Source organism: Haemorhous mexicanus, chromosome 14 (genome assembly GCF_027477595.1).
Source record: "Haemorhous mexicanus isolate bHaeMex1 chromosome 14, bHaeMex1.pri, whole genome shotgun sequence".
In the NCBI taxonomy this organism is placed as follows: domain Eukaryota; kingdom Metazoa; phylum Chordata; class Aves; order Passeriformes; family Fringillidae; genus Haemorhous; species Haemorhous mexicanus.
In genome coordinates, this window is record NC_082354.1 from 10,020,673 (window position 1) to 10,092,761 (window position 72,089).

The following is a 72,089-nucleotide window of genomic DNA, read 5'->3' on the forward strand; positions in this document are numbered from 1 at the left end:
TGAAAGAGGCAATGAAATGGATGGGATTAGACAGAAAGTGAAGTAAAACAGGTTTGTGATCTTGTGGGGAAAACCTCTCCTAACCTTGGTGGTAGGGTATGTGGAATCATTTAACTCCTGTACTGCTGCCCTCAGAACCTTTTGTGCCCACAGGAGAGAGCAGTGAAGACAGAATACAATCCCCTTTAATACTGGGATTGTATAATGGTGGGACAGTCTCTGTCCAAATAAAAGGTTTGCAGTCTCACCAAGGTCTTTGTAAACTGCTTGTTCCTGTGTGAGGATGCACCTCCAAACTCAAAAAGGAGTTGAATTTCTCCCAAAAGGCTCAATGAGATGTCCAGACCAGGCAATTCCAGTCTGCAAGGGACTCCTGATTAAAATGGAGTACTGGGACCCTAATGGATATGAAACTCTGTCTCTTTCACTCTCTACCATTCACTTCATGTTGGAGTTTGAAAGAAATCCTATTTGTCAGTTTTTGAATCTGAGACTTGCAGCTGCAGCAAAACATTTGGATAGAAAACCTATTTTCTAAAATTTACTTAGGGTAAAATGGCCTTTTTTATTGTTTACTTCCTGCATTTCAAATAACTTTTGTTAAATCCCAGCTTGTGCACCTGTGTTCCTCCAGAAAGCTGTCTCTTCCAATTCTCTGGACTGATTTGTCGTTTCCTTACGTGCCAGAACCAGTTGTGTCTCTTATTGCATTAAATCTCTGACAGAATGTGATGCCTCCTGACAGATGCAGCTGCACATCAGCAAGGCTGAGAAACCAGGAGGGAAGCAGAGGCCCAGGTCTAGGGAAGGTTTGGTATCTCCTGTGCACAAGTTGTACTCACAAGGTTTTAAGCCTGGCTGGCAGATTTATCTTTTTTAATCCTTTTTTTTTTTTTTGCAAGTATGAGAAAGGTCACAGGGGAAGGCTGAGAGAAAGGAAACTTTCTGCATTTTTTCCCCCCATCTGTAACATATCTGCCTCGTGGTGCAGGGTTGGATGGAAGAACTCCTTGAAATCAGCTTTGCATGTTGACCAGAAGCAGTCTTAAAATGTATTCAAAGTCTCTCTTGGCCCTTACTATCCTGATTTAATAAAATCATAGAGGAGCTACTAGTCCTGTCAGATGAGAAGTTTATACAGAAATGCTGCTCTGGATAAAAGGGTTTGCATACCATCCAAAATTCTGTCACTTCACATTTTTGGGGTTTGTGCTTTAAAAACTGAAGAGTGAGGTGATAGTTCCTCTTTATGGTCTGGTTGAATTTTGCTGCTCAGTTAAAGAGTTAGAGATTCCTCTGAGGGTTTCATCTAGGTTTGTCTTACCCCCTGTCTTGGGGTTCTTGAAGCCACACTAAAGCAAGAGTGGTTCAATGGAAGAAACTTCTTTACAAAACCATTGCTATTCCTTTAAATACTCCATATGTTTACAATGTCACTGTCTTTTTATAAATTGGCCCATGGATTAAGTCTCTCTCAGTTAAAAGCTCTTTAGTTCTGCTGTGGCCTTAAGAATTTCAATTTTCACCCTTTGGACCTAGTGCCTGTAGCAATCACCTAGCAAAAAATTGCCTTTTTAAACATTACGAGCCAAATACTGAAAACCACGGGCTGTTTACATTGCTATCAATCTGTCTCCTGCCTCGAGAGTAAAACAAGAGGCAAAAGATGCATATCTTCAAAATGTGGACATGCACATGTCTGTGACACCTTTTATGGTCTGTTTGCTAAATCCTGAAGTGGCTGTAATTGGCAGGTGGATTCCTCTCCTTTTGGGCCAGGCCAAGCTGAGCAGGACTTTGCCATGTGATGTTTTCCATGACCTGGGGGAAGCTTTGCCAAGCTGAATTCCTTGCAATCTGTTGTGTTTTGCTGGAGCCCTCAGTCCTTCAGCCCCTGCAGGGCTCTGGGTGGGTTGGGCACAGGCAGCTCAGGGGCTGGGGGCTCACAGGCAGGGCTGCACAGGGAGGGAGATCTTCCCCTGCAGGCAGGCCGCCTGAATTTTTCAACCTGTATGAGAATGATGGTGTTTTAACCCTGAGAGGAATGGGCCTGCCGTTTCCTGGTAAAATTGACATGAGGGAAAACCATAGGTAGCAATGATAAGTGGTGGTGTGGGAGGGAAATCCAAAACTCAGTGCTACAGCCACCAGTTGGCAGCCTTAGGACTGAGGCTTTGGCTGTTACTGTTTAGTAACTTCTTTGCTGTAGGGGATAACACAGAAAGCATCTGTTGTTGAACTGACTAAGCTGTTGTATGTTAGGAGAAAATCTTGCCAAAAGTCTCATAAGGATCTCTGTGGTGTCACTGCCTGCAGGGTGCCTCACCTGGCTGCTGTGCACAGTGCCACAAGGTGCCACACAGCCCCTTGTCTGCAGGTCCGTGCACCCACTGTCCCTGGCTGAGCAGTGAAAACCAGAGCAAAGCAAGCTGGGGAGAGCAGAGTCATTTGTAGAGTCCTGAAACAGTCGTGGCACTCATTTTCTGGCTTGAAAAAAAAAAAAATGGAGCTTAAAGTCTTGTAGCCTTTCTCTGTTTATTGACAGTAAATAATCCCTCTAAAAAGTGCTGTGTTCAGACAGAGCTGGAAGAAGATCATGAGTAAGTTCAAGGGTGACTATTTGTCCTCCTCTCCAATTAGTTTTTATTAAAGCATGTAATTCTTCAGTAGCTGTACCCACAGATGGTACAGCAAGGTCCAGATAGCTCAGAGCTCATCCCCATCTTTCCTGACCCTACAATCACCCTTGTGTTTCAGCCTCTTTCCCCTCTAACTTCATGCCAGTCTCTGTTCTTCATTCCATACATAAAGCAGCTTTATTAGCTTGACATGCTAATGCTGACTTAGCTTTTGCCATTTCTCATCCTCATTTGAATATGTAATGTCCCACAAGGATAATTGTTCTTATATTTTGATTTCTTACAGTGTTGTCCTTTCCTAATTTATGTCGCTCCTATTGCTGCACAGTATTCCTCACTGGCTCCTAGTTTAGAAAATTGGCTGTAATTGCTTTGATTTCAGAGCACATAAAGGGAACCAGTGAGCTCAGACACCTCCCCTCCTCCCTACCCAGCTCACTCCAGACATATAAACCTATTTACTTTTCTAGGAAGTTGCAAAAGCTTGGAGGGAGACTTACAGAACTCAGTTTGGCAGGGCTAACAGGAAGATCAGGTAGAGGGGTAATTTAAACTGAGAAACATGTACTTGGGTTTGATTATGTTGTATTTCAAAATACACAGTTCTTTTATAGCTGGAAATTGTTTGGGAATTTGATTAGAGCTTTCAAAAGCCTCAAGTTTTTATTAAAGAGAGAGAAAAGAACAGAGAGAAAAAATCCTAAATGTAACTTTCTTCTTGGTGGATGTGCCCGTGTGACATCTGCAACAGCATCATAAATAGGTGTTTGCTTTGACTTTCTTTCTGTCATGTCTCAGACACATTTCTTCTTCTGGGTTTGATTTTCCTGCACTGTTAAGCAGCACCGACTGTGTGACACAGAGAAGAATATTTTTGGAAACTGTCTCAAGCACTGCTCATCAGAGAGGTGGTCAGTCTCACATCTCTCTCTTCTTCTCTCCCAGCAGGGTCTAATTGCTGTAAGAAATAAATTAGCATCCTGAGTTCAGGAACACTAACTCAGTAAATGCATTGATGTCAGCAAATGGCAGTCTTGCCCACCCTGCTGATAGAAGTGATTATTCTCTTTATGCTTAAATATACTGTGTTGTGATTACTTCAGAGAGCCCACTATGGCCTAGCCCTCACTTCTGCAAATGCTGTAAACATCTTTGTTTACATGTTTTGGAAAGCTAAACATGTAGCTTTTGGAAAGCTAGCATACTCTAGCCAGCATACTCTTTGGCTTTTAGCTTTCCAAAACATGCAAGTGACAACTTCTGTGCTGTAGTAACCAAGAGACTTGTCCAAGTTAAAATCTGGGCCTTAGGATGGAGCCAAAAAAGACTTCCAAAATGTTTGAGGGCTTGAGCAGCACGTGTGCATCACCAGGACAAGATGACACCCTGTAGCTTGTAGCATCCATGTTTTTAATTGCAACCTGATTCTTTTAATTGCAACCTGATTCTTGAGTTTCACTGCTGCTGGGGTATATATTGACCTACCTGTGAGCTGGATGGCTGCATTGCAAGGGTCTGCAGAGGCACAGCAGTGGGCTGCCACTTCACCACTGTGATGTGGGAAACTGCTGAACCTAAGCCACCACTTGGGGATAAACTTTTAGGGAAGTGTTTAAAGGCACTACTAGTTTAAGTTATGTAAAACAAAAGAGGTCTGTCTTTAAAGTCCAGAAGGAACACACTTTGTCACCAGTTTTAAATAAGTCTACTTTTATTTACATGTGTGCTGGTTTATCTGCAGCAGTGGGCACAAATCAGTGGTTTGCATGCACAGTTTTTGTGCCTTATCCTTAGGATGGAATAAAACAACCTCTCTCAGCCTTTCACATTGAAGCCAACTGATAAAATACTGGTTCCATTACACCTGCAAGGGCAGGAACAGGCATCCTATTTCCTGAAGACAGCAGAACAAATGCACATTTTGGAAATAGACTCCTTTAGCAACCTCCCATGCCTTGCTGTGTACACAGCTGGATGAGCAGAGTGCATCAGTACCTGACTTGTGGGTGCAGAGAGGGGCTCTGGAGACCTGGGCTGTGCTGGACCCCAAGAAGCTGCTGAGCAGAGCAGTGCTCCCAGAGCAGTGTCACTGCAGCCCTGTGAGCAGGGTTTGTGGGGTGTCCCCAGAGCAGTGTCACTGCAGCCCTGTGAGCAGGGTTTGTGGGGTGTCCCCAGAGCAGTGTCACTGCCCCTCTGTGAGCAGGGTTTGTGGGGTGTCCCCAGAGTAGTGTCACTGCAGCCCTGTGAGCAGGGTTTGTGGGGTGTCCCCAGAGTAGTGTCACTGCAGCCCTGTGAGCAGGGTTTGTGGGGTGTCCCCAGAGCAGTGTCACTGCAGCCCTGGCTCTCTGTGAGCAGGGTTTGTGGGGTGTCCCCAGAGCAGTGTCACTGCCCCTCTGTGAGCAGGGTTTGTGGGGTGTCCCCAGAGCAGTGTCACTGCAGCCCTGTGAGCAGGGTTTGTGGGGTGTCCCCAGAGCAGTGTCACTGCCCCTCTGTGAGCAGGGTTTGTGGGGTGTCCCCAGAGCAGTGTCACTGCAGCCCTGTGAGCAGGGTTTGTGGGGTGTTAAGCAAGACTGGAGCCAAAGGTAAGAGTGTGTGGTGTTTTCAGGGTCCCCCGTGACAGGAAGGAAATTATGAATCTGACTCCATGTTCTGAGAAGGCAAATTTATTGTTTTATGATCTATAATAGCTATACTAGAGCTATACCAAAGAATAGAGAAAGGATACTTACAGAAGGCTTAACAAGATATTAATGAAAAACCCGTGACTCTCTCAGAGTCCAACACAGCCTGACCAAGATTGGTCATTAAGTAAAAACAATTCACATGTTGGATAAACAGTCTCCAACCACATTCCAAAGCAGCAAAACACAGGAGAAGAAAATGAGAAAATATTGTTTTCCTTTTTCTCTGAGGCTTCTCTGCTTCCCAGGAGAAGAAATGCTGGTGAAGGGATTTTTCAGAAAATATGATGGTGACAAGGCTGTGCCAGTTTCTCATCTGGGCTTTCACAATAAGCAGTAAATCTTCTTGCCTTATTTCCCACCAGAGCATGTGTGTCTGCTTCAGCAGGCAGTGGTGGCAGCAGCTGCAGGGTGAATGCCCCCAGTGCATCCCTGCAAGCAGCTCCATGGGGAGGACACCTGGCAGGATCTGCAGCTTCCCAGCAAACAGGACCAGGTCTGCTGACATTTTTTCAAGATCTTGGACCATGAGAGTAAAGACAAGAGCTGGTGAGATCATGGGGAGCTGGTGAGCACCAGAAGGGTTCTGTGGCAAGGACAGGTCCCAGGGCTGTGCTGCACCTTCACCTTCCTCAGAGCAGAGAGGAATAACCAACGTTTGGCTCTGAGGAGTTGTGTGAAAAATGGATAAGGGAAGAAAGAGAGCAGCAGAAAGCATCTTGTCAGTATGTATTAGTACATATTAGTATATGTTATGTATTATATGGTCTGTAATGTGTTTATGCTTAATGGGAGCCTTACATAATCCCCTCTGGCCCTCACTGAGGGGGTGGCATCTCCACTGCTAGGAAATCTGGGAATAAGAAATACCTCATGCTTGTATCTGAGCTCAGGTTTGTTTCAGTGGCTGTTTAATTTTGTTCAGGCTCACATACTTCACTCTTTAGACTGTTGAACTTTTAAAAAGTCTACGTTGCAGGAATACTTTGAAACACCTGCCTTGTACAGCTGTGTCTGAAACAAAATTTAATTTAAGTTTTCAAGACTAATAGTAAAAGTTGTTGGTGTGCCTTTAGGGCTGAGTGCAGTTATTTAGGATGATCAGTAGTTCACAAGGTCATGTGCAAAGTAGGACTAACAAGATGCTGAGAAATAAGTCTCATATGGGATTGGTTTCAGCTTGTAGAGCAACAGTTCAGAGATTTAATGCAGCTTAGATGTACTTGAAAATCATCCCTGCTTTTTTTAAGCTTTTAAAAAATTTTCCTGACCTTGAAAATACCTTATGGGTGGTTTACAAATAAAAATCTAAACATCACTGTAATCAGAAAAACTGCACAGACTTCTATTTTTCATTATTTTCTACTTATCTTTACTCTTATTTGAAGTCTCATATGATTTCAGTGATAGGCACACAGATAGCATTAGCACAGCAGATTTTTTTAAGAGATTAGATGAGCATTGGGTTGCTTTCTACAGAGCATTTTGCTTTACTTCCCCCCCTCTTCTCTTTTGAAGGTATCTTCTTATCAGGTGTGAATACTAACAATGCTGATATGGGGTGACAGATTGACCAAACAACCATAGCAACAGTAACTATTTTCCTTGTGATAAAAGCTAAGCTAAAGGTTATGTGTATTACTGCATCTCTCAATCTGTTTGCTCCACAGCACAGTGCCAGACAAAGGTAAGAATATACAAAGCTACAGCCAGAATATGAATTTATTTAGGGGAAGCATGAGTGACTGAACTCTGGTTAAAGCATAAATGTGGGTAATATTTCTTTTCTAATACATTATATCAAAAGAAATATTATGAAATCTGTGTTAAATAATTAGCTGCATTTTTCTTTTGAAAATTTATTGGATTAATATCTTCTTAATCATGCTCCCTTAGGAAAGGGAATAAAAATAAAATTAAAAATAAAAACCCAGAGACTGCTTTAAGAAAAGCATTTATGATTTTCTCTTTTCAGGAACAATATTGGACTTGTACAGTTGACCTAGACAATATTTAGGATTGAGCTCAAGTCTTCTCTGTGTGTCCCCAAAGCTCAGATGGTTTAAGGACACAAAGCTCTCTGGGCCATGAGAGCTGCTCATTTCCCCCTTTTCCCCAGCATGGACTAGAATGCAGTAAGTGTGTTATTTCCAGATGTAATATTCATACTGGATTAAAGCTGTAATAACCTTCACTCTAGTGCCTCACACCTGACAATCTAGAGTATTTTCCTCTTTGTTAGTCTCTGTTTATTAGGATAATTATATTGAGGTTTTTGGGGTTTTTTTGCATTTTCATAACTGGAGGATAATCTTATGTGCCAGTCAGAAGGTCTGTAGGTCTGTGTGAGTGGTCCCTGCCATTTATTAACCAAGGCTTCTCAGTGCAACAAATGATGTGTGCTGATGGAAATTCCCTGAAGCAGGTTGGATTTTAGGCTGGAGAGAGATATTGCACTGGCTTTCTTCAGTGCTGATCAAACTCAATTTCTTGTGTTGGAATAAGCTTCCTGTTGGAGGAATTAATATTTTAGAGTGACTTAGTCATTGTTCTGGAAAACTTTAATTTTCTTATTAGGCTTACTTGGGTTTTTAGGTCACCAGACTGAATCTCTGCAGTTCTGTTGAAAGAGGAAAAACAGTCTGAGTTCTGTGGGGATAAAGGAAGAAGGGGAATGGCATAACTCTGCCTGGTGACACACTGAGTTTGAGATTGAATGACTGGTATGGAATATCATGGTAAGTAGTCAAAAACTTTTAAGTTCCATTAGCTGGAAACAAATCAAAGTTAATGAAGTAATGACTCTGGATGCTTTGACTCCCTTGTGGCTATAAGGGTGATTTTCAGTTTCTATGAATAGTCAGATACAAGGCTTCAAAATTTTTATTTTTTTCCCAGAAGAAAAGCAAAACATGAGGATCCTTCAAATGACCTCCATTATTTAACTTAGGGCTGTTATTCTATTTTAATAGCACAACAATTATGTTAAAATCAAAAGAACTGTGCCATTTTCATACTGCCAGAGTGACTAGCTTTTTTTTTTTTTATTTTTTGCCTTCTAGTGTAAAATTCCCTGTGCAGTTTAAAGGGCCTGTGGTGCCCCTTTGCCAAGTTTTCTCTGTCTGTGTGATAGGAGGAGGGCAGGCTGTGTTCATTAATACCCATTTTTTAAAGCCTTTAATGAAAATACTCATATTATACTTCTGTGTAAAGCTGGTGCTTTGGTTTGCTTCCAGAGGATGGATTTAGGACAAGTAAAGGATGTGTGTACAAAAATGCTGGAAATGCACAGCAAATGTGTTTGTACACTGCAAACTGAGGCTTCTTTTTCATCCAGTCTGTCATGTGCAAGATGAGATGAGTAGGCATATCCCTATCAAAAGGTTTGTTCTCTGTTTATTATTAAATCCAATATCTAAATGAGTCATTTTAGCAGAAAGCAAAAAATCACATGTGCACACTTTTTCTTCTGAATTTAGCAGTGTTTAACAAATATGATTGTGGTTATCTTCTATTTTTTTCCATATTTTGTTCACATAACCATCAGTATTTTAGTGCTGGAAAGTACCTGCAGTGGTGTAGATTGTGGGGGTGTCTGTCTGGGGGGAAGAGTTCCCTGTGTAGGATCAGTTCTGCAATGGCAAAATGCCAGCCCAAATCCTGATTTGTACAGATGCAACTTGGGCACAGCTGAGTTGGTCAGAGCTTCCCATGGTCTAAAGGACCAAGTGGTTGCTGGCAATACAAGAACTTGACTTCGTTAAAAAACATGTTTTTTTTTTTTTAAATTTTAACTTCAAATAACAAAGAACCACTTTCAGCATCTCATAACTGTGTAATTACACTCATGATTATGAGAATGATAGATATATAATTAAAATCTATGAAAAGTGCAGTCTCTGAGAAATGAGAATTAGTTTCCCAAATTGTAAATTTGTTTGGGGTTTCAGAGCTACTTTTTTGGCAATGTAGCATTTCCTCTTGTTTGTCACAATGACTCACCTCAATAGGTCATGCTTTAGTTTAACAGGAACCTGAAAGAATGTCAGAGAACTTTTGTTTGAGATGGAGAGGAAAGAGTTATTGTTTCATTAACTTTTTGTTGGCAATGCTCAAATCCACCATCCCCTCTGCAGCAGGGGAGCCCTGGTAGCTCTTTCAGCCCTGGCCAGCACAATGTATTGTTTGCAGCTCTGCTGTACAGCCTGCTGGTTTCATTCTGCTGCAGATGAGGAGTGTTTTGAACCCCAAGTGCCCAAGAAGGCTGAACCTCTGCTGAGCTCCCTGCCCACTGCTGCTCCAGACAGCTGGCTGTGCTGGGGCCATGAGCTGGGCAGGAGACAAGTGTTGCTGGCACTCCAGCCCCTGCAAAGGAAAGGATGAAAATGTTGTTGTGTCTTGTTCTGCAGTATTTTATTCCTAGCAAACTAATGGATCATTTCCTGAACTCATCATCTCTGCACTTCTCAGCACGGAGCATTTTCTATTCTCATTTATTTGGGGTTGGGGACTGAGGGAAGCTCCTGTTTAAAGGAAAAATCCTCAGACATGCAGTAATCTAATCACCAGAAGTGGCACAAACAATAACACCACCAATGTGCAGCTTTGGCAGACATCTGACACTGGTGCTTCAGAGGTTGTTAGGCAGCATTCCTGGGGGATTCCCTCTTCCAGCTCCTGTGGTGACCCCCTGCCACCCAAGCCACCAGTGGAATAGCTATAAAAATACAAATACCTGCTCCTCCTGCACCAGTGCTGCTGTGGGGAGCATTGATGTCCCTGCTGCCTCTCCCAGGAGTGACTGTCCCCTGCTCTGTGAGTGCCCCATGTTCATCCTGCACTCTGGGAAGGAATGCTTACACTTGTTCATTTTTCTGCTGTAACCATAATCTGCTTTTAGGATGATGAGAGAAGAAGGGTCTCCCTTAATCTTAAATTATTGTCACTGAGGGCCACCTAACTTTTGTTCTTTTAAGGGCCTGTCACCCAGGTTTTAGTAGCTTCCTCTTAAATGGAAACTTCACAGATGATGTAACTCATTTTGGTTTCTTCAATTATTCTGTTGCTTGTCTTTCAAACCCCCTAAGTAACACTTTATAAAAGTTGAACAAAACAGGAAAAAAAGGATATTTGTAATGTATGAGTGCTGGAATCAAATGGTGAGCCTTCAAACAATCCTTCAGACCCCTGTTTACAGTCCAAATGTATTTGCCTTTCCAAGATGTGTTTATTTTTTCTTCCTGCAATGAAGCTGCTGTCTTCCTGGAAAACACTTCACTTATTTGTGGCATCCACTTTCATGTCTTCTCATTATTTGAAAGCTATTTCACAATGTGGTAGAGACATTGCATTTGAGCCAGTTATTTCATTTAAAGTGTGAAAAAACCCATGCTGATTTAACTTTTTTTCCTCTCCTCCATAATTTTTATTTCTGATGGGGAGAGAAAGTATGATCACAAGTTTAAGCTTTCCAGTCATTGCATGAAGGATGCAGTAGAGCTGCTTGATTGCTCATAAGGAGAGAATGGCCCTGAAGCCCTGTGCTTGTTCACCACCTAATCATGGCAATAACTGGAACTCTGCAAGTAGGACTGAAACACAGGTTATTCCACAGCTATCAGCCTAAGTAGGGAGGACAATTGCTGACATAATATGAGCAAGCTCAGAGGTACAAAAATGGTGCAGGTGACTCCTGGCAATATTTGTTAGGGTAGATGTCATGACTCTCTTTGGATAAACAGGCAGAAATAATAATTCTTGCTGGGTTTCTTGGGTGTGAGGAGTGAGGCTGGCAGTAGTATGGGGCAGGGGCCATCTGTGGTTGGGTTCTGAGCTTTCTTTTGTCCTGAATGCTCATTGGAGAGACCTGGATCTGTCCCAGTTTCAGAGTATTTTGTTACATTTAGGCCAAATGTTCAGGATCCCCTCATTGTGCAGTCTGGCTCACTGTGACCCGAGCCTGGATCAGAGTGGGGAGCATGGCAAAGCAGAGGGATGGGAATGATGGAATTGCCTGAGAAACACAGAACTTTAATGGTAAAATAACAAGTGCAGAAACCACACAGTCTGAGGGGCAAGATCCAAAGATGAAGGGGTGTGGTGAATGTAACAATATATAGGGGTGCTCTGAGGGCAGGGCTCCAATCACAAACTCGGGACAGGATCTTACATGAGACAGGTCCTGAACCACCTGAGAACAAGAACCAGAAACATGACCTAATATAGAATCATTCCATTAACACCCCATTTACATACCCACTCCCATGACCACACTCATCTCACCATGACCTGACCAGGCATCTCCCTTTCCATACCCTGCTCCCATTTCATCACCAGTGGGCTGGTAATCGAAGGTTCTCCTAATCTGTTCCAAGTGGATTTGGGCTGTGGACAGTCTCTGGAATGAAGCAACTGCCCTCCATGGATGCCCAGAGCCTGGGCGGTGCCCAGTGCCAGTGCTCTGCTCCTCCTGGGGCACATTCCCAGGGCTGTTCTGGCTGATAGGCAGAAACCCCCACCTGGCAAAATCCTGAAATTCTTCTGCTACTACAGCCCTAATTATGACTAAAGTTTCTCCTGATGAGTTAGATAAAACACAGCTATGGAATAGTTAACTTTTTGTAGAGCTCAGCATCAATTTCTGGAAGCTTTTAACAGAGACTTGACATTTCTAATTAGGAAATTTTACATACAGGCAAGTGAATTTACCCCCAGCTGGGAAAACACGGCTTAGCAAGAGTTTTACATCCGCCCTCATTGATCTACAGATTATCTCACATTTGAGACTCTGGAGCCACTGGGATTTGCAAAGATGAGAAACAAATGTGGGAAAGTGCATAGAATTTCTTTCACTTCGGGGTTAGATAAAAACCCTGATAAGTTAAAAATAAAGAGGTAAGTTTTTGGTTTTGGTTTTGTTTTTTTTCCCCTTCATGCATAATTGTTGCAGAGGTCAAAAAAATCCACAAAAGGCAATAACTTATCATCACTGGCAAGAAGTTGTCATCCTGGTCAAATCCTCAAAGCAGCATATTGGAAATAATCTTGAGATAGCAAAGGACTGTAGCCTGTCTTGTTTGTAACTGTCCTGACAGTTCAACAGTAGAGGAACAAAATGTCTGCATGTGAGCTCACTTAAACAGAGAGGCATTATGTGTCTGATGCTGCAGTGTCTGACTTCAGAGAATCCCTCAGGGGTTTTGCATTTTTAGCTACACTGTTTAGATTTTTGACCTTGTTTTGTCCTAGCAGGAAATAACTATAAAAATACAAAATAGAAATGAATCGGTTGTTGTGCTAGTTGAAAATGCTTTATCAGTGTAAGGTGGCAGTGGAAATAAGAGTGAAAGTCAGATGTGGCAGAGCTCTTGGAGTAGAGCTTTTGCTGATTTCTCTTTATATGGAACATTTGTACAGCTCATTTCACTCTTGTGTTCAGATGGATTTTGTGAAGACATACAACTAAGTGTGTTCTGCTGCCTTCAAAAGATATGGTTTGAATGAAACAAAAATGAAATCTTTTTTTCCTCTATATATTTTCCTATATTTGAAATTATTCTGATGAAGCAGAAGTTACTTCTGTGTTGACAGAAAAACAGATAAGGAAGCAAACCATGAAATGTAGCCTATGAAGTGTTATAAAAATGCAGATGTGCATACTTCCTGTAGTTGTGTTACTGGTACTCAGCCTTGGGAAGGTAGGTATGTACCACTGCCATGTGATGCAGAATGGAAAATAGGTGATCAGAATAATCACAGGAGCCTGAGTAAGGTACAGCTAAAAGCTGGAACAAGATAATGGGCTAAAGGGGCTCCAGGTGATCCATAGCAAGGCCATGCATTTTAATGACTTGTTATTAATAAGAGGTGATGGAAAAGTTTCAACATCATTGAGTTCCCTTCTCTGTTAATGCAAAGCAAAGCCTCTTGGGAGAAGGTGTCTCAGGTGCTGAACTGCCCTTGATCTCAGCTGAAGGGCCAGGTGTTAGCAAAGGCAATAAAAGTGCAGTTTAGGCTTCTGCTAGAGCAGTGTGTGTGTCCAGAGATACTGCCAGGAATTATAGTCCCAGCCTTATTCAGTCCTAGCAGCAGAAAACAAAATCCTGGTTAGTAGATTAGATGTGCTGCTTGGGAAGAATATGACTGGATCACAGGATCTGAATAAAAATGCAGCTCACCATGTGATATACTCTTGCCTCCTACTTGGTTTACAAACAAATTGCAGAAGCAGACTATATATTTGGTAATATACATTTCAGAGCTATTTGCTATACAGCTACCACAGACACAGACTGTCATTGTGTGCCTGAAGCCTATATAGTTTATTTAAGGAATAACCCACAAAGCCAGGGGAAAAAAACCACCACCTCTGTTTCAATTTTCTTTTATCTCAGCTTCATTCAGGGTGTAAATACTCACAACTTGTAAATTCTTTTTGTTCAGATAACATGAAGACCTTAACCTATTGTTCGAGCTGGGATTAATTCAATTTGAAATCCATAATTCAAAATATAGAAAGTGAGAGAAGTCTTTTAAAAAGAAAAATTACTTTCATTGTTTTAACCAGCTCTCCTTTTATGTGCAGACATGCTCCCTCCCCTTTTTTTATTTCTAACTTTGTTTTTGTAGGAGTGGAGTTGTAGCTAGGCAGGAAAGCCCTGCACTGTCTTTCACTTTTAGAGTTAAGTATTTGTGGCTCCACTGAAGTCCAGTTTATATCTTAACACTTTGGTAACTTTTATAATGGCTGTGACAAAGTCACTGGAGCAGAGTCCATCCATTTCAGAGGAACACATTTTGTAGACTTTAAGACAAATACTAGTAAAATATGACAGGCTGACCTTTTCCTCTTGGTCACTTTTGAGAATTGCTATTTTTCCATGCACTGAGCAGACTCGGTGTTCCATATATATGTATACTGAACTTGGAAGGCTGTAATTATGAATTATTTCTGAGGAGAGTGGTTCAAGAACTTACAATTGGAAAAGATTTAAATGCTGATGGTGCTTTGTTTCCATTCGTAGTGAAGACATAAAAAGGTCAGTATTCCTTTGTCATTTCCCTGTGTTGTTGCTGACTAGTGTTAATCATTTAATTAAAAGGTCAGATCAGTCATCCTCTTTTTCTTACACCTAGTGTGACTTTAATTATTTTCTTTGCAAACGAACTGACTTAATATTATTTAATAATACTTGATGTAAAAAATAATCCTCAGGAGAAGTGGAAATTCTCTTTGAAAGTGAGCAAGCTTTGAAGGTTAGAATAAACTGAAAATAGCTGAATTTTTAAAAATTATTTTCTCCATTAAATAATGTTAAAATCATAGGAAGGTTTTAATGAGAGCGTCTGGGGGCTTTCCTACCATGTATTTTGCTGTCTGGTTAGCAGGACTACTGGAAAGCAGGAGTAAAAGTGCTACTAATCACTAAAGCCAGCAAAGCCCACTCTCATTTCATGTGTCCTGTGGGGATTTCAGTTTTCCCAAATACTGAAAGGGAATACAAATTCCCAAATACAAAGGGAAAAGGGGGGCAGCTGGGGCTGGAAGCAGCTGTTAGCCCTGAGCAGCACCCTGGGTGAGCTGAGCTGGTGGGGATGGCATTGAGCCAGCCCTTGGAGCTGCAGAGCACCCCAGTGCTCAGGGGGCTCCTGCTGGGGGCTGCAGAGCCCCATTTGCTTCCCTGCAGAAGTGGCCTGTGCCTGGTACATAAAGGAGAGCTGGATGGCACTGCTTACCCCTCTGCATGGGGCATGGCCTTCCTGCCAGGAGACTGCTCTCATCTGCTCCAGTGCTGCTGAGCAGCCTTACTTTCATCTCACCGTCCTGACATTCTACCTGGTTTAAATTTTTAATGGGAAATGTCTCCCACTCATTCATAACTCTGAAAAGCAGGGAAAAGGAGCAATAATTTGCACTGCAGCTATAATATAACATTAGGGCCAAGGTGACTTTGAATGAAGTGGCACAATGGAATCTTGGATGGAGTGATATTTGTAGAAGAAAGTGTGACAGCAGTCTAAGCTTTGCTTAGCTCAGTGTTCAGTCTGCCTCTTGTTCTGAAAACAGCTGCAACAATGGACAGTACTTGACTCTTAGATCCTGTCCAAACAGAAGAAATAATTAGGTCCATAATTTTAGCTGGTTCATCAAGAAGCTTCACAAATTGAAAACCTTCTCAAAAGTAGAGATGCATTTATTGATCTTATGCACAGATGTATAACAGTTAAAGAGTTGAGGAATGCTATTTTAAAATGACACGTGCAAAAATTAACATCAGAAAGCCAGAGGCATTTCTAATGTCCCCGGGATATTGATCTCTATCTAGGCAACTTGCAGACTGTAAGCAAGTTCTCAGAAACTTTGTACATCAAATTATGACACCATTCTTAATGAATAGTGACGTATTTGTAGAAGGCAGCATCGAGCTGATGAACAAGCTGTGATCTGGGTTATTTGAATACTGGGTTCTATTGAGCTTTTCAACAATCCTCAAATGTAATGCTGTCTGTAGTTACCTGAAAAAGCTGAAGTGATTAAGTGCAGGGTTGTGATTAGCTGGACTTTGACAAGATGTGTTTGATTGTGTCAGACTGGGCTTTCTGGAGGAATTGCTTCTCTGAACCGAACCGCAGCTTGAGATGTCAGGGAACATGGGATTTCTGGGCTGTGAATCTTAAAGAAGTAATTTTTTTTTTAATTGGTAAAAAAAAAAGGACTGGGAAATGATCACAAAGAACTAGAATTCGTACATCTATTTGTTTTTCAGCAGCATGCATCAGTGCAGAGCAACTGAGAAATGTCAGGCAGCCTGAGCTGTCAAGGAGTGAACACAGAGCTGAACTGGTTATTAGTCAAGCATCCACAAATGGCTGCTAAGCAGGCAAATAGTGGCAAGGAAAGTCGAGGGCAAGCTTGCTATTTACTGAGCATTCAGCTAATTATCCATTTCACTAAATACATGAATACTCTAGCCTTTATGCATTGCAAAAAATTTGGTTTTGAAGTTAGAGTTCAGTAAGTACTTAATAACTGCAAAATTACCTCGTATTAGGTGCTTCTGTGTTTTAAATTAGCATAACTTTACACGTGGCTTGTGTTGCAAACTATCATTTCTTTTTTATTACAGCATGAAGAACACCAGATATAAGGAGAACTAGATCCAAAACCTGTGGTTTTGCATCTTTTTTTTCCAATTCCATTTTCATGGCTGGTGGAGCTGTGTTATGCCTATAGCCCACGATGGCTGCCTTGAATTGTGTCTGCCAGTGATGAGATGGAAATATTGTTTGGAGAAAATGGAAACTTCTTCCTCATCAGCCTCCTTTTATTTGAGATTTACAGCAGCACCTTGCTTCTACATTTCTCATCCTGTTAGTGTTACTCAAACAGCAAGCAGTATTCAGTAACAAACAGTATGTTATTCAATAAAATAGACAGACTTTATTCTCTCTTTTCCATAGTAAAGAGTGGTTGTTAAGAACCTTTGATTTGTGGCACTGAAACTTTGAACACACAGAATCAGGATGACTCCAGAGTCAGCTAGGGCAAGGTAAGTTAAATTATCATTTCCACCACAGAACAGCTGAATTGTTCTGATAGAACAAGTCTAAGCATTAGAAGTCTAAGCATTCAAGCCTGATGTAGAAGAATACTCTGAGTATTGAACTTAGGGAAACTACTCCATAAAGAACAATCATCATGCACCCTTTTACTGGCAGTGCATCTGAATAACAACCTGGGAGTGCTGTATTCAGTAATTTCAACATTTCATCCTTTTAGAAAAAAAAAATATTTCTGTCCCTCTCATTTCTGTAGTTTACATTCACATTCATTCTGTTTCAAAGGGAATGTTTGTCAGTGTTAAAGTGAACTGAGAGTGATATTTGCTATTTTTCCATGCTTATAGTAAGTCCACAGCGAGTCCTCTGATTCACCTCTGAGATCTGCTTGGAATTTTATCTACTTTTCACTTATCTCAAAGAAAATCCCTGCTGGAAATGTGCCATTTTAATAAAGAAACTTGCCTCTCCTGTCTTTTGGAGTGAAGCCCCTGTCTTTGCTCTGGCCTCTCCAGCAGCACACGTGGCAGGGCGGGGGCTGCAGCTTTTATCCAGGTGTTGTAGGGCACTTCCCATGGCCTTTCTGCAATGCTGCTTCTTGCTGCTCCTCTCCTGAGTGCCAGCCCCTGTTCTGTATGTCTGCAGGTCACCGGGCTTGTGATTGCTCATCATTAGCTCCACTCTTCTGAGGGGCTGCCTTCTCATTTTTCTCCCTTTGGTGAAGGTGTCACTCCTTGCCAGCCACTGGGACCTGTTCTCATACTTATTACTGCTTTTTGCTTATTACAAGTCAGGTTCCAGAGAAAAGTTCTGCATTAAAATGAAGGGAAATTTAAAAAATGAGCTTGTAATGAGAGCAATTAATCAGAGCAGTCTGCAGCATCAGCAGTACTACTGAGTTTGCTGTTGTGAGGGGGACTGAATGAGAGGGGTGATGAGAAATGAGAAACGTGAATTATTTGGGGCTCTGATGTGACAATTTTTTTGCATGAGGTACAGAGAGAGGCTGCTTGGAGACATTCCCATTCCTTTCCATCACATAAAAGGGGCTGTCCTGCAGGAATCCTGATTTTCTCATCAATAGAGCGATTCCTTCCTGCTGGCAGCACGGGGTGGCTTTAGTGACCCTGAAAGTTTCTGTGGGCAGCAGGCAGATGTGCACATCTGAAGTGGCTGCATTATTAGCTGCAGAATCACTGGGTTGATACCTATAGCAGGACAGGTCTTATTGCTCCTAACAGCAGTCTCAAATCTGCACTGTGTGTAGCCTTGAATTGCAAATTAAACAGGGATGGTTTTTCCAAACTGTATCCAGGTTTTGCAATAGCCTGAGCCAGACTTTGAGCAGACTGAAATTTCCTTTTTTTTTTTGGACATCCTTCAAAAGCTGAGTAGTTCTGGTGTTGGGTTTTTTTGGGGGGGCTTTTTTCTCCTGAATATTCTCAGTGATTTTTCTGAATTCCCTCATAATAAATGAACTGAACTTTTAGGTTCCCAAATATCTCAGATGTAGCCTGTTTATGTTTTCAAGTAAGAGAAGAAATTATTTGAAGCCCACAGCATTTTAGTCAAGCAGCTACAGCACATGCTGTCTTCTGAGAGCGCCGTGCTGGTCCCATCCCCTCCATGAAATGCTATGTCAGGCATTCCCAAAGCAAGTATTTTCTAAGTGCTGTCTCTCTGAGCTCTCCTCCAAACTGTAAGGCAGAGCCAAAGCTGTCAGGCCAGGCTCTCCTCTCTCTGAATTACTGGCAGCCAAGATTAATTAGCACCCAGAGCATTTCCAGCTGTGCCGTTCGTGCGCTGCCGCCGCTGAGATGCGTCACCACTCGCCAGGGCTGTGATTCATTGCTCTGTCAGTGCTTTGAGATACAGTGGGTGAGAATGCCATATAAATGCAAATATAAATACAAACACTGAATTCCCCCTGTTGGCTAGTGATAAGGTGCTCATCCAGATGGCACACAGTGATTTAAAAGTGGAAAACAATATTTGGAAGGAGAGGGAAACTCAAGGATTATTCTTAAATGCTGTTTTCTTTTTCTTATGTAGGCTTTAATTGGAAAAAGAAAAGACAACTTTGGTTTCTTCCTTGGCTACCTTTGTGGTGCACCAAGGTGATGTTTTTCTGATTATTCAGATTAGAATGAGGATAAATCTTGAGATGTGCTTGGGAAATGGTACAAGTTGTTGGATGTGGGAGTGTGATCTCAGGGACCAAAGGAAATGAGGTCTGGTTGTCTGGATTCATGTTGGCTTCAGTGTAATGAGGATGGCAGGACATTGCTTTTGCTTCATTCCCTGATCACCTGCACTGTCTCAAAATGTATGAGATGTTCCTGCCAAGGGACCTGGGACAGCTTAGGCTCCTCTTGCCCAGCCAACCAAGATGGAAAGGAGATGTTTGCAAAGTCAAGGCTGCTCTCATGATGGTATGGCAGATGCTTTAATTTGAATTGCTTACTCTTGTCTTTGAATACATGTTCTTAATGGAAAAGTAATTCCTTTTGTTGGCAAAGAATTTAGTTCTGAAGGTGCCTACAAGTGCATCTCAATCCTGTTTATGTCCCTAGTGTTATAAGAGTTGGTGTCACAGACTTTTTAATTTTCTGTGTGGCTACACTGGTGCTGCTGTGTGTATAAAGTTTTCATCCAGATACCAAGACCAGCCTTCCATGCAGGTAATGCAAAGGGAAAGTTTGCAATGTAAAACTGATTTTTTTTTTTTTTTTTAATCCTGGTCTTTTGTCACAGCATCCACACAGGTGGAAATGTGCTTGTTATACTCCCTTGGTCCAGGGATGTTTTTTGGACTGAATTTGGTGTGGAAACTGGAAATCAGAAGGGGGTCAGTAGGTGTTGCTGTAGTTTCAGAGGCAGCAGGGCTCTGAGGGATCACCTCTGCTTTAAGCTCTGGGTTTCCTCAGTGCTTTGACAATCATTAGAGGCCTCTCCTTGTGGTATCATACAATAGCTTTTGCTTCAGTGTCCTTGCTGGAATAAAGCACATGGCTGCCATATTTCATTCATGATTGCAAGAACCAATTCTCTAAATGTGTATAACTGCTACTATATTTTAAACACTAATTCACTTTTTTATGTTTTGCACTGACCATACACTACTTGCATTAATAAGACTGTGTCATTTTCTTGAAATGTATCCAGTCTGTGTAATCCAAAGTTGCTGGAAAAACAGCAAACACAGTGAAGGACACTAGATTTCTTGCCCATTTTCCTCTCTAGTGGTAAGGTTTTGTTTTCAAGTCTTTTAGGAAGAGAAGTTGGAAATTTTGGAATGCTCTTCTAGTTTAGCTAAATCCACAAAGGATTAGAGGGCTTTATTATTCCAATTCTTTTCTGAAAACAAAATTAGGCTTTCTGTATCTGTTGTAGGAAGGTGTTGTGGAAGGAAGGTTGAAAAAAGAGTGGGGATGGGTGATGATTGGTGTTGTGGAGACCGGGGAAGGTGAGAAGAGAAGGCAGCAGGGAGAGAAGGAAACAACAGATTAGAGACAAGAGATTGGGAGTGAGCAGAAAGATGCAGAAACACTTGGTGGGTGGGAAATGGGCTGGACAAGATTCAGGAGACAGCAGGAACAAGGAATTAAAGTCTGCCAAGCATTGTCAAAGCAGCAGGAGATGCTTTAATCCATAACATTTTCAATAGACTATTGTAAAATATAGATCATTAGTTGATGGAAACAGTAATAGGAGCTTTAGCATAGGTCTTGGCATCAGCAGTGTGGACAGCATCTTTTATTTGTGGGTGGAAATGCATCCAGACCATGTAGAAATGGGAGTATTCCTCTGTTGGTATCTGGTTCATGACCTATAGATTGTCATATGCCTTGACATTTCTGGAGTGATTCCTTTTGCTCCTGGGTTAATTGAGCTGTTCCCTCATTCTGAATGCTATCCACTGTCAAATTTAATGCAGAACAAAACCAATGTTTCATCACTGCTACCTGCCCTGCTTCTCACATTAGATATACTTAAGTTCTCTAGCTGGACAGCCCTTTTATTGTGTTCCCACAGCAACCTGATGGCAGATTTGCCATGACTGTATCTTTGACTTCCACTTAGTATAAGTGCCAAATATTGCCTCTTTTTCTGATGTTTCTGCTGTGCTTCCTCTTTCTTTCTTTTCTTATTATTTTTGAAATTAATACTTGGGTTGGTGTCTGTGACTAACATGAACTCTGAAGCTCAAGGGTGTTTGTCTCCCCAGCAACACAACAGGGAGAAGATATTAAATTTGGTTATCTTCAGGTGTATTACAGTATAATATTTGTATGCTCTCTTTATAAAACAGGCTTTTAGCACATTTTCATAACTTCTTACTCTGTCTCCATTTGCCCTGCAGATTATTTATATTGATGCTTCCTTCTCTTAGTTTCTTTTTCATTCCATGGCCTGTGTTAATAGTGAAATGTCACCCGGTGAGATAACATATAGAGACAGAGCAGAAGGGGGACACATGGTAATTGACTCCATAATAAACAGGATATCTGTTGACTGTGTCATCTGATGACAAAAATTCACTTGGAGAACTGAAAGTGGACAGCAAAATTTCAGTGCTGAATCGTTCACAACTGAGATTATCAGCACTAGAAGTTTAAGGTCCAGTTTTAAGTTCACCAGTTTTGGATTGTTTGTTTGTGTAGATTGTTCACTACTTTTAATTGAATGGTGGTTTACCCTGGAGCACACCAACAAAAGGTGATGCCTGCAGGGTGTGTGGGAATGGGAGAGATGTTCAGGAAAGGAAATAGGACTCCCTTAGCTGGATAAACATGGGGTGTGCTCACTTTTAGAAAGAAGATAAATAACAGTGTTGCTGGCATAGCTTGCACCCTGGAAAATGGCATCTGCATTAGAAGTTCTGACTTGATTGGTGACACCAAAGTGTATTCAGAGGTGAAAAAGTCCAAAAAATTAAGAATTTTGCAAGAGCTGATTGGAATCAAGTCTGTATTATGCTGGATGTGCCCTTGAATCACCCATGGCCATCAGCAGAGTATTATCATTGAGATCTCCTCTCTGGAGAGAGTGAGCTGCAATAGGTGGTAATTAGCTGACCTGACACTAAGTTAATATTCAGCTGTGTACATAAAAAATGGGGGTTTTGACAGTGTTTAATTCTGTTTCAGCTTTGTGCCCACTGAAACAACCTCCTTTAGAGAGTATATAGGTGCTTTGGCTGCTTCTGCAATCCTTACAACTCACTAACAGCACTGGGGTGCCAGACTGAGGGGAGGATTCCCCTCCCTTTATCTTTGTTAGACTCCCAGTGTGAGTGCAATTTATTGTGCCCTTGGACAGGATAGCAGGGCTTTGAAGGCATATTTCTCCAGGAATCCTTGCTTACTCACAATCCCCATGCAAACTTGAGAGATTCCCTTGAGTGGAAAAAGCCCTGCAGGAGCAGGTCTGTTATCTTGAATGGCAGGAATACAGAAAGCTGCCAGCTTGAACTTTGTTTTTGACAGGTTAAATGCCTGTGTTTCATCTTTAAAACAAACTTGATAATTGTATTACAGAAAACAATTCTCCAAGTTTAGTGAGGCTGCAAATCAAGGATATTGTATACGGTGTTAATGAGGAAAGAAACCTACCAACTCAGTGGGAGGGAGAAAAAAGAAGTTTATTTTATTACCTTTGTTGTACTGTAAGGTTATGGAAGAATTAGGTAGAAAAGCTTTATAAAAAGGTTTTGCTGCTGAATATTTGCCTATCAATTAGATATTCTGGGAATCACAAAGACCTGGAGAAAACAACTGAGAAGATACAGGAGCGAAATCTGAAATTCCTCAAGACTTCTGCCACTTTCATCTGACAGCTCATGAGAATCAGACTATGGCCTGCTTATGCTCAGCCACTGGAGATCCTGCCATGCAGCCTGGCTGACAGGGTTTGAAATTCCCAGGGCCTGGAGCTAGGAAGAGGCCCTCTGGAAAGGGCAGGAGTGTGTTTTACACCGGGTTTTGCCAGCACTGAGCCAGCTGGGCAAGCCTTAGCTCACACCTCATTGCAAACCTGGACCAAATGCACAAACTGATTATTTTGGCTCTTCATCACTGGGACAGCAACACATCAACACATTTGTAAGAAGATGAATCAGACCACCCAGGCTAAAATTATTCCTAGAAGAGAGCTTCAGGAATACCTACCTGTAGAGTGTGAACTTTTCTTCCTTGCAGAAAAGGAACATGGAGATTTTGGTAGAATTTGATCAGTGGTCACCTTGCAGGTATACTCAGCAGCTGCCTCTCTCCCTGCTGGACCTCACATAGGGTTTCTGAAGGGAAAACTTCCTCAAACCTTTCTCTAGCTCTCCTTCTGGCCCTTAGGAGCCTCTTGAGTCCCTTCCAGTTTGGGCAATGCTGTATCAGCACTCATGAGTATCTCAGTATAGCAAGGCAGAGCTCAGGTGCAGACAGGGCTCTGGGGCAGATCCACTTGCTGTCCAGCCCTGTGACACCTCTGCAGGTGAGGCACTAATCACTCTGTGGCAGTCTCAGAAATGAAGACACACCTTTCAAGGCTGGGAAACTTCAGTCATTTTCAAAGTGCAGACTGCTGAAAAGCAAAGCAACTTTTTATCAGTCCACGTAGTAGAACCCAAGCTGCTTATTCTTTAGTAATTTGTATCAGATTGGAAACAATAGATTTTTGCAAAATTAATACAAATTAGGAGGAAAATGCTGATTAGTTCAGGCCAGCTGCCTATGAAGAACGGATTTTCTCTTCCTTTTCTATGCTCTGCTGGTCTCCTCTTCTGTCTCAGTGCCTTTTTCTCCCCTGCTTGTTATAGTATATAATCCAATGCTGTTTTAAAGATCCCAGTATTTTATGAGTGCAGCTTCCAGCTCCTGTTTTCCCTCTGCTGAATACAAGGGTGGCCTCAGGCTCTCTGCAGGCTTAACTGAAATAAGCTCCCATTCAGCAGGTGAGGAGGCTGCAGGGATCTTGTGTGCAGGTTACAGAGCAGTCTCCTGCCAGGCTGGTGCAGAGAGTCCACCAGGAGCACCTGGAAGCTGTGCCTGTGCTCCGTGTGCACAGTTACAGCTGATTTCTGAGGATGTCAGCTCAAAGCAAGAGTCATAAAAGTACATCAGTGAGGGAAGGGGCTGGCTGCAGCACAGAGCACAGATGGCTGCAGTAAAGAAGCCACCTGCTGGAACAGGCTGGGCTGAGTAGGGGCTGCCTCCTTCCTCAGCAGCCAGATCAGAGAGCCACGTGTGGGAGAGAGCAGCAGCTCTCCGGGAGTGGCTGTGATGCACAGGGAGAGGTCAGTGAGAGGACAGACTGCCCTGGGTCAAACCTCTCTTCTGGGGGAAAAGTGCTTTGGAAGAACCCATCTTGATTATTTAATGAAGTTTTTTCAGCATATTTTAAGATGTACTTTTGGCTGGTTTTTGACTACAGATTTTAGGCACCCAGGATTCCATTCTGGACCAGTAAAACACTATCTGTTCTTGTCTTGGACGAAGGAAGCTGCAGAAAATAAAACAACTGAAATCTGTGCAGCAGCAACGACTTCTGTCTACTGAGAATTAGAATAAAAGATGCAAGGCAAGAACATGATTTGAAGTCTCTGGACAATCAGGATGTGAGCCACAAATAGAAAAGTTATGAAACAGAAATGCATCTTTCCAGAATAGGCAGAGGAAAAAAATTCGAGGTAAACTTCTGCTACCACCAAGGCTGCCCACAGTGTAGTGTGGGGGTATTACTGCTAAGCACAAAGATTCCTCAGTGGCAAAAGTTCATCAGGAGAGACTGAATATTAAAGAGAAAATAGTTTTAAAGAAAATAATCTGGTTTGAGATTGCAGTTTTCATCTTCATCAAAGTCTGTTCAGAGTATTTTGAGGTTACAGACCATCACAGGAAAATTCAAAAGGAGTGGCCTCAAAGGGCAAATATGACAGTGAGGTGTGTTTGGAAGCTCCTTGTCCTTCTCTGTCAATAACTATGGGAAAAGATGGAGAATACCTGTGTCGTGGTTTGAGAGGAAATGAGTTTTTTTGGGATGGTGTGGTCACGCAAATCAGTGTTCAGATTTTAAGACAATGACTGCAGCCTAAATCAATGACTCAGGAAAAGCTGAGTTGGTGAACAATGGCTCTGCTGCTGGAACTGACAGTACAGAGGGAAAAGGACTTCTTTAGAGAGTGAAAAAAACCACTCCCTGCTCTGTGATGCTCCTTTTAGGCTCCTTCCTCATCTAAGTTTTTACCATGTGGAGGGAGGAATGGGGTGAGGTGAGTGATTTCTCCTTCCCTTTCCATAGATTTTGCTGTAAAACCTCCTGACACAGAGGTGATTTTCTCTCCAAGACTGAGTAATATTTCTGGAGAGCACCAGTGGATGCTGCCAGGAAAAACTCCAAAACTCTGCAGAAATGTAAGCCCTCATCTTTGTCCTGAGCACTTTCCTTTGTGATCTTCAGCGTGTCAGCTCAGTGGGAGCACCCTGGAGGCTCTGCTCTCTGCACCCAGGCAAAACCCAGCTGTTCCTGTCAAATGCCTTGGGGTTTCTGTGGTGGGGATTACAAGTGCCTGTGCTGGAGGTTTTGACAGAAGTGGATGGGCAATTACTTGTGTCCTAATCTGAGAGGCAGTAGATCCCCTGAAACCAAGCCAGGCTGGGCTGCTTTTGCAAGTCCTGTTAAAGGCTCATGTGAAAATGCTGTTGCCTGGTAGAGAGTCAGAATCACTGTATTTTGTGCTGTAAGTGTGAAATCTTTTTGAAAGAAATAATCTAAAGATGACCTCAGGACAGGAGGATCTGATACTCAGCCAGGCTGAACTTGCATAAAGAGAGTGCAGGAGGAGAGAGGCAAACTTAAATGAGTACAAGGTTGTTTGTTGTGATAAATTAATGCCCTCAGTTGTCAGATGGATATGGGAGGAAAGCAGCACACTCCAGCACACCATTCCTGAAACAGAAAGGGAGGGTTTTCCAGACAAAATTGTTCTAGTGTGTGTCCTCAGCTGGTTGAAAACTGCACTGAGTCATGGATGTCAATAACCAAGTCATGTCAGAGACATAAATTAAGTCAACTCTGGTTGTTAATCTTGTTCACTTTTATATTTTCATCATTGGCTGCTGGAACTGAGCTTATTTTATAGATTTTGTAGGTTGTGAGATCCAGAAGCGACTGCAGTGGCTTTGCAGAAAATAATCAGAATTCTTGATAATTTTGGGAACTCTGGCACTCAATAAGGTCAGGTCATACACTTATGCAAATATTCATGCAAATGTACACTTTGGATGAACAAAATCCCAAAGTGCAGTATTTAAATAAGGAATAATTAGCTGCTCATTATTAGTTGATACTGCAGGTTTTCCATCATAACCTAAACACAAGTTAACACATGCCAAAGGTAACTTTGGGACAATCCAAGAACTGTGCTTAAGACACAGAATTTGTTCATTCCATCTTCTGTGCTACTTTTAATAAATACCTAGTTTATTCTCTTAGCTCTGTCTAGTCTCTGTTCCAGGTCAGCCTCTCCAGGCATCATTGTCACAGTTTTCTAAGGTGAGTAACACACCTCAGCCAGGGAGAGTGACAAGAGGTTTTCTTTGCTGAGGTTGTTTTCCTGCTTACAAGATGGTAAATACTGGAAGAGCTAGGGCAGTTCACTTTAGGGAAAAGGAAACTGAGGGTTTTCAACATCTTTGAATATACAGAAAGATTCTACAAAGGGAAAAGTACTCCTTTATGCTCACTGGATTGTGAAAAGCCATGATAGACTGAATTTCTATATTTGCCTGCAGTCAGAGATACTGAGATTGCACCTCACAAAACTTTTCCAGTAGTAAGTGCATTAAGTAATGGAATGAGGTGATATTGTGCTCTTGGGTAAATAAATGCTGCTGAATGTTGCTCTTTCTCCTGGGACATGCAAGGATGTCTCTTCTGCAGCCCAGCCCCAGCAGCCTGTACCAGCACTGCTGTGCAAGGGGCTGGCAGGATGGGTAAAGGAAATCCTTCCTGCCTAATCTACATCTCTAAACCTTCAATTTTTGTGCATTTCTGTCTTCAGCTTAGCTAGCAGAGGCTGGACCACTTATTTTGAGTCATCATCCCATCAGAACTTTAATCTTTATACACTCTTTCTAATGTTCACCTTCCTCCACTCTCTCAAGTCTCCTCAGCTCACTCAGCAGCAGATTCACTCCATTTATAGAGAGAGGGAAAAAGATTTCCTAAGCATGGCTAGGATGCTGCTGTTTCTGAATTGTCCTAAGGCAACCTCTTTCATTCCCTTAAATGCATGTATAGAGCTTATTGAGCATCAGCTGGATGTGTGAAATTAGCTGGATGAAGCTCATCCTCTGGTTATGCAAAAATAAGATATTGCAGAGAAGAAGTGAGGAGTTCTAAAATTTAGTGGCAAAAAACTTGCCTCTGTTGAAACCAGTGGAAATTTTCATTGACTTTGATGGGGTCATAAATTCACAATAATCCTTACATTTTGGCACAAATTGTTAAAGATGCAATAACTTCACTGGAGCCTTGTCAGTGTACAGGAGAGCACAATTCTGTAAGTCTGGGTATTCACGAAATGATGTGTTTCAATATGTGGGTTGCTAAGTTGTTAACTCAAATGCACTGTGAGTGCTATCTGAAAAGCTAATCTAAAGTAATAAAGCTAATGTGCTCTTGGAGCATCCTGAGGATTTGAAGTCAGTGCAGTTCTTGAATGACGAACATAATTTCAAAAGATAAAATAGTTTATAAAAGCACATTGCAGTCCATTGTAGAGGAGCATCTTACTACTTTTTTCCAGTGGAAATGAAATCTTTGCTGTGGCATGAACTTTGGGTTGATCAATCTTCGGTGTAGTCACAAATACAATTTACTGTTATTACAACAATTTGTTGTTTTTAAAGCACTAGCAGTGGTAGTAATTTGCAGGTAGGTGTTCAAATGGAAGTAGTTTCCCAAAGGAAGTAAAATACACACCTGTTGTAGATAAAAGAACAACATACATGTTGTGTAGCACCCAGCATACTGAGCAGGTTCATGCTTTAGTAATGGACTTAGACTCTGCATGGATACAAAAGGGAGAAAATCTTTATTGTTACCTCTACTGCTGTATTGCTTAAACTCCCTTGTAGGTGTTTTCCAGTTTCACTCTTTTGGCTCAGTATATGCCACAGTACCTTCCATTTCCTAGAGCAGAGGAAGCTGAACCAGCAGTTTTTCCTAGGAGAGACTTTGTCTTTTCTGCCATGGCTGCCAGGCCACTGGGGACCCGAGGCTCAGCCTGGTGCTGCAGAGGTCACCAAGCTGACAGCCCTGAGAGGGTGACAGTCACGTGCAGTTTTAGCATGTTTAGCTTTCTGTTACTGTGCTGTAAGTACTGTGGAGGTACAGCCCACAGGCTGTCCTCAGCTCTGGGACAGCAGGGAGACTTCTGTCCCCTCCTTTGTCTGGGGAAAGGAGTGAAAATAGTTGGTGGACATGTCAACTCAAACTGTGCAAATTTGGCTGAAATCTTGCTGTTGAAAACAGACTTCAGTAAAAGTTATTCAGCTAAAAAATGTTGTGACAAAATCTCTTGTCTTATGTTCAGGAAACATTGGACCCAAGCAATGGGCTCCTTCCAGTGGCCCTGCAGGGAAAGGAACAGAAGCAGCCCTGCTCTTTGAGAGGGACATCAAGCAGGTTTAATGCATAGAAAGAGCAAGTCCTGTATTCCCACTGTGCTGGGAAACCAAAGCAGGCTCTGATCCTGACAATGGCACCTCCTGCACATCTGGCTCACTGCCAGAGTGTGTTCCCTGCATGTGCTCCCCACGCAGCCCCAGCAGCTCGGGGATGGCTTTGTCATTGTGTTTTCCTCTCTCTGGAGGTAGGTATGAGCTAAAGCCACAGAAAATTCAAAGGCTGATGAACAATTACTGAACCTTTAACCATCAACCTTCTTCTTCATCATCATGCTCCTTCTCCTCTCTTATAAACCCTGCCTGTGTGTTGCTGCAAAAGGAAAGGCAGGCCCTGCTCTTCCTGTGACAGATGAAAATTGTTTCTAAGGGTGACTTGAATTGTCATGTAGAACCAGCTGCTTTTTTCTTGTGTCAGTTTTCTTTTGCCTTTTTCTATTCCATTTAGGTTTTGTTTTATTTTGTTCCACTTGCTGACTGTCTGCAATCTGCATCTGTTTATAGGGACAGCTAAAATGAAAACAAGTAAATTAATGGGTTGACTTGCAGCACAAGATTGAATAAGTTGTTTAGATAGACATCTCCTCAGGTCTTTCTTTGACTAGCTGGGAAAGCTCCTGCATCCCTTTCCTTTACGTTATAGGGTTGCTGAATTAGCCAATAAATTGAACTGAGCCTGCTTCTGTAAAATCTGTGACAAAAGTTTAGACTTTTAAACAAACTCAGACTGCATTCACATCTGTGTTTTTTATATTATTCTGTGCACAGTCCCTAGGAAAAGAATATTTGTTACACTATCTAAGTTGAAAATAATATTTTGCCGTGAGTACATGAAGCAAATTTTGCATTTAAAATCTTGAAGGACTAGAAATGGAGATTAATTTCTGGGAGTTTTCTTTGAGAAAAGAGGAAATGACTGTGTAAGTAATAGATCATCCTATTGCAAGGTTTTTGCTCAATAAGCACTATTTACTATATTATACAGGACAAGTAGTTAACATGTGCAAATGTTAATGATTGAACAAGAAGGAAGATATCTGGCAAATTGTTCACAGTGCAGAGTGATTTGACTTTTTTTATCATGGTGATCTTTTAGTCTGACCTCCTTTATAACGCAGTAGAGGAGACTTGGATTAATTATTTCTTAATTGAAGCAGAGTAGAGCTTCTGGAAAGATGTCAAATCCTGCTTTAAAAATGAAGATGATGGAGGTCCTGGCAGAAAATGTGGCAAAGGACTCCAGTAATTGTTTGTCCTCTTTGTAAGATTTGGGTCTTTTTTCTCTAACCTGAATTTCTCACTCTTTCTTGTCATATGTAATTATTTGTTACACTGAAGAACCTATTACTTATAGGTTTTTTCTTCATGTTCTAGTTATTTCACTCTGTGTTTGGCTGTCCCTTTTTTTTTGCAAATGGAGCAGATGCCAGCATGACTCATATGCTGATGAATTGTTTCTATATTCAATGGGAAAGCTATTTTATGGGGGAAGAATCTTTATAATAATTTCTAATTGCTTAATATAAAATAGTTTTTAATTTAAAACTGAAGAAATAAATACTTTAGAACTCACGAACAGCAGTCCAATGACAAGAAGAAAGACAGCATAAGGCACAAATTGAGTCTAATGTGTAGTGAATATTTGTGATGAAAACAAAAGGCAATCAGCTGAACAGTGCTGGAGAAGGTAGGACAGGGTTCCTGCTGTAGCAAACATAAAGCTGGAATAAGACACCATCTTTCAGAAGTCAGTCTTTGCTTTATTTCCCAAAGACAAACAAGTCTTTCCCAAGACTTTTTCTGTTTTCTCTCTCCACTCCTTGTGAGTGCAGTGGGCTCAGCAGGACCAGCCCAGCAGGAGGAGGAGGAGGAAGGTTTTCCCTGTGTCCTGGCCCTGGCAGGTTTTCCCAGTGTCCTGACTGCCCTGGCACCCCCCAGCAGCCTCCTGCTGTCCCATCCAGAGGCTGGAGGACTCTGAGCCAGTTAAGTAATAAAATCCTATCTCAGGTACTGAGCTGGAGATCTAAAGATGGGCAGTGATTGCCCCACTGGGTGGCTAATGGTCATTTCTACTCCTGCAGCCAGTTGCTGAGCTGTGTTGGCTTCCCAAGCTGATTCATTAGGTGACTCTTTGTCACACCAAATTGCCATGACTGTGAATCCAAGCCTTAAGTTGTTTTTTTTTTTTTTGATAGCTGTTAACAGCTCCAACTTCCTGCCTCCCCACAAAGTGCATATTAGTTTATTTTTGAAAAAAGTATTGCAATCTTTTCCTACACAAATGAATTATTTCATTATTCATTATGTACATCACATCCTACACCTCTTACATTAATGTGGAACTATTAGTGAAGGGAAAAACCCTCACTGCTTCTTGTTTCTGCCTCAATTTGAAAACCACGAGTTGCATTCTAATGTTCTGATTTTTTTCACTGATAAGTTTGAGCCATATTTTTTTGTAAGTAATTTGAGAACTAAAATATAATTTTTGATCTATCTTGAATTGAAACATTCTGACAGATCTTCACCACAGTGAAAAGATTTCACCATTGTTTACAAATTCTGTCCAGCCTTAGGTGATTTCCATTTTCTTCCCTTAGATGGTGCTAATAAGGTACAAAAAGCAGACCCAGACTCTGCAGTGTTTCAGAAAGAACACAAAGTACAATGAAGGCTTGTTTGGATTCTATGAGCAATTTCTTTCCTCCTCTCTGTGCTACATTTCTGCCTTATTTGTGATTCAGGCTCCAGAATGACTCTATATAAAAGTATCAAATTTGGTAAACAATTGCATCTGATGACTATATGTTCATTTTGGAAAACTAGGGGAACAAATGTTGTCTGTATCTGAGCTGCTAAATGAACAGACTTTTCATTAGCTTTGTACTCTCCCAGGGAAAGCTCACTGCCAGGATCTGAACTCTGGGAAAATGCACTTCTTTTATTGGTAGCCAGTGTTTTTCACCATTAATTAGGGGCCCCCACAAACAACTTTTTCTTTAGTGTATAACAGTTATCCCTGTGCACAGAAGCATAGAAAAATTTGCTCAGTAGAAATTGAAGGGAAAAAAAATCTCTAGGAATTTTTCCTTTGGGTGCTAATATCAAGGATGTGTGGACCACCTTGAGTAACTATATTTGTATTTTTTTTCCCCTCACTGTAATCCTAAAGTATCAAGCTGTAGACAAGTAGTTTCATGAAATTTCAGTATAGCATAGGGTCAAGCTCTGGAATGAAACTTTGCCACATGAGGATTTTACCCTTTCTCAGGGTGATTTAAAACACATGCCCCACATCTCACTCTTTTGCATGTCCAATGTAGAGGTAAATGCTTTCAGAAGTGCACCCATGACCTGAAGACCAGGATGAGCAGCATCTGCAAGAAAAGTGACAGCTCATCAGAGGCATCTCAGCCTGCCCATGCATTGGCAGCAGAATTATCCTTCTGTTATTTGCCCCCTCCCCAGCACCTTCACCTCTCCTGGCTCACCATTTCTTTGCTCTCACGGGCAGTTTTCAGCCTGCCTGGCTGGTTGGGGTGTCACATAATTGATCATGACTGCCCATGACTGCAGAGGAAGGGACACAGGGCTTGGGAGGGCAGAGGTGGCATGGGTCTGGATCCCAGGAGCCTGCAGAGCTGAGTGCCCAGAGGCACCACACAGAGTCAGCTGTGTCCTGCCTGGGGATGCTGCCAGCATGTAATTAGCACTCGGCTCTCAGGAGAAATATAGCTAAGTTCACCTACAATGCATGGGTGAGAGAGACTTCACTGTTTATCAAATCTAGTTAGTCTGATTTAAACCCTCTAGGTTGGCCCAGTAGTGGATCTGTTTCTTTTCTGACCCTTCACTCATATTCATTATTGATTTTTCCTGAAAAACGTCAAGGCAATTACCACATGCCACTTTATTTCATCCTTTCCAGAAGAACCTCGAATGAAGTTTCAGGACACTGTGAAATCAAGGAACATTCACTCCAATCAAACACAGCCAACACTTTTTGTTGCCTTTGAGGTACAAGTTTTAAGTGCTGTCCTGATTGGAGTGCCTCTGTGATTGCTGTGTGGTGAGTCCCACATTGCTGTAGCCCATCCACCTCACATGGCTCCCTTTGACAGGCCAAGGTGCCCTTACATGGGCTTCTTGGAATTGAACCATCTTGTTCAGGGATTCATCCATTGCCTGTCTTCACTTTTTTCTATTGAAGAGCCAATTTACAGTGCTTGTAGCAACCAGACCTAAAATCTAAACATTAAAGCTCTTCTTTACCCTTTCATTACCTAATCTTGCATATTAGATTAAACCAGTGACATGGGAATGTTTTCCCAGAAAGATGTAAAGTTAAGCTCTCCTCTGGTGCAGTCTGTGACATTCAAGTTTTGTGAAGATTCATTTTTTGCTGCTTTCCAGCTCTGGCCTCCTACCACATCACAAGGCATTGTGTATAATTACACACAGCACTATAACAAAAGAGTTTTACTGGTTTCCAAAGACAAGGCCATGAATTTTTAAACAAAGAGAACCAGGGGGGCTTGTACAATGTTGTGTCTCTGATGATGAGATTTTAGTTCAATAAGCAATTCTATTTTGACATTGAGCCCCAGCTCCATTCAGTGCACAGTGTAGACAGAGATCACTTAATGAACAGATGTTCAGTTTTGGTTTTTCCCAGCATGTGGCATAGGGCCCTATTTGTCAGGTTTCCCACTCTGATGACTGCTCAAAATTTCTAATTTTCTCTTGAGTTATGTGACACTTGTCATAGCATTAGGGCAAATCCCAGTTACATGTCAGCAAGTGAACTCCTGTGGTCCTTGTTTGCTTTGTTGGACTGCAGCACGTTTAATTTGGAAACACTTGGAATTGTACCTAATTCCTGATGCTGCTCTTTATTCATCGACAGTTCCCTCAAAAGCTTTATTCATAAATTGCATTAAATTCTCAGATTTCTGTGTTCCATGATGAGTTGGTGTTCTCTGTATGATGAACCACATGACAGCATTTTCTCAGTTTCCCATTTAGCAGAGCAGCCCATCTACTGCAGAGTCATCTGGGATTACATCTTGCCTTTAGGCCAAAATCTGGGTAATGAAGATGATGTAACTGAACTTAAATGGTTGTTGTTATCCACTGTAGATGTTCTTAACATGCTGCTTTCACATTCATTTGGCCATTCAGAGAAACTGGGTTTTGCTGGAGCATTGAATTTCACGCTTGTGTTTTGGTTGAACGGCTCAGGAGAAAAATTCTCTGTGTCCTGGCCAAGGGACCACCAAGGCTGACTCTCCCTCTCCAGGGCAGATTTCCTCTTGTGGCACACACTGGCTAGCATTTGGTTTTTGATACAAAATAGCTGATGGTGCCAGGTAATGATAAATTGGATCAGAAATGCCACTGTGATGTTACCAGATGCATCCTATTCCAAGTTTCAGTTTTTTGTTTGGCTAAACTGAGTGACTGTTGCAGGCAGATTGGACAGGAGGGTTTTAATGAGAAATCAATAGGGACATCAGTGGCATTTTCAGCTTTTGAGTGTTTGATTTGCAGTCTTGATATTTAATATGGAATTCCTCATGAAACTCATGCTTTCACATAGTTCATTTTTAAGGGATCACCGGGGTGGAGTGGTTGCATAAAGAGGGATCAGTTCAAAAAACAACTGCTGCAGTTTTGAGATCTGTACCAGAGCCTGTGCAAGTGAAATTGCAAACCCAGATACCCCTAATAGTTTTCTTGTAATGATTTAATTCCTAACAGTGTTAAGATAGAGAATATGTATAAAAAACTTTAAACATTTTCACTTGCTTACTTCACAAGGTTTAAGAGCATTGTTGTTAAATTATGCAGAATCCTCTTGTGAAGCTGTTGTAATAACCAGTCAAGAAGAGCTATTTCTGCAAAGGCTCATTAGTGTATTTCTAAGTGCTCAGAACTATTACCAATAGTCTGCTTTCTACATAAATATTTTTAGTGTTTGAAACAATAGCTGCTACATTTAAAAGAATTCTGGATGATGTCTAGCACTGTAGCTTTTTAAACAATAGTTAAAGGCTTGTATGTAAATACTTGTATGGACAAAAAAGAATTTGTCTGTTGTGATTTGTGAGGTTGTACTAATTATGACTTGTTAATTCATGGACTTCTACCATCTCTGAGCCAAGAATTTTGACAGAAGTGTTTTTTTCACTTGAAAATTGTCACTTGGATTCTTTATTCTTTACATCATTTGTATCAGGATTCATTAACCTCCTCTTTAAAACAGTAGTCCAAAGCAAATGCAGAAACCCCTGGTGACCTGTCTTACTGCATTCCTAATGAGTTGCAAATATTCATAACTATCAACTAACACATTGACAATAAGTAATGGAAACTAATTGGGAAATATTTATGGACAAGAAATAAATATGTAGTAATTGAGATTGATTAATGAATGACCTGCCAACCCAAAAAGGGGTGAATTTTTTCAAGAATGTGGTTCTGTGCCATTTGCTGTGCTGCAAATTTGCCTGCAAATATCCCTTGAAAGGTATCATGTCTATATAGATTCTACTTTGAGCACAATTATTTGCACCTCTGCTGGGCTGCTAAGGCATGAAATTCTGGGTAGGAGTAATGCAGAGTGCATTGGCCAGGGCTAGAGATTGGAAACTGACTCTCCTTAATGTAACAAGCTAGGATGGATCAGGTTTTCTCAGGGTTTTGAATGCTAAAAAATAAAATCAAGGTCAATCTCTAATTAAGTGGGACCTGGAGTGAATATAAATTATTCCATTCACCCATGCAGCAATGTGACCTGCTAAGGAGAAACAGGCTCACAAAGGTGTTTTTGTGACTTTGCTGCATCCCCAGCTTGAGCTCCTCCAAGATGGTTCAGCTCCTTTAATGGCAGAGTAGTTTCAGACTGATTTTAATTCTGCCTGGGTGGGGCCACTAGGAGAACAGCAAAAAAACTCCTTCCTCAGGAGTCTGTCACCCTTTCCATGCTGGATTTATCCTCCTTGAGAATGACAACTGTCTTCAGCCAGTTAGTTTTGTTGATCTCATCAATATTTGACTCTGTCAGAAAAATGCAAGCAGTACAGTGCCAAACATGGATGTCTGCCAACTGATTTACTGTCTCAGGCAGATTGTCCCTGAGTCCCCGTAAAAGCATCAGACCAAATGTATAAAGGAACACACTTATTCTGGGCTCTCTCCCTGCCAAAAAAGTAGGACTAAAAAAGTAAAAAGCAGTTCTACACCATCATCTTTTTCAGTTGATTCATGAAATGTCAGGAGTCTAACAAGCTTGTTCTATACCAAGAATAAACTTGGAAAAGGTAAACTCTGTTCAAAATATGGCTCTGGAAACCCTGACTGCATTCTCCCATGGCAATAGGCTAGCAGGAAGGGCAAGTCCTGGAAGGATAGGTTTTGGCTCTCCACTCTCAAGTTCTTGAGCTTCCTCTTGAAACTGTTTTAAGATATCATGGTCTTGACATGAATCAGGTGAATCTCCTTAAAATCCTTTCAAAACCAGGACAACAAATCTCACACAGTTTGCAAAGGTTAAAGCAGCAGGAGAGTGATCCGTGCTCCAGGGAGCAGCAGTGCCTGGTGAGCCAGAGCAGCACAGAGGTCTTGTTTCTGGTGCACCAGGGAGGGAAGAGGAACTGCCCCGTGTCAGGAAGGGCTGATGGCATGTGACAGATCTGCCCTGATCCCTCTCTCCTGCAGAGCTGCTGCTGACAGCAGGCATGGCTCTCCCTGAGAGGAAAACACCCCACAAGCTTTCTGAATGTCTCACTCTAACAGAACCTGCCACCTTCCAGGGGCAGCTGTGGGAGGTAAGCTCTTCTGAAACTTTGGTCCAACTCTCTACTATTACACCTTGATTTAAAGTGTTTTGGACCCCTAAAATTTCTGGCCATAAAGATTTCCCTGTATATATGAAACTACAAAGAAATACAGGGAAACTAGGTGAAAAGTAAACCTGCCACAATGTAAGCTTTGCAGCAGAAAATATCAAAATAGGGAGATAATGCAACATCTTTAGCAGAGATGGGCAAAGCACTGAGGTTCAGCACTACACATTGTTCAGCATTTCTGAATAGCAATAGTCATTGAAAAGGCTGATCTGTGGGTGGTGAGCAATCAGGGAGATGCTCTTAGATAGAAATGGCTAAAAGTCTCATTTAAAAGCAACCTTTCTTCCATTTGGGTGAGGAAGAGCAGCAGGTTTATGGTTTTCCTGTAGCTGACAGACTTCAATTTGTTACTCAAGAAAAAATTTTACAAATGCCTTTTTTTTGGCTAATGTGTAAATGTGAATTGCCAGAGACAAAGTAATGATGTAAAAGGACCATCAGGCAGTCAGAGCAGCTATGCTTTTGGATGAATGTGCAGGAGAGGGTCAGACAGCCAGATTTTTAATTTGATGCTTTCCCAGTAAGAAAAGATCTCCCCTGCTAATGTAAGGAGAGAGGGGGTGGGGGGGGAATGCAAGGCAAGTGGAAGCAACCACAGGGGTCCCTGAAAGCAGTTGTATAATGATTATTTGACAAGGCTTCCTGGATGCTAACAATCCCATTAAAAATAAGTTGGCAAAAAACATTAGGATCCTGAACTGACTGAAAATGAAAGAAGAGAAATGAGGAGGGATTAAAGTAAAGCTCAGAAATAAAGAACAACCACTGAGTGTGTCCACGGTGGGAGTCTGTGAGCCTGATGGGAAGCTCTGGGTAATTAGCTGTATTTGACTTCTTTGTTATATTCAAAAATACTTTTCTCTCCCCTCTCCCCCCCACCCCATATTTTCTTCTAGAGCACGAATTCTTGGAGGTCACAGTCTATACTGGGACACCCAGCTTTAGGCATTGTACATGCACATCATTAGAGATAATTCTTGCCTGAAGAACTTTAAACCTGCATTTACCAGGCAGAGAAGGGAAACAGCAGTATCACAGGTTTGCAAATGAGAAGCTGAGGCACAGAGAGGTGATGGGGTGGTTTCAGAGATGTTCAATTTTCACTTGGATTCCTATGAAAATTGGGTTTTTCCAATAATCCTAACACCTCTTAAGTGATAAAGGCATAGAATTGTTTAGGTTGGAAAGACTTTTCAGATCAAGCCCAGCCACTAACCCAGCACTGCCAAGGAAAATAAATCATGTCCCCAAGGGCCACCTCTACACATATTTTAAAATACTGCCAGGGATGGTGACTCCACCACTTCTCTGGCAGCCTGTCCCAGTGCTTGGTAACCTTTTGGTGAATTATTTTTTCCTAGTGTCCAGTCTGGTGCCATTTGGAGGAAGGAAGGATGTGCAGACCTGAGGCTCTGATGCTGCCTCCTTGCTTCACCCGTGGCCCTGGCAGTGCTTGGCTCTCTCCACACACACCAGTCCCAAAGAGCTCCCACATGTGCAGCACTGGGCCAGGGCAGCAGTGTCTGCCCCCATGTGATATTTTATAAATACCTTCAGTGGGTCTCTGTGGAGTGTAGGGACAGGCCTGCAATGCACACAGCTCCTTCTTGGTCTCATTGGCAGATAAAAGCAAGAACAGCTTTTGTGGTGACTGCAACAACAAAAATTGGAGATGGAGATTGTTACACAGTACAAATGTGATAAAAAGAAACCACTTTTACATATGTGATGACTATTGCTGAGAGCCCTGGGAGCAGTTTTAGGTTTGGGATGGCTGCCAGGGGGAGCAGGGAAGGGCTGTGCCTGGGGAGGGGACCTGGCTGCTGGGGACAATGTCCATGCTGAGGCCACAGCACCCAGCCAGTGCCAGGGTGAGCCTGGCAGCTGAACTCCAGGGCCAAGCACAGCTGCCCCTGGAGCTTCCCTTGCCTGCTGGACCAGCCTGCACGTGTGAATGTGCTGGTGGAGCTTTGCCATTGCTGTCACTCACAGGGGTGGTTGGTTTCCCCCTCAGAATGGTCACAAAAATAAGCTACTTTTATATGAAAGAGAGAAGTATTTGCTTTATCAAGGAAAACCTTTGTGATGTGCTCAAGGCCAACAGTGTCCAGTCTGATGTCTGTTGGTAAGTCAATACTAACACAGATCTGTTTTCTCTGCTAGGAAAAATTTCTATCTTGAATGCCCTATTACAGATAATTTCAACTTCAACATAATTTCAGCTTCACGGCAAAAGAGATGAGATTTTGTTCTCCTGTTGCTGTTTATTTTCCCTTTAACTCAGAACCTTTTCTGATGTATTGAATACTGAAGCTTGTGGAAGATTTGCCTGTTTTGTTTTGTTTGATTAAAAAAACCCCACAAACTTTTGATGTTGACAATATTCTTAAATTAGACATTGTGTTAGTCTTGAGCCTTCTAAGTAGCACTTATGTGTCATCTTTTCACTTTGTTTTGTACATGTTCTATAGAAAAAGTAATTTGAAATTGCAAAATACACAAAACAGATCAGCTGCTTGGCAAGGCTGTGTGACAAGGCTCTGAGTAAGGTTCAACAAGGTGCAGGTAAAAGTTGGCTTGCTTAGAGAAAGAGGTTACATGAGACAACCTCCACAGGTTTTTCTTCCAGCATAAATTATTCTGTGATTTTATGATTAACTGCAATTTTGTTCCCAAAACCCACAGTCCTGAAATATTGCAGTTTTTAATTCAAAATTTATGACTCATGGAAAAAAAGGCTCTTCATCTTAACCATCAACACATTTCTCACATGACTGACTGTAAGAGAAAAATTGTCAGTTGCATGTGATTTGTTACTTCTTCATACCATCCTGAAGGGTTGTTTTGTAGCAAACCAGAGAGGTTTTAATGAAAGAACAGCAAAGTGTAGGGACTGTGAATATAATCTGGGAGGGAATTTGAGTGGCCACGCATGGGGAGGAGGGCAGCAGCTGTTGCTGGGGTGCCAGGGGTTGCAGGAGGTGACACAGATGGGGTGTGCCCCAGGCAGGGTCCTGCCAGCCCCAGCTCCTAAATGAGCCTTTCTGAGCTCTGCTGGCCACTCTCAGCTGCTGACATCCAGGGTGTCCAGCTGTCACCCCTGCTCCTCAGCTGGGCTTGTCACTTCAGCCAAAGGAGGAGCAGGGAGCCACATCCATTTCTTCATCAATCTTCCATTAGTGAGTGACAGCAGAAAAAGCAAGTCCACACAGGGCCCAAGTCAGCTCTAAACTTTTGCTGTGTAAGCCCAGCAAAGTGCACTGCCCTCCAACAGCACAAAAGATTATTAACTTTGGTATTTGCTCACTAGATGTCTGTTGCCTGACAGAAAATCTTCTCCATAGCCATTTTCCTATTGGAGAAGTAAAATAAAAACAGTAGTGAAGAGGAGCAATCTGGCTTATTAGAAATACAATTGCATTGACTATCAGAATAGCAAATTGTGGTTCTTGTTCTGTCTCTGTTTTCCTGGACCACCTTGGGAGCCCCAGTTCCATTTCTCCATACCTAATTTCTGAGCTGGAAGATGGATAGTGATCCAGCAATGTCAGGGTGTTATGCTGGGCAGGGAAATTAATGAGCAAACTCCTATATGGACCAACTATGACTCATTTTGAAGGCCTTTCCTATGTGTATATATTAAAAAAAAATCCCTGTTTTTAGGAATCTTCTGCCTTAATAAAAGTAGGTCTTTCTTCTAAGTGAAGTCACGTTAGATGCAGTGATTCACTTCCCAGCAGTGTTTGCATTGTCACATGTGGTCAGGTTATAGACCTGTCACTGTGTTTCCCAGGGCAGGTGAGTGGTTAACAGTGACTCCCCCAGCCAGAGAGCAGAGCTTCTCTAGGATCTGGAGTAGGAGAAGGTGATGTACTTATTTGTGTCTCAAGTTATCTAACCATTAACTATCTCTGCTCTCATCTCTCTCACCCTACTCCCTCCAGAAATCTGTTATTGAAAGGAAGGAACAGGGAAAATGTTTTTAAAGGGGCAAATTGAGAAATTCACAGTGTTGCAAATAGTATGTGAGCAGGATAGAGTTGCCTAGGGCTCTTTCATGAGTCTCACATGGGGCAGTAAATCAATTTAGAATCGTAGAAGTAAGGCATAAACCAGAAAACTCTGTGTGTGTGTCAGCTGTGTTCAGTACAAATGGCTGATATTGTGTGTAGTGTTTACTGCAAATCCTGTTGTGACCCATTTTCTAATGCAACTTGTTTAATTCTTCTTATGACACAAAAAAATAAGGTCCAGAGTTTGCTGCTACATATAAAGTGTCAATTCTTTATTGGTTTAAATACTGAATATGTTACTGAGTCACTCCAAACAGAGCCACTTTTAATCCAAAACACCTTAAACCCTCAACCAGGTATTTTTTTACTTGATAAAACTCAAATAATTTCAAGAGTTTCTGCCATTTCTCCTCTACAATCAATTGCAAAGTACTGAAGTTAAGACTTTGTTTTTCCAACATACAAGTCTATACATCAGTAAACGTTTCCCAAGACATTTTTAGGTAAATACAGAATTTTGTCTGTATCCATTTTGGGCATAATTTGGGCTGCTCTCTGTTGCAGAGCTTAAATATCCAAATAGACCTGTGCCTTCTGAAGGGTATTTCTTGCTTTTTGCTTTTTGGCATTTTCTGTTTCAGTCAGGAAAATTGTTACGTTGAATCTAAAAGAATGAATTTAGACCAGAGTATTATTTAAGCATTGTTACCAATGTTTGTGACTGTAAAGTTCCAGAAGTGGTTTGTTGCATTTGGAAGAGTTTTAAGATATTTTGATGCACTAGGTAGGTGCTTCCTCTGCAGAGCCCAAAGTCAGGAAACTCAGAATGAAGATAATTCATTGATGATGCAAGGTAGATTTTTTTTTTGTTTTTTCCCCCTCAGTGCAGATCTTGACCAAATCAGAAATCCTGAGATACAATCAAATTGAATTTATGGCACAACACAACCATGACACACCCTAACCAGAGTGCTTCTCTTGGCAGGACTGGAGAGAGCAGAGCTGCAGTCTGTTCCTCACAGAACCATCCTCAGTGGCCTCTCCGAGGGGAGCAGGCAGAAGCTCTCCCCATCAAGGTGCAGCCCTGATGTGCCAGGGCTGGAGGGAGATGGAGGCTCCTGTCACAGGGAGGAAATGATGTGTTGCAGCACTGGGGGTTCCGGAGAGAAGGGAATTGGTAACATGCCCATCACCATGACCAGCTTCTGGTGCTGTTGAACACAGATTTGTGAGTGCTGACAGAGTTACCTACATGAGTCATACTTTGCACTGAAAGTTTTATTTAATGAGCTTTGAGGAAAAATACTTCAAACAGTTTTATGTTTTTCTCTATCCAGGCAAAAAGTTTGAGCCCACATCTTTCCCTTGTGGAGAGTGCTTTCTCTTTTCCAGCTGTCAGAACACAAGGGTCATTTGAGTATTCTTGTCAAGTTTTCCAGATGCTTGTTTGGAATTGATGGGTTTGAACAGGAGCAATTTGTTATGCTGGCACTTCCCTCCTCCAACTGCACAAAGAGTCAGCCTTTGCAGATACATTATCATCTCCTTCCCTGAAGGAACTGCTCTTCTTAAGATAGAACGAATGGGTTGGGAGATTTTAGGTCTGAACCAAAGGTCAAACTTGTCTGATAGCTGTGAAAGGAATGGGGATGTGTAGACTGGTGCCTGGGTGGTAGATATTTCTTGCATGCATATGTGTGCAGATAAGGCTAGACAGATTATTTGACACTTTGACTGAAGCATATTTCTTTTTCTGTTTTGGAAATATTTTTTCCCTTTTGGAAATATTTTGGAAGGAGGCTTTAATATTAAAGTGTAAGTAAGCCAGTGAAGTATAAAAGTTATTGTTCAAGTTTTATATGACTGGTTTGTTACAATTTCAAAAATCCTTGTCGTAAAATTCAACCTGTAAATCTGTTTTCCACATATGCTTTAATTTTACATCTTATGGAAGTACTGCCCAGTATGCACATACTCACTTTGAAGTTCAAAAATAGGCAGGGGAAAGAGGCAAATGGGGTGTGCCAGGCCCTGCTGACCAGATGTGCCCAGGGTGAAGGAGTGGCCTTGGTGGCTGAGCAGTAGGAAAGAGATGGTTGGAAGTGAGAATTTGCCACCTACTGAAATGCTTCTTTCATGTTAATCTTGTCTGTTTGGGAGGATTGCCACATGGAAAGAAAAATTAGCTCCATTAGTATAGAAACTGTGTAGAGGTATAAAAGGATGTGTGGTCACAGCAGAGCTACTATTTAGATTCAAAGGAAAAAGAACATGAAAAAGAAATTAGATCTAATCTGAAAGAGTCATACCAGGTATGTGTTCTGTGTCCAGACACAACTTTAAGACTCATTAAGTAGCTGAGAAGCAATCTGCAAACTCCTGCTGGGAAACCTGGTGTCAAATTTGTTGGGTGATTATACAGATAATTAAACCAATGCATGAATGTTTCAAGTGATCAGGTCAGCTATACTGAAAGAAGATTCCTGGCAGCTGAAGGTAAGAATGAAAGTTGTATATGGCATTTTCATCCTTCTTCACCTTTGTTTGAGCAGAGATTTATGACTAATGTCAAATATATTCAAGTGGAAACAATTTTACAGGCATAACAGTAGGATAAAAACTTGGAAATTAATCTTATGCTCATATTCCAAAAATCATTCCAGGTCACATCACTTAAGGAGGAGTGAGAGCCTCTACCACTCCAAGGAGTGACAAATTCAATTGCATCTCTATCTCTACAGCCTCATGGAGCTGGCTACAATGGTTAAAGGTGATTTTGGTGTGCTCCTAGTGTTTCACAGTAGTTTGTGATGTTTTCCAGTGTATTTCTGTGTTTAAAAATAAGTAAATGTCAAAGTGTATTGCCCAGAAGTTTTGCATTCATGGATTACATTTGCTTTGCAGTCTGATCTGGAGCTGCACTGGAAGCAAGAGGTAAGGGACCTCTCAGGCTTGGAAATGCCTGTGAGCTTGGGAAGGATTGCTTTCCCAAACAGTCCTGGCTGAAGGGACCTAACCTGGCTTAGAGGAATGTGACAGCCCTCTAATTCCAGTGCTTGTAATGAGCTGCCTCTGTGGCATCTACTCAATTGATAGATACACTAAAAAAGTGAAAGTAACTTTCCTTAGGCCACAATGACTCAGTTAAAAATTGTCCTAGTCAGAAGGTTGTAAAAGTAGCCTGGAAAGTGATAACATTAGCTCTTCTGGGCCATTGCACAACCTCATTTATCCTTTAATGATTCTTGTGTTTCCCAAACCAGTGTGCAATTAATATTATTTAACAGATACAGGAATATTCATCAGGTATTTGTTCAGGAAATAAAATATTTTCAATAACTGTGATCTAAAACTTTAAGCAAATGAGTTTCTCTGATAATCTCTTCATCAAAGTAGATATTCTCAAATGCCCACATTAAATTTTGGACTGCAGGTATCACCTTTAATATATGCTTCAGTGGCTGCTGGGGCTGGAAGAAAATCATTACTAATTGATATGCTTTAATGGCCTGAGAGCTTTCAGAGTTGGATGAGCCCAGGAGAAACGCTGAGAGGGAGATATTTGATTCTAATGATGCCTGAGTAGGTACAAGCAAAAAGTAGAACTGTCATGACAGCTATATCATTGTCAAACTGCTCCATGTCAGATTTTCTACTAATTTGATGCAATTACAAAACACTGCTTTAATGAACCCGTGAAAGGCAAAGTTAGATAATGGATAGAACCATAGAAAATGAACTCTGTGCTGGTGTCTGTATTGGCCAAGCTGGTCACTGGAGAGAGCAGGAGTTTGGGATTTGTAAGCTATCTGCTAATTAGTGCGTGGTATAATTGTCTTCTATCTCCTGACTATCTAATAAGTGTTTATACGAGTACAGGTGTTATGAAATGTTCACTTGACTGTGGTGATGGAGGATGTGAGTGATGGGTGCTCTCATTCCCCATCCTGGCTGCACTGGTCCCTTCTGCAGCTGCCACCTTACCCTGCTCTGGACACACCTCACACACAGTGGAAGAGAACATGAATGGTTTTGTTTTTTTTTCAAGTGTGAGCTGCATTAAATGCTTAATTCACTTTTTAAGACTTCTTATTTTTGGCCTCAGCCCAATTCCTTATTTTCACTGTGATCTCCTGTGTTTCTAGCACAGTTACCAAAGGCCTGTTCTCCTTACTGAGAGGGCTGTGGCATTTTCAGTGGAAACTGGGGGTGGTTTTGGAGATCTGCTTTAGCATCAGGGTTTGGGGCCTATGGCTTTCATCTTATTTTTCATGTTCAATGGCATCTTTGGTGAGGCTTAAGGGAAGAATGTGCCATTGCTAGTAAATACATGTCATTGTATGTGTGAGTGAAGCAGAAGAATCAATACATAACCCTTTCTGAACCTACTTTGAGGATTTACAAAATATATTTGTGTTTTATACAGTAGGAAATATGCTTTTCTCTATGAGTTTCTTTTGATGACTTGGAAATTCTAATGATATGGAGCTAATAATTCCAGTTTATTTCATCACACTGGAAAGGTCCTTTGTAGGCAGCACAAAAGCTTGGTGTTAACTCACACCTGCTTGTAGTGGAACAGTTTTGATGATTAAGAAAAAACTTGGAGAGAAGTATAGAAAAAATCAGAGAGAATGAAAAAGTCCAAACATACTTTCTTTACTGTTTTTTTTAACTTTACACAGTTCTTTTAACTGTGAGACAGGCCAAGGCTAAAGCAAGTGGCCTCAGGTAAAGAGAGAGAGAAATGAATGTTCAGAGCAGGATCCTGAGCACTCAGGAGGATTATTTGACCTCAGGGCAAAAAAGTACAGATTATTTTTGTCTGCATCTGGTAATGCTCACACTGCCTAAATCCAGAGGTTTATGTAACTATCTAAACCCAGATTAATTGTGTTTAGAAATCCTCAGAAAAAAACAATGTTTGTGTTGCTCTCACTGATAAGAACAGAGATTTTTATCTCATGAAATGTGTAGAGGGACACAATCAATAGGTTAGTTTTGTAAGTGTAAATTTAATTTGTGTACATGCATGAGAAAGCTGAGAGGGCCAGACTCCTTGTAGATTTAGGAACCCACACTGTAAGAAATTGTGAGATGGCTTGAAATTTGCCTCAAAACTGAGGACATGACTAAAACCACTGAGGAAAAGGAGATTTTTTGAATTTCACCGAGTTGCCACCACTGTCTTGTATGCTGATGGAATTCAAGAGCAAAAGGCTGCCAGTAAAAGTGACTTTATGGTTTGTTGCAGTGAAATTGCACACCTTCAAAAGGGAAAGGACTCTGCAGAGAGAGAATGTTGATGGAGCTTGTACCTGTGTGCTGGGGGAGCAGGAAACAACTGAGTGTTCAAGAGTGTTGAAACAAGAAACAATTGAGTGTTCCTGGTCATGAGGGAAATGTGCATTTACAAAGCAGGTACCACACAATGAGCATGAACAGTCCTTTGCCTTAAAATGTATCTGCAAGGCATCCAAACTTGTGTACATGATAGGCCAGTACAGTCCTGGCTGTGAATTTTTAGAGTACTTTGTGTATTTTTTCAACAAATTTTCTACTTCTCTGTCAAATTCTGTACGATGGGCAGCCAAAAATACACTTCTGTTAAATTCATGATACAGGAGAGATCTCAGCTGTGTCTGGAGGAAGGTAAGAAAACGATCAGGCAACATCATCCACAGAGAATATTTATTAGCAGATGTCTTGGCAAGGGTGAATTGAAATAAATGTGCAAGGAGAGCAGGGCAGTGGTGGAGCTACCAGCAGGAGGTGTCGATGCAGCTGCTGGGGACAGGGTTCAGTGCCGCATTTGGCAGCCCTGGGTTAATGGCTGGACTCAAGGAGCTCAGAGGCCCTCTCAACCTGAATGATTCTGGGATTTTCCTCTGAGGAGAGCAGTGAGTGGGGACAGGCTTCTCAGCTGGTGTAGACCTACCCACCTGCCTGGAAATCTGGTTTTAAGTAGAACTCGTTGATTTATGCTCTTTACATCCAGGCAGGTATAGATATTGAAGACATTGCATGAGTGGAAAATCAGGTCAGTACCTTTTGGTTAAGATATTTTGCTGTGATTTTGGTGTGGATTTACTGGTATCTTGTCTGCTTTCTGGCATTTATTGACTTGCTCCTGTTCACTAAATCCAATTTACAGCTCTTCACATGGCCAGAACATAGCAGTAAATCTAGTGCATTAAATCAGTGAGCTGGATTCAGTTCTTTATTAAACCAACAAATCTGGATTAATTCAGGCCTTTGAAAGTGTTTCTATTAAACAAAAGACCAGTTAGACCAGTGTCTAGAAAATGTCTTTGGAAAGCTTTAAGTGTTTCTCTCCTGAAGCCCAGCTACAATGTCAATGTCTCTGCAGAATATGTATGTTTTCCTCCCTCTAGTCTCTCTCTTTTTTTTTTTTTTTTTCCCTAAGAGGGATAATTATATCAACTATTTTTGCCAAATTCTTTCTGTGACTGTATTTTCAATTTTTCAAATGGTCTGAGTCCATTAGAAAATGATGGAAAAATCTATTTTTGTAGCACCACGTTGATACATGGCTGTATCTCTGTTTTTCAGATGACCTGTGTGTTGGGTTTTCTTCCCTCAAGTGCAATCTAGTTTGAGCTAATACCACTAAGAAGAAAAGAAAAAGACATTTGACAGGAGTTGTTGTGTATAGAAGTTGTGTTTGATGGTGTGGGTGGAGGTGTTTGAAGTGCTAATTTTTTTTTCTTCCTGGAATACTGGTGTGACAGAGGTGTCAAGTTTTGATAACTGGAAACTGCAAAAGCAAATTCAAGTTTCAGCCTCTGTTTTGGTTGATTGTAATGTTCTTACTGTCACCCCAGATTCTTTTCTTTCTTTCTTCATTCTGCTTCCAGACAGTTTTGCCAACAACTTAGATTTCATGCTTTGTAATGAGGGTGTCAATTTTTGTTCAGATAGCTGCAGAGTGTGTGTGGAAAACACCCATTTTCCTCTTAAGTTAAATATGCAGTGCCAAATTATTTTTTTAATTAGTGTTATTCTTTAGTTGCAGTTTATTTTTGTAATGTAGGAAGAAAGAAAATCTGGTTTTATGCCTTGAAAAGAGCTTTGTATTTGTCAACTGTTCTATGTCACGTATTTGCTCCGTCGAATGTTCTGTGTGTATCTCTCCTTTGTTTACTGCATCTTCTAAAGCACTTCTTCAATGCTCAGCCTATGTTGACCTTACTTCTCAAAATATTTGCTAAATGGAACATGCTGTTGGAGGAAGTAGATCCTGAGCATGTGGATTCAATTTATTTCTGGGCAGTTTGGGGTTTTGTTGCCTTGGGGAAACACCAAGAGTATAAAGAGCATAAAGCTCCCAACTCCTGGATATAAATCAGCTGTTCCTAAAATCACTGTCAGTATCAACAGGGTGAGCTGGCAAGTTGTGACTAAGAGGTGTATTTGTGTGATCTTTACTTGTGATCTTTTCTGTATTTGTGTGGAAAACCCTGTTTAGAAACCAGTACTGTTTTACAGCGCCTTGGTGGCACTGGTGGAAACTGAGCAGTTTCTAAGGGAGGTGGGCAGACCTCTCACAAAGGTGTCTACAGACAGCCCCTAATCTGGCATACTGGCCATGACTGCCTTTTATGCCAGGGAGGAAAACTGACGCCAAAAAACTTGGAAAAAGCCTTTTATGTGTGTCAAGAATCTGTTTTAAAGCTCACCAGTCACTCTTTTTTCTTTAGTCCTGGGTTGCTTGATGGTTGATGTTAAAGTGATTTGTGTGTTTTTCTATTTGCCAATGTTAAGTTCCTAACCCACTTCTTGACTGTGGATAAATATATATATTTAATTGGGTAATACACACATTTTTCCAGTGGCAATAACAAAAATCAGCTATGATAATAAATACATTCCCTTGCCAAGGGGAAGTCTCCTTCCCTCAAAGCATAGCTCCTAAGCTATGTAATGTAACACAGGTATGACATTAACAGGTAATAATGTACTTTGAACCATACTGATAAAACCAACTATTATAGTGAATTTTTAAGGTTTTCAACAGAACACATTTAACATATACATGAATTCTCCTGATATCACATTTTCTGTAGCAACAGGTCATTAAATTCTACATGAGGATGTTTGTCTTTCCATATAGCAAACACATGAAAAGTCACTAATGTCATCACCCAGAACTTTGCTTGAATGTGCATATTCTGCACATGCCTGCAGAGTGCCCACCAATTAGGGTAGAAAATGCTAAATTGATTATGATAATTAGAAGTGAAAATGGCTTCTTCTGTAAGTTGCAGGAAAGATTAACTTCTTTTTGGAAAATTTTAGTAAAGTTCTGCACAATTTCTTGTGTGATTTACTTAATTATACAACACAATAAGGTAATTGCCTGTCATAATGATGTGATTATGTGTATTTGCTCAAAATGTACAATTAGATGCAATTACATTCTAAGAAAATGGAAAAAATTTAAGGGCTGAGGCACTGAAACATTTGCTCTGTCTTGCCAAACTGGGAGCACAGAGATGGTGGCTCTGATTCAAGGTGCTCCTCACTGATATGAAAATTATATTTGGGAAAAAAAACCAACCAAGAAAACAACAAAACCCCCCTCATTTACAAGGCTGTTCCAGCGTTGATTGTTGCATTATCTATGTGGGAAAATTTAGGCTTGGTTTGAACAAGTCTCATCTTGCCCATGAGGAGGAAAATACCAGACTGTACTCCTGGTATTGGGAACATCATGCAGAGCCAAGTTTGCAGGAATCAGGTGACATTTTTAAACAACTGTAACATTCCCAAGGCTAGAGGAACTGCATTTTCCACAGTTTTATGCAATCCCAAGGCACAGAGGTGCATTTTATTCTTTCCTGTGCTGAACCCTGGGATTCTCCCCCAGGTACCTGCTTTCAGCCACTGGACAGTTGAGAAAAACATCCTGTATTAAGCAGTTTGTGCTAAAGTTGCTTGAAATGGCTACTCAGTAGCTGTGCTGATAAATCATACAAGGGGAACCTGTTTTATTTTCTCATGTAATCACAGGTCCCTAGTCCCTTTCAGTTTTCTTGCTGCATTTTTCTCCCTTTGTGACAGCAGCTCCCAGGGCTGAGCCCTGGGATTAATAAAATGGAGTTCACATTGTTGTGCATCAGCCTGAATCTCCCCTAACCACTCTCGTTGTGCCAATATGCTTTAACCCTATGGCAGAAGGCCCCACTGTACCTGCTGGATGGCAGCTATTTAATCCTGCTTTTCCTGCAAAGGGATCATTAGTGCAGTGAAATGTAGGGATTTTTAGTGCTTTTAAAAACAGCATGTGTCCCAGTAACAGCAGAAGTTGGGGAAGAGTTTGTTGTGTATTTTTATTTAATGCACTTTAGCTGCAACTCCTTTATTTGAGGTTTCTATATATAAGTAAGCCTGCAGTTTGTGGGTTTTTTTCTTTTCAAGTTGATAGGCTTTCTAGCTGCAATTATTGTTCTTTGACTTTGTCTAATCTAAACAGTTCTCTTATCCTCAGGAAATTATTCCCTCTTTGCTATCTCTTCTGTGTCATGATCTCTGCTCACTATTACTTTAGGAGGGAGTTCCATCACTATATTGCTCTCTCCATTTTCTCCCTAGGGACATGCCTCTTTTCTCCTGGGCAAGAAATGATTTTTCCTGGGGGGTTGTTTCTGTTTCCAGACAATAGGCCTGAAGCAGGCAAGGTACCATTTCCTGGAATAGAAAACTCATTCTAATTAACCCCAACCAACATACCTTGTTAAAACCACTTGCTGCTTAGCTACAATTCTGCACATAACCAAACAAACTGCTCATAACCCCACTGTTATCAGTACAATTATCTATTACTATGAAATAAATAGTACAAAATTATTCTGAAATTGTTTTCAAAGAAAAAACTTGTTCATTTAGTTATTTTCTAGATTTAACTGTGTTTGCCCAGTGCTAGTGGCTTTGCAGTTAAATACTGTATTCCACAATTAGATCCTCATTTTCTGCTTTCAAAAGAACTGAAGCTGTTTTTAAATCAACAGGAGGCTAGACTGAAGGAAGAATTGAACCCCACATATGGAAAATTCTCTGCTATCCTGCCTTCATAAATAGGAAGCTCAGTTACATATTCTTCTTTTGGTTCCCACAGTGAACACATCAGTGATTGCATCAAACAGATCAACAGTTTTGAGCTGATGGATGTTCAAAACTTCAGCTCTTCAAAGCCTACCCAAACTTGCTATGTTAGAGCGGAAAACCTGCACACAAAGTAACAGGCATTAAAGAGATTTTTCAATACTATTTTTATTGGCTTGTAGCAAGAAGACTCTTAAAAATATGCTAGAAGATGCCAGGTGTGTTGTGGTAAGAAATATGTTATATTTTATTCATATTGTGGAGTCCCAGAAAAATGGATTACAACTGTTGTCAACTGAAGTAAGTAGGAACTTGTGAACATGAGTGACACCTAATAAAATACATAGATAGACGAGGTGGGTAATTACATCCTTAAAAAAAAATAAAAATCTGAAGATGTTGTCCTGGTGTTGCATTAAAGTGGAGGTGCTGGAAAATATCTGAATATAGCTTTTAACACAAATTGAGTTTGTACAAACAGCTGAACACGTGGTTTTGTTAATGACTCAGACTTGCATGTATGCTTGGTGTATTGATAAAGGAATGATCTCTGTCATAACATAGGAAAAGGCATGATTCAACCAAAAAGAAACTAGATGTGTGTTTATTAAAGAGTTCTAGCTGCTGGAATAATTTGGAGTTCTCTGATGAACAATTTTATGCATTTACTGAAGCTTAGTGTAATTTTTAATATACTTCTGGAATTTCCCAAAATAAAGAAGTTGGCATGGAAATGCAAAGTTGTGGTTTGGGATGAGCCTGGCGTGGGAGGTGGCTTTGGGACAGCCAGGTGTGGCCAGCTGTCCCAGTCCCTGGGGTGCCCCAGGGAGGAGCAGACAGACCCCCATCGGGGCAGAGGAGGAGAGGCAGCAAGCCTCTGTTTTCTACAGGGAGAATAGATTTTGTCTGGAGAGGGAACAGAGCATGTCCAGCATTTCTGACACTGGGGGACTCCTTTCACCTTTTTGCCCTGTGGTTTATCAGCATTTTACTCCTTGCCATGCAGTCTCTGAGGAACATGTTTTTCCCTCTTTTCCAACTCCTTTAGTTTCCTCACACAGGCTGACCAATCATGTCCTTATTGTTTCAAGTGCAGAGCAAAGGAGCTCCTCAGGACTGTGTCAGGATGGTCCTGCCCCGCTCTTCCAGAATAAGTCACAGGCTGGGAATGTTTCCAGCAATAGAGGGAAAGTGGAGCTATTCATAGCCCAGCACATCTCCATTTCAGAAGGACTGGAAGATGAATCAATTCCTGGTTTCTTTTCCTTTTCAGTGCTCTTCAAAGAGCTTGGGAGACTGTGATTTCCTGAACTTTTAAATTTGCGACAAAGAAATCTTGTCTACAGCGTGTTTAAAGGTATCTTTTCATCTCTCACAATTATTGTTGTTCTTTTTTATTTTTAAAGATCTACTGTTTTCTGCAGATCTGAGAAACTAACTCAGCTGTGTGAGGTATATCCCTGTCTCAGCAAGCATGTCACACTCTCTGCCAGTTTGTGTTCCATGGCAAAGGAGGACGAGGATCTTCTTTGTAAACATGGCCTGTGGTTTGTGACGTTTGGGATTTTGGATGCCCAATTTGAGCTATCTCAGATTTTATTTTTACAGATGTTAAAGTGGGCCCCAAATCCAAGAACCTGGAAGGAGTATTAGATGCTCAGCATCTGTCAGGAAACAAGATGAAAAAAATCATTGAGAATTTTGACCTTCAAAATCCCTAACATGGAGTGAAAAGAAAAAGAAAAGTTTTAAAAACTCCTCCTAAAAATGTTAGATTTAGTGATTCCAGGTGATCCTACAATGATTTATATGAAATAGATACTCATTCATCACTTTTTTGCATTACAGAAACACCACCAGTGGAAATTACAGTGAAATTTATTCTACTGCTGTCTTGCAATAATATTGAGAATTGTGTTTATTTCATCTTGTAAATGGCTCTATTCTGCACTTGTTTAGATTACACAGGTATAATATGCAAGGAAACAAGGACAGGATTGTTGCATTATTTTACAAATGCTCTCGTTTTTTTTTTTTCCCTGAGAGGTTGTAATGTACTTTTAAATAATCTGTGCACAGCTACTGTGAGTCAATCAAAAATGTTGTGCTGTCCTGCTAAGTCCACAGACAGCAAGATTCAGGCATGTGAAAATCTAAATCAATGGTTAATCCATACTTGGTTATTTGACAGAGCTAAAACATAGTAATTCATTTTCTTTATGGGTTAAACATGCTGAGCATAGTAACCAATGTATTACTGAAATTTGGGGTTCATTCTCCATTAGCTCTGACAACAGAAGGAGCAGTACAAGAGGTGCTGGATGTTTTCTGTGGATTCTGGCTTGTGCCACAAACATTTAAGGTGGCTCACTAGCACAAAGCTTGGCATTAATAATGGTGGGGTGAACAACACACTTTCAGGGGAATATGAACCACTTTGTGTCAGTTGGCGCTTCCATTTTCCAGCAGCAAATCCATGTTTGTGATTGATGCTTGTCCATAGGTGGCAGCAGCTCCAACTCTTTATAGGATGCAATTAAGGCCAGAAAGTTGTGCAGGGAAAGTTTAGCAGTTTCTGCAGGTCACTGCACACCCCTTGGAGAGGCTTACAGCAAAGAGGTGGGGAAGAAACGTGGCAATGGAATTATCTTTCAAATGACTGGAAGGCTTTTCCATCCTGAACCCAGAGGGAAAACTTACCCTTTGTGATTTTTGATTAACACCAGTTGAAAGGAACATTTAAGTGTCTATTTATAACTGATATTCACAGTTGTGTTTGAAGCTAAATGGCAAAACTTGTAGTTTAATAATATCAAGTGGGTGCTGTTCAAATCTTAATTTTGGTACACCTGTGTGAAACAAACAGTCTCTATTGGCTTAAATTTGGACTCAGGACTAAGTAAGTGAAACACAAAGATTAATGATCACCCACTGCCCTAAGCTGTACCATGGAAAGCCTGCTACAATGCAGCTCTGAGAGGCAGCAGCTGCTGGGAGGTGAGTGAGTATGTGCAACCATAAAGCATAATAGGAATCTGGCACAGTTCCTTTATTTTTAGAAGTTTTTCTGAAATATAATCTATGTATCGTGTTGAAAGATGAAAGAAACTTTGTGGGGTGGTAGCTGCTGTCATCTTTATTGTCTAAAGAATTGAATTTAAACATCTGGACTCCGCTGTGCTTTGCACTGAACAAGTGAAGCATTTTCAGGCTTAGCAGTTTTGTGCTCAAATGTCAGTGACCCACTTCTGGTTCCTTCAGTCCTTTGAGTTTGCTCCTGCACACCTCCTGCTCTGCTCCCAGGGTGGTGTTTCTTTGTTATTGATGAGCTGTGGGCTGCTCCTGGGAGGGAATATTCCTCCTTCCCAGCTTCAGGCTGGCTGCTATGGGGGGCTGCCTGTGTGTGCAATGCAGAGAGGCCCTGTGACTATTTGGATGATTTAATCTGTCCCTAAACTGCCTAAAATCTCTTAACTTGCTCCCTCCCCAGCATCTCAGCTTCTTCCTAAGCACTGTTGGGGTGCTTCCTGCATTCCTGTGTGAGTAGAGTGATTGTTCCAACTCAAATTCTGCCCTGCTTGCAATTAAAAGAAGGATGTTGTGGGTCGTGTGGAAATCAATCTAGATGCCAGAAAACCTCTCACCTTCCTGCTGGCCTCCCCGAAGCTGAACCTTCCCACTTTGTTCTCTCAGACTCTCTGATCTGATTTGTTTCTCTTTATTTCAGTTGAACATCAGCTGTCAACTATTCTCTCATCTGCCTGTTCAAAGTGGATGTAACCATCTTCCCTCCTTCATGGGTCTGTGAGATGCTGAGGAGCAGCTCAGTGTTAGATTGTAAAGAGTCAAAGGCCACCTGGGAATGTAGGAGATTGCTGCCTTCATGGCTGGCTGGGGACACTCCTCTGCAAAATAATATCTCTGGAACTTTTGTTCTCCAAGAAGGCAACATGAAAGATAGCTAGGTCCATATCACATGAGAGAGGGAGGCATCCTTTATAAATTTATTTTAAAATTTGCAGTTGCCTAAAGTTGCTAGGAAAGCAGATGGATAATGATAGCCCTGGGGACTTATTTCCTGATTTTTCAATGAGATATTTTTTGACTGAAAGAGTTTAATATAGCATAGAAAATGTCATTTAATTACAACTTGTTGTTAGTACCCAATGAGACAGACCCAAGCTCTTAAATTAGCCAGTAAAGTAGGTGCCTAAAGCTGATGGTGTGAACACCCAATGGGAAAGGCTGCTCCAGGCAGGAGATCTATTTCAGACATGGAAAGGGCAGGGCAATGGCAAAGGGGGGAGGGAAGAGCATCTGCTCTGATGCTCCCCCCAGTCTGAGGGTAGAGAGGTCTGCCCGAGCCCGTTGGGTCCTGTCCCTGTCACAGGTGAGGGAGAACAGCCCTGGCTGCCTCCAGGCACCCCTCAGGGCCCTGTCAGCAGCAGGAGAAGGGCTCTGCCCCAGGCAGGTGGCACTGGGAAGGACCTGCCAGCCCCTGTGGCAGGGTGCAGAGGGACTGGCAGCCAGCAGAGCCTTGCAGGAGCCCCACAGACCAAGGAGGAGCCCTGGGGCTGTGCAGGGGCCAGAGCAGATTGTCCCAGTCCTCTGCCACCTGCCACGGAGGCAGAGAATGGCACAGATGGGCTGGTTTGAACCTCACACTTCCAAATCCTCCTAAGCCATCTGGGTGGTGGTGGTGGGAATGTCCAGCACTCCAAACTGCCTAATTACAAGAGAGAGAGAGCTGTGAGACCACCAAAATTCCCTGCGTTGTCAGCGTGGCAATGAAAGTGGTCTCAAATGCTTAAAAGATTTAGTAAGTAGTGACAGGAAAAGCTGACCAAGCCCATGCAGTGAAGGTAAGATGTGGGAGAGCAGGGCTGTCCTCCCTGGCAGAACATTTTCACGTCTGTCATTTGCTCAGACTCACCCAGGACTCGGTGACAGGAGGCTCTCAGGCTGAGAGCTGGAGATAAGATAAGCAAGGACTGTCACAGGAGCTGCTGCTCTGCACAGGCTGCCTCGGGAGCTGAAACTGTGTGGAGAGGTCTGACCAAACCACAAATGAGACCTACAAGGTCTGAACTCCCTAAAAACTTGCAGCATGATAATTAGCTGCACTTTGTGGAACATGAATACTTGAAATGGCTGATGCTGCCAGCTAGGAAACCACAGCCTAGTGGAAGGTGTCCCTGCCCATGGCGAGGGCACTGGACCTAGAAAATCTTCCAAGTCCCTTCCAACCCAACCCATTCCATGGCTCTGTGATAGGGTGATGCAGTCCCATGATATTTTAATAGGGTTTAGGTGAAAATAGGGAGTTTTCTTTCCACATTCAATGGGTTAAAGCTGAGCAGGTCGATGTCAGTGTGTTGGGCTGAGCTCTGAAATAGCATTTTTCTCTGGAGCAGAGGAGTTGTCAGTTGTGTTTCTGAAGGTATTAAAGCACAGCTGGGAATGGGACACGGCCTGGCAGTGCATAAACAAGGGATCTTCCTGACTATGCATGGAAACCTTCAATTCCCCAGAATGGCAGCTTGCTTACCACATAAAACACACTTGCTGATGCTCCTAGAAAATATTTCCTCTGGGCTTGTTAATGGGACATCTACCCGTGGTGACACAGTCCAATTTCTGTTCATTTGTTTACCTGCTAGTGGAAACACTAACTAGAAATGTCAGGGTTTTTCCTCCAGGGCTGTCAGGCTCACAGTCCTCCAGGGCTTGCCTTTCTGATCCAGTGGTTAGGTCAATTAATGTTCATATCACCACTAATTGCATTGCTCCAAGAGCTACAAGAAAAATCAGACAGGACAGAGCAACGATTATCCCAGGAGCTCTGTGTGACCAGGAGAGTTTGGAGTATCACAGCTGACTCAGTTTCCTGCTAGCCCTTCTGTTTGTGGATCCCTGAGACAGAGCAGTTTGGCTCTGAAGGAGGGGCCTTTCAGGGACTGCATCTTGTGTGGAGTGCACGACATTCTCATAAACACCTGACTGGAGAAATCACATCCATTAGTGGGGCAGTCAGCCATGAGTAACAATAAGGAAGAATTTACATGCCAGAATGGGTAGTATGGGAAGCATAGAAAGAGTGGCACCAACTAATTTTGCTGCCATCCTGGTTCTTAGCTATATTAAGACTGCAATCATTAAAAAACTGGGCTGCTTCTAATTAGCTGAGAGTGACCTGGGCCTCATTAGTGCCCATGTCCAATACATAATTGAGCTATTTTCTTGCATCCAGTCACACAATGTGGAAAAACCAAAGGAGTGTTATGAAGGCCGGATGAGTGCTCAGCATGTGAGGTTTTTACTTTTATAGAGAGGAATAATAGCTTCAGTTTTATTTTCTAGTTCAATGCTCAGGGGGAATGTATAGAAATACAAAATGAACATCAACAAAACAGTGCAGGAAGCAGAAAGCCCTGACTATAGGAAATAACCTGTCCTTTTTTTTTTTTTTTTTTTTTTTTTTTTTAATTTTAGTTTTAGTTTTTAATGCTGAAATACCAGGACAGGCCTTTCTGAAAACTGCCTTTCTGACAGTGCTGAGTTATGAGCTGGCAGCACCTGTTGGCAACAGCCAGGGGCCTAGGACAGCTCCTCTCCAGTGTGAGTGATTCCTCTGAAGTATCAGTTTAGTCTGAGATAAACAGGCTGATTTCCTTAGGATAAACTATGAAAGAATGGAATAGAATACCTTTGTTAAAAAAATATAAAATGTGATGTACAGGGACTGAAAGAAAGGATATGTTGTAGAAAAATCAAGGTTTTTCTTCTCCTTCAGGTCAGGTAATCTTGATTTGAAGTGCTGCAAAGCAAGGAGTTGTCATCTACAAGGCAAAGGTTTATGATGATATGACTGGAGGGAAACTTGTCTGGGGCAAGCAGAGATGCACAAGAAAAAAGCAGAGGTAAACATTTCCAGGCTTTCTTATTAATAAAAATTTCTATTTTAATATACAGAGGCTTTATAGAACTGTTTCTCTCTCCTGTACATCCCCACCCCCAGGATGCACAACACACTCTTTCCTTTTCATAGAAGTACCCCAGACCCATTTCCCAGCTACTTTTCCAGAGAATTAAATGTACCAACAATGGAAGGTTATTTATCATGCCTGTTGTAATTGGACCCAATTGGGAAAATGAGATAACTTCAGTGAATTACAGAGCTGCAAATGGAAGCTGCAGCCACAGTTTTGCTGGGCATGTCTAATAACCTGCAGCCATTCACCACCAGTTCCAAAGGCCAAGCTCATTAGCACATAGGCAGGTGTTTGTGCATTTCCATTTGTTAAATTAAAATGATCACAGTCATTTTGCTAATAGTGCAGTGTGCAAATGTAGGCCATCTCAGAGCAGCAGTTTGAGCAGAGAACATTTTTTAGAAGTGAGAAATGAACTTCACCAATCTAATTGTTCCTTATTAAGATAAAGATATTTCTCTGGTAAGTTATCAGCTCAGTAAGGTGTGAAATATTGGTCTGCTTTAACATCTCCTCTTCCCATTACAGGACTTCAGTGAAAATGTTCTTGTGGGCTCTGGTTTGCCCTTTCCAGCCATGGCTGAGGGAGTGCTGAGGTGTGCAGGGAGCAGGGGATCCAGCCCAGTGTGGAAGGGTTGGCTGGAGCCTGGTTGGGATGTCAGTGCCAGCACTCTCACCCTGGTAAGTCCAAAACACTTCTTGTAAGGTGAGCTGGGAAAGGAGAAGGTTCTGGAAGATTTGGGTGTCTGAAACGTGTCACCATCCCCCTCCCTCCTTCCTGCTGCTGGGGATGCTCCAGATTGCAAGGATCTTGCAGTCCTGGGTGCCCTGTGCAGAGGTCAGCACACACTGCCTGGTTAATTGTCTGCAGATGGAGGCCAAACAGGGGTCACAGAGCTGCCAAGGCTGGAAAAGACCTCGCAGGTCATCGAGTCCAAGCATTGACCCAGCACCACTGTGCTCACCACTGAACCAAATCCCCAGGTGCCACATCCATCTGCTGTCAGAACACTTCCAGAACAGTGATTCCACCACTCCCCTGCTACACCTTGTGTGGGTTTAGCTTTCTTAGTTACTTTCCCCCCCCTTCACTTGTATTGTTTGCCTGAAAGTGGAAAATATCTTTATTTTCTAATTTTGAAAATTCTACATGAAATTGTGCAAATGGCTCCTCAGACTTGACAAAAGACCTATGGGGTAATGCAGGGAAGCTTAGTCTTTACAAAATTACCCCAAATTGTGCCAAGAGCATCATAACTTAAAATAACATAAAATAAGTGAAAAGTAGTGCATCCATTTAATGCTTATGTGGAAAACTAAGCATACTGAATGTATAATAAATAAAAACAAAGAACTTTTGGCATTGTCTCACCTTTTTCCCTTGACATGATTTTATTATCTATTATAATTAGGAAAAAATCTTTGTATTCCAAAGAAAAGGCTGTTTTTAAAAAAATGCATGTGAATAAAATAAATATTTGTATGGTGCAAATAATCACTGAATTATCTTTTTATCTTATTTTTTTACAGCTTTAGTGTAAGTTTCTCTTTAATAGAACTCTGAAGCTCAGGTAGTAATTTCATGCTAGGTTCAGTGTTAGCTCCTTCACTGGTAAAAAGGGAAAATGAATGTGCTATGGCAATGTAAATCTAGAGACACAGAACTGAATTACTTGATATTTCTCAAGATTTGAATTAACATAAATAGAACCATAATATCTTCCTCATCACTTTCATGTATAAGTGCAGGAGAGGTCCAGGCAGGAGTTCTTACTTATGCATCCCTTACCTCTTCAAAGTTCATGATTTGTGTGCAGTCATAAAGAGTGGATAGCTCATAATTTAATTATTCAATCCAGAATATCCATTAAAAAAGAAGGAAGAAAAAAGTTAATGCTTTGTTTACAATGACTTTGTGGTGACTCTCATGTACTCATGCATTCATTAACAGAGAAAACAGGTTTCTGTAAGGGCTCAGTTGTGTTTTGTTTCAATCAACTCTGAAAGGATAATCAAAAAATAGGAAAAAAAAAGATAATGCAGATAATAAAAATTACGTAAAAAGGGTTCTGAAGCCAAATTCTTGGGCTTAAAGAAGCCTATTCTTACTTTTTATTGCTCCTGAGTTAGAAATTAACTAATGCTCTTTAAATTTAAGAACTGTTCAGTTCATTACACACATGACTTGACAGTGTAAACTTTTAATTTGAGGTACAAGAGGTACTTAAAGCATAATAGGAGCTCATTAGTAGTATTAAAGGAAAATAGGAGAAAGTTTGGATTTAGTAGTCATGATTCTAAGAAAAGAACTGTTCCACAAAACATCCTGGCAGAAAAAGGAGCCAGGAATGCACAGGCCTGAAGTCAGTTGAAATTCAGAATTCTCTGTTGAAATTCAGAATTCTCTGTTCCACTTTGCATAGAAGGAAACCTCTGCTTCCCAGAAGGGAGCTTTCCTGCAGCAGGGTGAAGCTGAATTCTCCCAGAGTAAAGGAGGATGTGCCTCCATCCAGTGAGGGCCATGCTGGGCATGTAGTGCAGGTAAAATCAGTTTGTTATTGGCCTGGGCTCTCTGCTGGGCACACACAGGCATGCAGAATGCCAAAAGTGAAGGGAAAAAATCAACATCTGTTTTGCCTGGTGACAACACTCTTATTTTATACCATACAATACCTTTACATTTTTATTAGCAATTCAAGCAGGAGTTGGTTGTTAAATCAGTGACAAGTGCTGACATATAGGAGCAGATTTGTATTTTCTTAGAGATGCGTATGCAGCATTTTCTGAAGGAGGTGGCTTTGGTGCTGTTATGCATGTGAACAGCCTGGAAATTCCAGGATTTTGGCTTTTAGAGAAATGTATTACTGTTATGAGCAAAATGGATCTAAATATCACAATTTTTTATGTATCTGAGAGCCTAGCTGTGGGGTATCTCTACAGTAAAATATTTAATATTCACTTTTTGTGATCAAAGCAAACATTTACTTCAGTGCCATGAAGTTTTGTCTTTTTAAGCTCCTACAGGCAGGAGGATCAGGCTCCACTATCTTATTGTTAGCTGTGAATGCAACTCATTTTTAAAGTGTTTGTGATAAATTTATTTCAGCTTTGTCTCCTAAAGGAGTCTCATCTTGCATCTTTTCTACACTGAACCTTTTCACTGAGGACCATGTCACAAGGGAGGTATAAAACACAAGTATAAAATCAGGTATTTGGATTACAAGGTAAATCTTTTTGGCTGGTATTTATTATTACTAGTTAGCTGTAGTGATGAGGCAAAGGGACACTGATAATGGCAAATTGGAAGATTCTCTGCTTTGAAAAGGCATTTCTACCAGATAGACTGTAGAAAAATATTCATCAATCATTTAGGACTGTCTCAGGAATTTATTAACTTTTCCATAAGCTGTATATTTCTGCCTAATTATATCATGAATAAACAGCTGCAATAAACAGTGAGATTCAGTCTTCTGAATAAGCACATTACTACATTCTTCACTATTTTCTGGTTTTTGACAGCTTAGCAGTTAAACTGGATGAACATGGAATATAGTACATGAAAATGGAGGAGAAAGAAAGTGATAATGTAGCATATTTTCTCCACTTCCTTCTGGAACAGTGTAAAGCAATCAGTTCTAAAAACCTCAGTCCATGTATTAGTTAATCAATACGAATGTTCAGCCAGCTCCAAGATATTTTAACACCTGTCAAAGCTAGCTCAGCAGTCATTGTTCAAAGCTTACATGGAAGTGAAAACCACAACAGAAACCTTTCCCATCTCCAGGGGATTATCTCTGGAGAGAAAAAAGAGAGAGTGATTCTGGTTACTAGAAACGAGAGGGGGAACAGAGCTCCAATTCTCAGATGATCCAATTATGATTAGAAAAACTATGTGGAAAAAAAAAAAAGTAGAGCTGGGAGAGTGAAGAATTTAATCATGATTATCTGCCTCTTGTGAGGCAGTGTGAAAGTCTGCCAAACCCACCTTTGCTTGGTTACCCTGAAGTGTGGGAGGGAAGGGGAAGCAAATGCAAAATGATGCATTGGGGAGGCACTGTGATAGAGCACAGCAAGGGAAATAATTTCCTCTCATACTGGGAAAAAATTCCTTTTCAAGACCTGTGATATTATTAATGAGGTATGAAACTCCAGTAAAGAGCTTTGGCTTGTGTGCTGCTGCCAGTGCTCCTTGGAGCAGCAGAATTCAGCTACATTTGCCATGGGGTTAACAACAGATCCCTGACTCTCACACACCATTCCCCCTTCCTGTTATACACACAGGTTTTATGTCCCACATAAATACTGTATTTAATGTTTACTGTCTGTTACAATAAGTATATTAGTTGTCAAGCTTATTTTCTCCTCTCATTCAAATCACATTAGGCTCAAGCATGACAAACAAGTGTGATGCATATTTTCAGGAGGTTTAAAAACATATCTGAAATCTGTACAGCCCTGTCATTTAAAGTGTAAGTTAAATGTACCAAGTGATATTTTTGCTTCAGAAATGGAAGTGGGGAGTGTTGCCTTGACCCTGTGGACCTGAATTAACATACTATGCTGTTTTATACATGAATGAATGAATAGCCTATGAATAAACTGCTTTGTACATATGTATTTTTGCCTTAATTTATTACTTCTAAGGACCCGGGGGTTGTGCTCTCACTGCACACAAGGTAGGTGCAGGTACAGGTAAGTACAAGCACCCACAGGCACCACCCAGGACCCTTCCCTGGGCTCTCCTGGGATGAAGGTTTCCCTCATCCTTGGGGTGGCTCCTCCTAGGAGACCCCTGCTCACAACTTGGTGCCTTCTGTGAAGAGGACTCTTGCCTGCTGCCAGAGAAAAGGGATGCTGTATTTATCCTGCATTCCCTTCACCAACTGGAACAGGACACAAGACATTTTCCAGGCTCTTCCTCCCTGTTGCTGTTGATTCAGCCAGGTGTCCATGGCAGTCCCTGTGCCAGCAGGCAGAGCTGGGCTGGGACAGGCAGGGACACACCGTGTGTGCCCCAGCCACATCCATCTGTCTTCACTGGGTGACCCAGAGTCACTTCAGCTCCACCTGCACCTCGCTGAAATAATGAAGGTCCCCTGTTCCCAAACCTGCCTCCTGAGAGCAGTTTTTCTTTGGAACTGCCAGGGCTGTAGCAGCTCTGCCCTTGGCCTGCCCTGCTGGAGGGACACCTCTGCATCTTGGAGGGGGGGATGTTGTGAGAGGAAAGGCTAAAGGAGAAATGCCTGTGTCTGCCTGCTCCTGGGGAAGTTCTGAACCCAGGAGAGTGTGGACTATGAAGCCATTAATATTCTGCAGAACCTCACCCAGGCAGCAGCATTCTTATTTCTGGCTGTGTGCCAGACAGGCACTGGAGTGCTCTGAGGGCTGTGATCCTGATAATGAGTTCTTCATCACCTGTGAGGTGCTAATCCTGATGCTTTAGAAGGCTTTTTTCTTAAATTATCATTACATGTCTCCATCTATGCATTTATGCCTTAGTGTGTGTGTCTGTCTGTGCACTCCCACCAGCAGGCAGCTCCAGCCAGGCCAGCTCAGTGCTGAGCCAGGTGGCTGCTGGCAGTGACCCCGTGCTCCTGCTCCTTGTGCACATCTCTGCTTGTTAAGAGGTCTGCTCCCTTGCTTACAGGCACTTCTTGTTCAAGCCATGGACCAATTTATGGATCATTAGACTTGTGCATAGATTATGTGGCCATGAAAAGCTCCCCACAGGCAGTGCTGAAAGCTGATACACATTGTCCTGCCACGAGCAACACAAGCAGCAACCCTGCAGGCAAATTTTTGCAAAAGGAGAGATTTCCTTATGATCCCTGAAGCGTTTTTTTGGTGAGGGTTGTTTTCTACAATGGTCCAGTTGGAGGTTACATGGGTTCAGAGCTATGGAAAGTTTTCTTACGCTGCACAGCAGTGGCATAAATTATTTTCTGACATTGCCATCAGGGTCTCTTCCTTAATGGTGAATTTTGCAATCAAACTTATACTTACCAAGGGGGAAAAACCCAAAATCAGGGGAACTCTGTGATTTCACAGTCACTGTTTCTTAATGTGGAACAATTTGATTGCTGTTTTGGTGACAAAGAGAACAAACCAGCATGTGTCATTACACTGCTGTATCTATCAGTAGTAAATATGTATACTGTACAGAATTCCTCTTATTCTGTTTTCATAAGGCTGCAGGGGACCTAGAAAAGATAGCAGGAAGGCCATAAGAATGACCATAAAAATGAAATGGCATCTGTTTGTAGCAAGTACTAAGTGGACTGGAGCTTGCTGTGTTGGAAAACTGATGACTGCAGTAAGGATCTAACAGGAGCCTACAAAATTATCAGCAGGTTGAGGAAGTGAATTGTGAATCATCAACTTTTTCTACAAAGCAGAGATTTTAGAAAATATCTTCTTGGAGACATAAATTTCCCCATGAAAATGTTAGCTTTTCAGGAGGGGCTGCTCTTCCCAACAGGTAATTAAATTACAGAACTGATTGCCACAGGGTTAATGAGCTGGCAGAAAGTAAAAAATTAATTTAGAAAGAAATTAATTCATGCCAGTAAATAGGGTGATGGGGCTACAAACATATATATGTCTGATAGAGTATCTATAAAATCCTTTTATATATATATATACATGATGTAACATGTTTAAATATATACATAGAAAAGTTTTTTCAGAGTGAGGATAGATTTTTAGCTGTGTTGTATTAAAACTGATTCCATCTCTGGGCACAATTAAAGCAAAAGAATCATTTATAAGGTGTGGGAAATGGAGTTTTTCTGGCACAGACAAAGAAGCTGCACTTTTGCTGTTAGGATGATATTTGCCTGGCTGCTCCACGCTGCTCTGGAGTGTAAGGCTCTTGCTGCTTTGATGAAAATCTGAGAACACCAAATTAGAGTCTGCATTAGTTATGTAGGTAAAAAAAGTGCTGAAAATGTACAGAGCTGCCAACACTGTGTGTGCCTGCTCATCCTTTCCCTAGAAAAAAATATACTCATATAGATCTTCATCCTCCACAAAATGACAGGACAGCCCCACTTGCCAGAACTATTTTCCTGTAACTCTGCTGTGGCATTCACACAGGCGCTTTCTGTGACAGTAATATGGAAGTTGTCTCCATATGAAACTGTCCACAAAATGACATTTTTCCCACCTAGGCAATCAGATTTAGCAGTTTGCTGAAGCATACTCTCAAAATTATGTAACTGCTTTGGTGGTTTGGCCCCAGCAGGAAAGGTGCAGTGGACACAGCTGGGCTGGGCCTGGTGCTGCTGCCCCTTTGGACCCTGCAGGATCAGGCTGGGGAGGAGTCACAGCTCATCACCTGGGTCATCCCAGCACACAAACCTGTGTGCTTGGGGAGCAGCTGCTGGATATTTCCCCCACTACCTCACTGTGCCTATGGAAAGTGATGGAGGTCTCTCAGTACCAGAAAGCATCAAGTGTTTAGTGGGAGTCTGAGAGCAAGGGAGAAATCTAAGTTATAAACTTGTTTCAAACATCAACTTTGCTGTTGCTGAGCAAGTCTTGTCTCTCTCTCACCTGACAGGGTCCACCAGGATATACCTTGAATGGAGAGGAGCAGCTCTAACAAAGCCAGGTACTGAGGATGTGCAAGCTTTCCCTGCTAAAAATGGTTACAAAAATCTGAGGAGTGCAAACCCTTCTTTGGAGGGTAGTAGCAGAAATAGTGTAAATACAAGAAGCTTTGCTAAAATTGAAAACTATCTTGGAGCTACTGGCCAGTAACTAATCAAAATTGATGCTTTAGCACAAACTGATGCTGCTGCACATTTTCTGCTGCTGGCCTGTGTCTCTGTTTATTGCTGAAAAGTCTCTTGCCACTGGCTCTCACACAGAGATCTGGGAGGAGACTGCAGCTAAAGCTGTGCCAGCTAATGGAACTCCTGTGAGGAGGGGACCCAGGCCTGGAAGCTGGCACATAGCAAACACTTCTCTAAAAATGTGCTGAATTAGCTGTTTGAAGAACTGCAGGTTTTGAGCAGGTTTTGCATATTTGAATATTGTCAAGCACAAATTCAGTGTTTAACATTTAATCTAATTATCCCAGTTTCTTATAATTATAATGTTCTTTGTGACATTCTGCAATTAAGTAGCCATTAATAAACATTCCCATCAGAACAGGTCATTATGGAGTCAGCTTAAGCGGGTGTAGAAGGCTCAGAATAAATAAATCAACAAAAATGTTAGCAAATAAATAAAAAGTAAGCTAGTCCATGTACTTCTGTTCTCACTTCTGTGAGAAGGCCTTGATAATTGAGCTACATATCACTATTAGAAATGCAATTACTTGTAATTGCCACCTTTAAAAGCAAGCCTTTGTTCCAAAAGCAATATATAGATGAATTGTGTCTCATTGTACAAGTTGTGAATTGCCTCTAGTTTTCTAATCTCAGCCATCACATGAAAAATGCTTTTTCACCTTCAAGGTGGAGAGGCCAATCCGTGAGCTCTGTTACACGAAGGGAGAGCTGGCAGCAGTCCACCAGGATCCTTTAAGCTAGTTTGGATTTCCAGAGATGCAGAACAAGACAGGATTTGTCATATAAAAAAAAATAGATGGTAAAATAATTTTGTATTAGAAAGCAAATAGGAAATGTGGCTCTTTATCAATTTAGATACTAAAATCTTCAGAGCTCATCTGAGGATTATTCTGAATTTACGTTGTGTTTTTTGTGAAGAGGAATAAAATTCTACTTGTTTTTTGGCACAAGATAACTTTTCTTCATGAGGCTTAAAGTTGTCATGGTATATACTACACCCATGAAGTCAGGAGGAATGTCTTCATCAATAATCATCAGCTCAATACCACCTGTATCTCTGACTGCTGCACCCTGTGAATTTCAGCTTTATGGAGCCCATGCTTAACAATATTCCACATTAGTACTACTGTGTGTCACTAGGAAGGTTTTGCAATAAACTGCAAATTTATTAGAATCCATTAGAGAATAACAGTAAATCACAGAAAAAGATAAGGAAACACAAGTCAGCAGATTTTCTTATGTAGATGAAGGAACTACTTGGACTGTCATACACACACAGAATGTACATCATTACATTCCCACTGAGAAAAAATACTGTTCAGATTAAGCCTACTCTGTAAATGCTTTTATTTTTTTAAAGTTTTGAATGGCTAAATATAGACTCAATAATGAAATTGCTGACAGGCCTTAACTACAGCACAAGAATGCAATACTCTAACACAGTTGTGCCAAGCCACACTGTGTAGCTGCAGTGCTGAATGCAGGGCTGGTTTTGCTGAAGTGGTGCTCTGCAGAAACCTCTGTGGGACTGGTGAATCCCTACCTGAGAGTGTGAGAGGGGACAGAAACTGAGTGAGCCCTGAGCAGGCTGCAGGGCAGTGCAGGACCCCTTTGTGACACAGGGTCACTGCACTGCTTAACCATGTCATCAGAAGTCACAAGGACATTTGTGTACTATTAATTACTGACTAAGGGTGAGTGGTTCCTGCTAAGCCTCATTTCTGCAGCTCCCAAACTGCTCCAACCCAGGGATTTCTTGCTTACAAGTAATCTTGAGGCAGCACAGCCAGCTCTAAACACTTTCCTATTTACTTCAGCTGATGGGGCACCAACTGCAGCAAAAGCCCAAAGCCATGACATTATTTTCTGGAGCAAACACAGATTTGATCAGACCTGAGATGGCTCTCCATAGTAAAACCCAAATTGATTTCCAATGGCCCCAGTGAGCAGAGTCCCAAGATGGTTTAGCACTGCTCTGCCCACCCAGCCTATTTAAAGCAAGTATCAGGGCAGCCAAGGATTTCTTTTATAATCTGGAAGTTGGCAGTAGGGGCAGATGGTTTTTGTAGGACCCTTCCAACTGAACCATTCCATTCCATTCCTGTACAGTGTTAACCTCTGTAAGAAACAGTGGATTTGCACATGACAAATGAGATTAGAGAACATTGATACTGGTGTTACTAAAAAGGTAATCCACTGGAAAAAAGTCTTGCAATTGCATTGTCATTTTCTTCTGTTACCTGTCCTAATGCACATTTATGTGCCTTGCTTCATGATTTTAATAGGTATATACCTAGTTCTATCCCAGTTTTTTTTGTAAAAATTTGAGATTTTGACCTTCATTTAGCTTTAGAACAGGACCAAATTCTTAATTCTTAAAAAAAAAAAAAAAAAAAAAAAAGATTTTGATATCAGACCAGGCAATATTACTTTGCTCTCCAAGTGAACCAGCATCATTAGCAAAAATCTAAAGGGGCTGAATCTCTTTAATACCATTGAAAGTGTGAGTGGAATAGCTATGATGAAATTATCCTAATTAAAGCTAATTAACACATATTTATGCAAGGTAAAAAGGCCATGACAATAGGAGAATACAGCAGAGACACAAGAAGCAAAAGTTCAGATCCTCTCAGCCTGTGTAAACTGCTGTATCTTCCTAAGAGCCACTGGAGTTATGCAGATGAGTGCCAGCTGAGGCTGAGCTTTGTGTCAGTCATGGAAGGAATGATTCCCTATCCATTAACATTCCTGTTATCAGTTTCCTAGTCTTTCAGAAATTAATATGTATTTGTGTGAGAATGACATGCTTTTTGTTCCATACTCTGCTATTCTAGAAAGTTTTATTCACACATTTAAAACAGAAATAATGTCCTGTGACTAGGGGACCAACTACAAAGAACAGATAATTAATAAAAGTGGAAAGTCTAAAGCTAATCTATTTGCTTTAAAGTACTTACCTATGCTCTTATCAGGCAGTTACAAGTGTGAATATAATTGTCATAACCAGAATCATCTCTCTGTAATTCACAAGCAGAAAAATGCATTAGATTACAGGAAACAGTGTGTAAAACCATCTGGATGAAACTTATGTGTATATGAATATAAATGGTGCTAACTTTCTCTCAGTGTTGGCAAGTGAAAGAGCATTTGATTTGAAGCTTCTTGAAACGGAGAAATTTCAAGAGATTGCTTAATTTTATAAAGGGTTGTGCACACACATGCATGCACACACACATTTTTTTGGCAAGTTCTCCTGAGCTGTCTCCATATTCCATCTGGCAGGGTTCAAGCCATGATCCTTTACTTTTTTTCATGCTGCAGTATTGTAGTTTGTTAGCTCAAAACTGTAACTCAAAACTCAAAAACTGTAGTAGTGATGCCAACACAGACGGTGTCCTGCCAGCTTTTTGCAATTTTCCCTTAACCCTGAGATGCACACCATGTGTGAGAGGTGGATATGCATCAAGACACTCCCACAAAACTGCAGGGAATCTCTAAGTGATATTACACTTAATAAAGTGATTTGCTGAGTTTGGTTTTAATAAAGCAGCTCAGTATAGCGAGCAAATGTCTGAGATGCATTTGCAGCAAATGAAAAAAATCCACTGAGCCTGTGAAAGAACATCAATATGACTGAGGAGAAATGTTGGCTGAGCTGGAGAGAAAAAAATCTGACATGTTGTGCCACCCTGCCCATTGAAAAAGCAGTTGGCCTTTGGACTTCATTATGAACCTTGCTTTTTTCTATCAAAAACACTTTAGTAGAACTCAGAGAAGGAAACAAAAGGCTTGTGTGTAATGGGTGTTAATTGTTCTAACAGTCTTTCTTTCAATGCAGTAAGAAATTTTTAGTGTGGGTTGTCCCACAACCTTGGAAATCTTACAAGAGGTTGTTTGATAATTTCCCAAAACTATTAAATTGTTTTTAAATGCATTTCAAGAAAAACATCAGCCAAGCTGAGGTTTGATTTCTTGTTTAATAGGCCAGAGACACCATATTGGCCATGGTGGGGAAAGGCAGACACATGTAAAAGGTAGAGTTGAGAAGTAACAGCTGCTCCTTCATGGGAGCATTGAAAATGCATTTTATTTGCATTAGCCAAAGCCCATATTGATCCCAAACATAGCTACATGAAGATAAACTGTAATAAAACCACCACAAATTCCCCATTTTCTCTGCTTAAACAGATATGTTAACAATGGGTGACTGGTTTCATATTATATACTCAGGTATTGAAACTATCACAATGGAAAGGACCCAGGCAATTGGACTAGAATAACATGTACTGAAAAATGCACTTTTTTCAGATAGAATAGTATCTAGAAAAGGAATAGAAATCTGTAAAATGTCTCTGGGACCATTATACAAATTAATTCACACTTATATCTCAGTCTGAAGGCTCATGCAGCTTTCTGTTGCAGGAGCTCAATATGGGAACAGAAATAGTCTTTGCTGCCACTGTATGCTTAATTACTGAAACAAAGGTGCAACAGTTTGATCCTCAGATGATGGTGGGCTTGCCACTGGGAACTCAAGTTACTGCTTGTGACTCTGGCTTGTTGGCTGCTAACACACTTACTGAATTAAGGTGTTCATGTCCCCCAGTTGAATGGCAATCCATAGTTACTGCAAATTCTTTCTTACCCAGGCTGTGAAGCTGTCAAATGTCAGAGAAATGTCTTCTTAACTTAGAATATTATTCTGATTTTCAAAAAAATTATCTTAGCATCTATAAACATTTAGTAAGTAAACTTCAGGCTATTATAAAACCTTTTCTTTATGAAATATGAAAGAACATCAGTAATTTATCATTCTCTGAATTTTATTGTTCTGCCTTTTTTGTGTGTTTAGGACCAGTTAATATGATTCCTACAGCAGACCAGAGGGTGATTTAAATTTTAATATATTGCAGTCAGGCAGTGTCAATGCATTATTTCTGTCTGTGGAAAGGTACCAGTTCTCTGACTGACTGATTATGACAACAATGAAAAATCATATCCCCAAGACACATCACAAGAAGACATAAAATGTACATAAATATGTCAGTTTATTATGACATTACAGGCACTAGCAGGATTTGCCAAATGTCCCTGTACTGCAGGTATCTGCAAGGCTTAGTGATCAGGGAGCTGTCACCCAGAAATGATGTGGGGAGCTCTGGCTTGGCTCCTGAGCCCAGTTTGGGGTGCCCGGGACTGGCTGTGAAGCCCTGGCTGTCCAGAAAGGGGCTGAGTGAGTGAAGGGATGGTGAGAGGAGGATGTAACAGAACCCAGGACAGCAGGGTTGTGTTCCTCCCTGGCCCCCGGGCCGTTTGCAGCCCTGGTCCCTCATGCCAGGCACTGTTCCTGTCCCCCACATTCCCCTCTGCTGTCCCACCCTGCCAGGGCAGCTCTGTCTCTTCTTGTGTCTGTGCAGCAGAACGAGCAGCAGAGCTCTGATCTCCACTGCACCACCAGGCAACACAACCAAAGCTATCAGCATTTACCAGCCACCACCAGCAAAGCTATTAACATTTACCTACCATCACCACCAAAGCTATTAACATTTACCTACCATCACCACCAAAGCTATCAACACTTACCAACCACCACCAGCAAAGCTATCAGCATTTACCAACCATCACCACCAAAGCTATCAACATTTACCAGCCACTACTACCAAAGCTATCAGCATTTACCAACCACCACCACCAAAGCTATTAACATTTACCAGCCACCACCAGCAAAGCTATCAACATTTACCAGCCACCACCACCAAAGCTATCAGCATTTACTAGCCACCACCACCAAAGCTATTAACATTTACCAACCACCACCACCAAAGCTATCAGCATTTACCAGCCACCACTACCAAAGCTATTAGGATTTACCAGCCACCAGCAGCAAAGCTAATAATATTTACCAGCCACCACCAGCAAAGTCTGAGTCACCAGAGCAGTGCATGAGGGACTGAGGGCTGCCAGTGTGTCACCCTGTTCTAAATTCTTCTAAGCCTTCTGATATTTACGTTTTTGTAATGGAGTTTCTCACGCACTTTTATGTAAATAATGATTGTTTTTACATTCTTTCCTGGAGAAGGAGAAAATTGATGGACTGTTGGTTTGACCAGTGTCATTGGAGAGGTGGCAATTTCACCCTCCAGCCCAGAGTCACTTTTTCAATTCTATATATATCGAAGTGGAGAATAAACTGCCCTTCTTTTTTACCTTAGAAGTTCCAGCATGTGTATAATTTTATTTTGTGTCCTATTGCAACACTAGTGCTCACCTTTGTCCCCTCCATGGCACATGAAGAGCTCCCAGCTGGCTCCCAGCAGGGCACAGACACTCCACTAAGATGTTTTACAGGAGTGAGTGGCATGTTCATGAAGGAGATTAAGCGAGGTACAAGTAGCAGAAAAGCAAGGACTTTGTGTGTGCTTCATTAGCACTCGTGCAACCCAGCTGAGAGTGCAAGTGGAACCTTTGAATTAAGCTGTAGCAAAGGGAATTATGACAAGGGTATTCCTCAAAATTAATCTTGAGATTATATAATGGACTATTTGCTAAATGTATAAACACGTTAATGACTGGCCATTAGCCCACCTTATTAAAGGCATAGAAAGCAATTTATCCAGTGTGAAGGATAATGCAGCCTAGATTTTCCTTCTCTCATTAATTACTCAGCAATCATAATACAAATTGACTTCT